Here is a 72,089-nt window from a genome sequence, read left to right on the forward strand (position 1 = left end):
TTATACCAAACTCAAATTTCTTTATAGAGCTGTCTTTGTGCGCGAGGGAACTGTCATGTTAAAACAGGGAAACTGCTGCCACACAGAAGCAAACTATTGTCTAAAATATCACTGTGTGCTGTAACATTAAAATGTCCCTTCATCAGAACTAAAGGGCCATGATAACAGCCCCGGTCTAAAAAAAACGACAAATATAAGTTCAATCAATTAACCATAATCTGTTTCTTTCCTTTATCCTCACCCTTCATCTATAACCTCACCCCCTTCTTCTTTATCCCACCTCTCTTTCTCCTTACTCCTTTTCCTTAAAATATTTAATTCCCACCACCCCAGTTGTCCCATCCAGTCCCACTATGGCCTCCTCCACTTCTCTCCCCTCCAACTGCTCCTCCTCTTCTGGCGTCTTCTCCTTCTCTCCGGCCAACATGGTGTCGGCGGCCGTTAAGCAGAAGTCCGCCTTCGCTCCAGTGGTCAGGCCCTCCTCCTCCCCTCCGCCCTCCTGTACCAGCGCCAACGGCAACGGGCTCCAAGGTAATTTACCATGACAGCTTAGAGGGAGGACTTTTCCACCAGATGATGCTTCTCTGGTGAAGTTTTTGAAACGATCCTTTCACTAGAGTCCGTGTTATGTTTCACTTCCTCCTCTCGCTTATCTCACAGTACCTGATCAAATAGCAGGTACTATGTTTAATGGTTTTAAGGCTGGCCTACCATCTTGGTCCAGACTGAAACATATCAACAACCATTAAATGGATTGGAATTTTGTACAGACATTCGTAGTACTTTCAGGGTGAAATCCTATTGACATTCTTCATCCTCTGACTTTTTCTATGGTGCCACCATAAGGTTCACATTTGTTCTTTTTTTAATGAAATGTCTCAACAGCTGTTGCATAGATTGCCATGAAATTTCATTCATGCATTCATGTACCCCTCGGGATGAATTGTAAAAGCTTTGGTGATCCCTTTACATTTAATCTAGGCAGGGCAGGACAAAGCAAGTTTATATGTATAGCACATTTCAGCAACATGGCAATTCAAAAGTAACAGAGGGAAATATAAAAAAAAGACATTATACAATTTTGAAAAATAATCAAATATGAAAACAGGTCAATTTACCCCATAAACCTATTTGTTCACCCATAATTGACCCTTCGCTAAGCCACGCCCCGAATACGCAGCTGGCCAATCACAGCACAGTATAGGACTCGCTCTAACTGAGGTCCGACACTTTCATGGCTGCGCTCCATTGACTCTAATGGAAAAAGAGTCGTTTTCTAGCTTTTTTTGGCTGTATTTTTCTAAGATCTGGTCAAACGCTGTTCCTGGGGCACTTGTAATAATTACAGTCACTACCCAGAGAGATTGAAAGGAGAAGTACGATTTATTCTCTTTCCAAAACCTGAAATAAATCCAGAAAAATGTCGGCTGTGGATTGTTCCTAATGTAATGTTAGCTAGCTAACTTCCTACTGAGTGTAACGTAATAAAGCCCTACTGTTCTGCTTTTTAATGATTGTGATAATGCATAGAGGCTTACCCAGCTTTACAGGAACATCATTGATCATTCATATCGTCTTTTGTCTCAATCGTCGGGGGATGCGGTGGTTCACTTGTTCTGTGTGATCGGTAGGCTTTAGCTTCTATCTTTCATTTTTTTCTCGTCTGTTTGAGTCAGTTTGAGTCAGTCTGACAGCCTGAATACAACCTTCAAATTTATAATGCAACTGCAAAACTGTCTGCTTCTTTCTGAGATCGCTTTTTCCAACAAATGTGACAAAATTTTCCAGGGAGTGCAGTAATAGACAGTGGCAGCGCCACAGTTTGTCGGACTTAGCAACAGTAACCAAGGGGGGCGGGGCTTAGCAAAGGGTAAATTCTAATAGGTTATGAATAATAAGGGTTTTCACCTTCCATTGTTTGCTTTTTTGATTTTTGATCTCTCACACCAGTCAAAGCTCGTACAATATATCCTCCCATTCACGATCGTCACTGTGAAAGTATCAGGTCAGAATATGGTCCAAATTGTCCAATCCTTTGGTTTACATACTAAATACCTGCAATATCTTACTTACGTACTTTGTGTTTAATGCTACACTAAGATGATTATCATGGTAAACATTATACCTGCTAAACATCAGTATGTATGCGATGTAATTGTGAGCATGTGAGTTTAATGCATTAGCATTTAGCATAAATTATTCAGTTAGTTTATTAGTACTGGTTCGTACTGTATTGCATGTATTTTACTTAAAAATCTGGCCATGATATGGTCCTGCTTACTTCTTACCTCTTCTTCTTAATAAATGATGGACACAGATGAAGGTTTCACTTTAAAGTCAACTCTAAATCAAACATTTAAATCTGGACTGACATGAAATTCTGTAGGTTTAAAAATAACTACACCTATTAAGTCTTCTTTTCTGAGAGCGATGAAGGAATCAAACTTGTACAAATCCAGTGATGTGGTGAGACAATGATGAAATGTTTGCAACTAAAACCAATGTTGACTATGGTTGAAGACAGGAAACAGAACACAGTTTCAGTGTCATGGTCATGCATTTTGAAAGCTGAGTCATCCGCCCCGACTTTCTCCTCCACGATTTTTTTCATGGAAAATGGACTGTTGAAGACATTTTTATTTAAGTCTGCTTTTTAATACCTCCTTCAATACTTCACTGTTTGGAATAATATTTTTTTCCCTCTCTCCTCTCTTGACTTTTAACCCGTCCTCTTTTTATTCCTCTGGCCTTTCCCCTTTCCTTTGTCATTTCTCTGTCCCTATCTGACTCTCTCTACCAGATCAAACATTTGTGGACTCTAGCAAGTACTCAACAGCCAGCTCTCTACAAGGCCTGGCCTTCACCTGAAGTATGTTCCTCTTCCTTCAACTTTGTTGACTAATTGCATTTGCAATTTCACTAATTTCAGTAAAGATAATAATTGTCTCTCGGGTTTCACATGTCTTACCTCTGTTTCTGAATGACTTTTCACTCACCCTCTTGAGTTTTCCCCCCAACTTCTCTTTCTTGCCACCCTTGCCTTGTCTGTCTTTTCCCCTTTGGTCTCATCATCATCAACACTCCATCCTCTTCCTCCTGAACTTTTCCCATCCACAACTTCTCCCACAGCACAGATCTAGCTATTCTTTTCCCTGGTAACTCCTCTCTGTCTTCCCAAAGAAAAGGCAGGAAGTTAGTTATTTACAAAAAAACATTTGGCACAGAGAATATGTTTCTCAATATCACCGGCTTTGTTTAGATGTGTGTGCCTTTGCGCTTGGTTTTCTATGTGTGTGTGTGTGTGTGTGTGTGTGTGTGTGTGTGTGTAGAGAGAGAGAGCATGTGTGGGGGTGTGGGAACTCAAAGCTTAGGCTCAAAGCACAGCTGAAATAAACACACCCCACTTACAGCTATACACACACACTTTCCTCTGTCACACATACTCTGTGATCACACACTGGCAGCTTACGAGGGAGCAATCAACAATGACAGCTGTTCGACTCTCTTGACAGTTTATACTGGAAGTATACCTGCCCTGTGGTGGGTGTGTGTGTGTGTGTGTGTGTGTGTGTGTGTGTGTTTGCTTGTGACTACCTGAGACAAATTAGACAAAAGGGGAAAAACGGAGGCTCGACTGAAACAATATATTTTGTAGAATTTTTTCATACTGGTACTAAAAATGAATAATTTTATCTTTAATGTTTTCACTCACCATTAAATTAAAACCATTTATTTAAGAATTTATCCAGTCTTGTGTATGTGTGTGTGTGTCACTTTGGGCTGGGCTCTGCCTCACACATGTTGACACCCATCCCTTGGGTTTAAATACAACATGATGCAATCTGTCAAGCATACACACAAACATACAGTAAAATACGCCAACTGTTTTAGCAGGATTAAATAAGTGAGTGTGTGTGTGTGTGTGTGTGTATGTGTGTGTGTGTGTGTGTGTGTGTGTGTGTGTGTGTGTGAGCAGCATCGCTAAGCCAATTTAGATGATGTGTCCTTGCCCGAATTTACTGATTTATTCATCTATTGATGTTTTAAATGTCGCTGCAGTCACACAGCTGCACAGATGGGAAAACATATTGATGTATTTATGAGGAAATTTTTTACGATGATGAAAATATTTGGCTATGTTTTAAAGTTTTTTCTCCCCCCCACCCCTCTTTTCTCCCTCTGTTTCTTTTTCCACCCAACAGCAATCCCAGGAATGATCGTCCCACCCATGTAAAGGTGTGAGTGCGTGACTGTGTGTAGGTGTGTGTGTGACTGCGTGTGAGAGATAAAATCAAGCACACTCACAACGATCCTGGCGGAGGATTTCAGTGTGAGTCAGACTCCAGTCTGGGATGGAAGCAGCTGTCCCGATTTGAAGGAACAAACCCAACTCAGGCCCTTTCTAACACAAAAACAACTGCAAGACAACAGACAAAAAAACAAAGACAATGACTGTTTGCAAGGAAATACGTTGTTTGGACTTTGTACACCTTGATGCTTTTATAGGAGAACGGCCACGCCTACATTATGACTCTCCACGGACACAGGAAGTGTATTTATTTTGGAGAGAATCCACTTTTTTTTCCCTTGAGTGATAGTTGGTTTCTTTTTCTTTTTCGTGCAACAGTTAACGTGTGATAATCATCTTCTGACTGTATCTCACATGAGGGATTTTTCTATTTATGAAGTTTGGTCATTAATGAAGGAATGTAATGTGAAGAATACCTGACGATGATGATAATAATGATGATGATGATGATGATGATGAGTAAAAATGCTGATTATGAAGAGGCTGCAGGATTCATACAGGGCCGAATCCAGCCGACACAGACAAGCCAAACCAGACATACACACACACTTTCACTTCTCTTTGCCAAATCCACGCCACCGTCACACTTTCAGCACCAACACTCGTCTTCCTCTGCGTTTAATCGATCAGCTGAAGGATTCAGATGCCTGGGTATGAAGCTGCCATTTTAGCCATTCAAGGAATCCCAATGTTTACTTTGAGCTCGCTTCACATTCATCTGCACTGCTGCTCCCGTGTGAAAATCATTGTTTCAGCCAATGCGAGGTGCAGAGAAAAAATTCAGTCATTTAACAAACCAGTTCCCACCATGCAAGATTCAAGGTAGAAATGAAACTTGCTGTGGTGCTAATGACAGCTAGATTTGACGAGCTACCTGTAAAAATACCATAAATAAGTGCAGCACAGAGGAGTGTGTGATTACTGGGTGCCAACAGCTGCTTCACTGTTAAGGATTTGAACCAACATCTCTGCTACTCAGTCCACCCATCAGCCCTTTTACCACATGACCTTTTATAAAGTCGGGCTCAGCCACAGCAACCTCTACAAGAGGAGGAACATGTCTTAAAGACTGCTGCCATTTTGACTTTGATTTTGTTTGTCTTAATATATGAATCCTTATTTCTGTTTTGTTTTCCTTTTGGTTTGCTGTGTTGTTAATGCTTTTTACTGTGATCAGCCGGCCAATCAGATTGTGTTCCTTTTGTTACCTAGCCACTTTTCTGGTGTGATTGGCAACTTGAGTAAGACAATTATCCAATGGTGTGTCTTAAATACTGCGCTGCAAAGAATGTCATGTTAAATCTTCAGCTGAGTCTTATTTGTGAAAACATTGTCACTGAGGTACACTTTTTTCAAATCGTCCCAGTTCAGTAAATGTTTTTACAGAGCAACTGAATTTAAACCATATTTTCATCCCATTTTGCACCAGAAGTAAAGATGAAGTATGATTTTCCATGTTTTTTTTTTCTTTGTTTTTTTTTTGCAGAGCAGGATAATTAGCCAACGACATGTCTTAAATGCCCGGTGTGCGAGACTTAGATAAGTAGCTGATGGTTTGTTGTGAAAGTCGCTGCTCCCTCAGCCCTGCAGTCTGAGCTTAAAGCTCAGTGTGTGTAGTTCAGCAGTCTTAATTCATTTATGATGATGTTAATTTTGCCAAAGCCCTTATTTTAGACGCACGCAGTTTCTATGCTACGTGTCTCTTCTTTTCATACACAGTCAAACTGTGCAAGAATGCCATAATATGTATAACTGTCAGTGCTTAATTAAAGCATAATTTTCACACCTGCAGCAGGTATTGTTCACAAATCCATCCTTATTGTTTGTTTGTCATTCAAGTCGATGACATTTACATCAAATAGAGACAATTTGAAAGTGAATTTCTTCACTGGACAGAAAACCTAACTAGCATCATGTGCTGATACAGTAAGTCCCTCCTGTTTGACAAACAGGAATCATTTGTAACTCCAGCCTGAGAAGATCTAGATGTTCGTGCTCAATAAAAAGTACAAAACATGCTTCATTTTAAAAATTTTAAATAAACGACTAAAGGTCTGTCATGTTTTAAACATAAAAAAATAAAAAAACATTTTTAGGAAAAAACAGCTGAATCCCTGAAAAACTGATCAAATTTGTTCCTCCTTTGCTTTGTTTCTCATGTCTAAGGATTTGAATGTTTTGAGACATCGTCTTTGTTTTTGTATTATAGTGTCTGTTTATTAATAAAAGCCACAGTTCCACTGCTAATTTCAATCAAACTAAAATTATAACATTTTTTAATCATTTGTAAGTCAAAGAAGCAGGAGGATGTTTTCATTTTGTACTTATCATTATTGTTCAAGTTTGCATTTTGTTGCATTATCTAGGTGTAGAGGTGTAGAAATTTGTCCTTAACTATGATCTGTGTTTGCCTTCCATGTAATGGATTTAAAGATGGAACAAAGTTTCTTAATGAAGGCTGAAAGAGGCACAATCTCTCTTTCTCTCTCCTTTCTGCTGCAGCCACCTGCTGCTTAAGTCAGGTTTTCTGTCCTCTCTCTCATTTACCTTCCTCATCTTGTTTGATGTTCATGTTTGCCCTCTTTTTTCCATGTTCCCTCAATTTTCCTTATAAAAAAATGAGCCACCTATTTATTTTATCTCAAACATGGGTCTGGTGACCACTCTTCTGTGTCTACATTTGAGAGTGTGAGTGTGAGTGTGAGTGTGTGTGTGTGTGTGTGTGTGTGTGTGTGTGTGTGTGTGTGAAAAATGTGATATTTAAAGCTGAGGGGTGTTTTTTTATAGTACATACAGTATATAAATACCTGTACAGGAAAAGTAGGGGGTATGGTTATGATGATAAAGCACTCGTTCAACAACAGTAATAACACTTATTATGGCTTGTCTGCGTTCAGGCTGACAGTGGTGGTCATCATTCATACATAATCAGTATCAGTGTGGAGGGGAAGAGTACAGAGGAAACTACTGTAAAGATGATAATGTTGATTTTTTTATTTTAAACTTTGAAGTGTAAAATAACATTTTGACTCTCACTATATTTAATTAAAGTTCTTTCTTCTCTGTGAAAAGGTGTCAGCTTTTCTGCTTTGTTGCTCGTCACTCAAACTGCAGTATAATGCGAACATGCGAGGAACCGAGTGAGGATGCAATTAAGGAAATTGAGATGCATCAATGTAGTTTTCAGTGGAGAACTCCCCAGCCTGTGTCTGCTGGAGCCTGGAGGGGAGAGTCGGGTCATCACAATGACTCAGCTCAGCTGTGTTTACTTCCTGACTCCTCTAACTAAACCTGTTTTAGTCTTATAGAGCCAAAGACACATTTCAATGTTTCTATTTGATATACCTGCTGAGGGTGATGAAGTTAGAGAGCTATAAGAAGGTCAAAGATGTAAAGAAAGACTGAAGGAGTTCAGTGAGTCAATAAAAAGTGAGCGCCTTTGTCATTCATCATGTATCACCAAACTGCTACCTATATGCAGTAAAAGGTTTGTCGTTTCGCAGCAGACCAGTAATGGCCTGTAGTGTGACACAGTGGAAGATCACTGACGCAGCATCTGGGACACCTCTCAATATCTCAACTTTTTTTTTTTTGCCTTCTGTTGTCAAATTGAACATCTGTGATTATGACCCATAAGAGCAGAGTATTCTAGTTTGCACAACTCTGTTTCTTTTATTTAGTTGCAGTAAAACTGTAAACCAGTTGACTATCAGGAGCTTTAAACCAAATGAAACCACACACTCGTTTTCGTTCTTCTGACTGGGAAGTGAAAGAAAAGAGCCCACCTTCCCCGTTGTGTGACAATGAATGGTTCCACATTCAGTTTCATTCATAAAACTATGATTATATAACTACAGGTGCTGGTCATATAATTAGAATATCATCAAAAAGTTGATTTATTTCAGTAATTCCATTCAAAAAGTGAAACTTGGATATTATATTCATTCATTACACACAGACTGATATATTTCAGATGTTTATTTCATTTAATTGTGATGATTAAAACTGACAACTAATGAAAATCCCAAATTCAGTATCTCTGAAAATTAGAATATTACTTAAGACCAATAGAAAAAAAGGTTTTTTAGAAATGTTGGCCAACTGAAAAGTATGAACATGAAAAGTATGAGCATGTACAGCACTCAATACTTAGTTGGGGCTCCTTTTGCCTGAATTACTGCAGCAATGCAGCGTGGCATGGAGTCGATCAGTCCGTGGCACTCCTCAGGTGTTATGAGAGCCAAGGTTGCTCTGATAGTGGCCTTCAGCTCTTCTGCATTATTGGGTCTGGCGTATCGCATCTTCCTCTTCACAATACCCCATAGATTTTCTATAGGGTTAAGGTCAGGCCAGTTTGCTGGCCAATTAAGAACAGGGACACCATGGTCCTTAAACCAGGTACTGGTAGCTTTGGCACTGTGTGCAGGTGCCAAGTCCTGTTGGAAAATGAAATCTGCATCTCCATAAAGTTGGTCAGCAGCAGGAAGCATGAAGTGCTCTAAAACTCCCTGGTAGATGGCTGCTTTGACCTTGGACCTCAGGGAAACACAGTGGACCAACACCAGCAGATGACATGGCACCCCAAACCATCACTGACTGTGGAAACTTTACACTGGACTTCAAGCAGGGGATTCTGTGCCTCTCCTCTCTTCCTCCAGACTCTGGGACCTTGATTTCCAAAGGAAATGCAAAATTTACTTTCATCAGAGAACATAACTTTGGATCACTCAGCAGCAGTCCAGTCCTTTTTGTCTTTAGCCCAGGCGAGACGCTTCTGACGCTGTGTCTTGTTCAAGAGTGGCTTAACACAAGGAATGCGACAGCTGAAACCCATGTCTTGCACGCCTGTGCGTGGTGGTTCTTGAAGCACTGACTCCAGCTGCAGTCCACTCTTTGTGAATCTCCCCCACATTTTTGAATGGGTTTTGTTTCACAATCCTCTCCAGGGTGCGGTTATCCCTATTGCTTGTACACTTTTTTCTACCACATCTTTTCCTTCCCTTCGCCTCTCTGTTAATGTGCTTGGACACAGAGCTCTGTGAACAGCCAGCCTCTTTAGCAATGACCTTTTGTGTCTTGCCCTCCTTGTGCAAGGTGTCAATGGTCATCTTTTGGACAGCTGTCATGTCAGCAGGCTTCCCCATGATTGTGTAGCCTACAGAACTAGACTGAGAGACCATTTGAAGGCCTTTGCAGGTGTTTTGAGTTAATTAGCTGATTAGAGTGTGGCACCAGGTGTCTTCAATATTGAACCTTTTCACAATATTCTAATTTTCTGAGATACTGATTTTGGGGTTTTCATTAGTTATCAGTTATAATCATCAAAATTAAAAGGAATGAACACTTGAAATATATCAGTCTGTGTGGAATGAAGTTTCACTTTTTGAATGGAATTACTGAAATAAATCAACTTTTTGATGATATTCTAATTAATGACCAGCACCTGTACCAATGTGTTTTGAAAGATGGTATTATTGGTTAGGATCCAACATGTAGTCTACCATGAATCTCTCAGCCAAGTCATGGAAAGAAAGTATGACTCTAATAATCTCCTAATCTGATCCAGACACCATCCACAGAGGCAAACATGTTGGATGATCCCACACACCTCCCTTTCAACAACTCATCAAAATCATTACCCAGCAGCGATAGCACAACTAAATGTTCACTCTGATGGATGGATTACCATCTTATCTCAAGCATGTTTCAAGTCTCTCAAACTGATACTTTAAAAAGTGGTTGTAATGTTTGTAATTTACAAAAAAAAAATTTCAGATAATGGAAGAAAATATGCAACACACACTAAAATTAAATACAATAAAACACTTTGAGCCATTGACATGTAAAGTGACAAATCTTAATGTTGGTTGCAAAGGGTTGCAGCTTCACAAAACTGTTTAAATCAAGCAAACTACACTCACTGGCCACTTTATCAGGTACACCTTGGTAGTATTGGGTAGGACCCACCTTTTAACAAGGTGTTGGAAACATTCCTCTTAAAGGGATGGACATGGTCAGCAACAATACTGTTGTGTGTTCAGAGATCCATCCATCGTCAACCACTTATCCTGTGTATAGGGTCACAGGGGGCTGGAGCCAATCCCAGCTGACATGGGGCGAATGCAGGGTACACCCTGGACAGGTCACCAGTCCATCACAGGGCCACACATAGACAAACAACCACTCACACCTAAGGACAATTTTTGGGGACACCAATTGTGCACCTGCATGTCTTTGGAAACCCACGCAGACACGGGGGGACAACATGCAAACTTCACACAGGAAGGCCGGGGCAGCCAGGGTTTGAACCCATGACCTTCTTGCTGTGAGGCAACAGTGCTAACCACTGCACCACCGCCCGCAGAGATAGTATTCTATATACCTTGGTTGTAAAAAGTGGTTATTTGAGTTACTGATGGTTGTGCGTGAAAATCCCAGTAGATCAGCAGTTTCTGAAATACTCAGACCAGCCCGTCTGACACCAACAACCATGCCACTTTCAAAGTCACTTAAATCCCCTTTCTTCCCCATTCTGATGCTCGGTTTGAACTTCAGCAAGTTGTTTTGACCATGTCTACATGCCTAAATGAATTGTGTTGCTGTCATGTGATTGGCTGATCAGCTATTTGTGTTAACAAGCAATTGAACGGGTGTACCTAATAAAGTGGCCGGTGATATTTGACTTCCTCTTTACAGTACAGATTAGTGCAGTTCAAAGTGCTTTACAGCTGACTCACCAACTGAAAAGACTAAAAAGACATTGGGAGTCTGATGCACCAAAAAATCTAATCTATAGAGTTATATGATTTAAAATGTGAAATGTGAAATGTGAGGCATCACGCAGAACTCCTTCATTGTTCAAATGTTAAGCTCAATTCCAGGAAAACCATACAGCCAGAGAGGTCCTTCTGGATCAAATTGTTACACAAGATGCTGTAAATACTCAGACAGAGGAGGGTATTCACTCAGTGGGTATATCTTTTCGTTATTTAAATCCTTTTATTTTTATTTCCTCGCCATTCTTCTGTTACATCAAGCTGTCCAGCAGCACTGATGTTGAGAAAGGCTACCAGCACTGCCAACGATGTGGTCATACACACTGTGTTTGCGTACGTGTGTGTGTGTGTGTGTGTGTGTGTGTGTGTGTGTGTTTGTGTGTGTCCATAAACAATACAAATTCTCTAGTGAGACCCGTTTCTGTAATGAGACAGATGGGCCCCGCCTGGAGTTAGCTATCAGCACAACCACAGGCAGTGTGTGTGTGTGTGTGTGTGTGTGTGTGTGTGTGTGTGTGTGTGTGTGTGTGTGTGTGTGTGTGTGTATGGTAGAGTGGGAAAGGGAAAAAGAGTGTGTGTGAGGTGTTATTCTCCCATTCCTAGCCTGCAGGCTTAATCAAAGAGGAGCCACAGATGTCTTATTGACACCAATTAGTTTCTGTCTCATGCCCCCCCCCCCCCCCCCCCCCCCCCTGTGTGAACACACATTTGTGTTTTTATTTTCAGTTGATGTGAGATGAATTTGGGATAATTTATGGCCTTTTTTCAATGACTTGAGGAATGCAAGTCAATTTGTTTAGGCGCTAACTGCACACATTCACAAAAACATACCAGTTCAATAGCTGTAGCCTCTGCGGGTGTGTGTGTGAGTGTGTCTGTGTGATAATACCAAGTCTGACGAGACAGGACTGAAGACATCCATTAGCTAATGGATCTCTCCTCTCTTTTTTTCTCTTTCTCCTCTTCTTTTATCCCACTCATCCTCCCTCCATCACCACATTACACTCCCAGTGCACTTAACCCCATCAGGAGGAACCACACACACACACACAAATACACACACACACACATCCTAATCCCCACTCTCCTCCTTCCTCCTTCAGCTGGATTCAAAATCTTTATTTACACAGACTGTAGATGCTGACAGCGAGCCTTCTTTGGAGGGTTGGCTCTAGTCACAGAACAGTTTCAAAATCAAGAATGTGACCATTAATTACATATTACAGCAACACGGGACAGTGAAGAATGATGGTGAAACGGCCTTTTCATGCAATCAACAAACAATTTAAAAGTAAAGTGCTGTTGTGGTATTTCTGGAATCAAAGTGAGCAAATCCAGTTTACTTACTCCAGTTCATTTATTAAATGATTTAATGATGTATAACTGATTGCCTTTATTGACTGAGTGATATACACTTACCTAAAGGATTATTAGGAACACCTGTTCAATTTCTCATTAATGCAATTATCTAATCAACCAATCACATGGCAGTTGCTTCAATGCATTTAGGGGTGTGGTCCTGGTCAAGACAATCTCCTGAACTCCAAATTGAATGTCAGAATGGGAAAGAAAGGTGATTTAAGCAATTTTGAGCGTGGCATGGTTGTTGGTGCCAGACGGGCCGGTCTGAGTATTTCGCAATCTGCTCAGTTACTGGGATTTTCACGCACAACCATTTCTAGGGTTTACAAAGAATGGTGTGAAAAGGGAAAAACATCCAGTATGCGGCAGTCCTGTGGGCGAAAATGCCTTGTTGATGCTAGAGGTCAGAGGAGAATGGGCCGACTGATTCAAGCTGATAGAAGAGCAACTTTGACTGAAATAACCACTCGTTACAACCGAGGTATGCAGCAAAGCATTTGTGAAGCCACAACACGCACAACCTTGAGGCGGATGGGCTACAACAGCAGAAGACCCCACCGGGTACCACTCATCTCCACTACAAATAGGAAAAAGTGGCTACAATTTGCAAGAGTTCACCAAAATTGGACTGTTGAAGACTGGAAAAATGTCGCCTGGTCTGATGAGTCTCGATTTCTGTTGAGACATTCAGATGGTTGAGTCAGAATTTGGCGTAAACAGAATGAGAACATGGCTCCATCATGCCTTGTTACCACTGTGCAGGCTGGTGGTGGTGGTGGTGTAATGGTGTGGGGGATGTTTTCTTGGCACACTTTAGGCCCCTTAGTGCCAATTGGGCATCGTTTAAATGCCACGGCCTACCTGAGCATTGTTTCTGACCATGTCCATCCCTTTATGGCCACCATGTACCCATCCTCTGATGGCTACTTCCAGCAGGATAATGCACCATGTCACAAAGCTCGAATCATTTCAAATTGGTTTCTTGAACATGACAATGAGTTCACTGTACTAAAATGGCCCCCACAGTCACCAGATCTCAACCCAATAGAGCATCTTTGGGATGTGGTGGAACGGGAGCTTCGTGCCCTGGATGTGCATCCCACAAATCTCCATACAACATTTCTAAAGAATGCTTTCAGCACCTTGTTGAATCAATGCCACGTAGAATTAAGGCAGTTCTGAAGGCGAAAGGGGGTCAAACACAGTATTAGTATGGTGTTCCTAATAATCCTTTAGGTGAGTGTATAGATGAAATGAACATATTTTTAAGTAAACCAAAACAACCCATCAATCTACAAAAAAACTTCATCCAATCCAAATGTTAAACCAGGCAAGACACGTAGATGAGCACTTGTTTGAAGCTTACATACAACAGACTACCCAATGTAAATATAGTACATAAATCTGCCTCATATCCTCCTTGCTAGCGTGCTCTCTGTCCCGCTACGTTGCTGATGATGAAACGGAAAGTAAAATCCCACCTTTCTTTCCTTTTTTTTCATTTGTTTAGCCTACAACCACAGTTCAGTTCAGTTTGAGTAGCAGTTCCGTTTGAGTCAGAAGTGAAGCATATAAATATTCAGCAGGCACATTTGTAAGATTGTTCAGTATCTGTAACTGCATTTCCTGAATAGTTTATATTAGCAGAAGGAAAAGAATTCCTTCTCCTGCTTCACTGAACTTGCCATACATTATAAATGTACGAACATATACACTGAACAAGAAAAGAAATATTAAAACAAACAAATATATATATATATATATATATATATATATATATATATATATATATATATATATATAGGTTATAAACATATATACAAAAGCATTTTTTTTATTATTCAATGTTTATATATTACATTTGTACTCATACTTCATGATTCACATATGCAAGCTAAAAAATAACGGAGAGGAGATTCGAAATTGGGGAGCAACAGCCAGCGAGAGCAAGCTGAACGGGAAGCGTCACCAATGTGTTGTGTATTTGCTCACGCTATGAAATGTATAAACCATGCTGATTCCCTCTTCTCAGCCATTAGTTCATCCACAGTTTCATTGTCTTTTTTGTTTTTCTTTGCAAAACATAGCACAACTAGCTGACGATGACAGTCTGCATCCATGTTGTTTCTGTCTGATGTTTCATCATGTGAGTTTCTGTGACAACCCAAGTCCCTGGGAAAGCCACTCTGAAATCATTTTGCATAAACACGAAGTGTGCGGTCCTGCTTCTTGACTGAATCGTCTGGTGTGAGTGTGCTTAAGATTAAAATATAAAAAATTGGTTAATTCTGTTTTGTTTGTGGTAGCCACATTTTTAAAATTGAAAATCCTCTAGTGTGTACTAGGTATAACTAAATTAAATTGTTAACTTCATAACTAGTAGCAGGTGGATGCACATGTTTCATTGTTTCACATGGGCTTTGCCATTGAGCCTCTTCTCCTTCTGCAGCAGTTTTTGATTTTCTATTTTTTCCAGAATGAATGCTTTAAAAACACTGACTGACAGTTTGAAATGAGAAACTGTCTCCTGTGTTAAAGTCTGACATTTGGTTGACCCATCCACCCACCCCAACCTCCTCTCTCTACGTGGACTTTGCCTTTACATTAACATCACCTGACTACCAGCATAAATACTACAGCCATTAGAGGGCTTTGTCACTCGAGCATAGACATGGTGTTTCGGGGCAATGGCTGAAATTACAGATGCTGTCATTTTTCTTAGGAGGGCAGTCAACAAACAACTAATATATTCATCGAGGAGTTTTATAAATTGATAGCAGAGATAAAGTGAGAATTTGTCCAGTTAAACGAAGGCACCTTTTGTGTGCTCTCACAGACGCTGTGTCTTTAGGTGGTTGGGGCTGACAGTTTGTTTAAGGAAGCAAGGAAACTGAGAGGGGGAAAGTGTGAAAGAAGGAATCAAAGGTAAGCATCAAGAGCAGAAGATAAAAGACGAATATGAGGATGAGTAGGAGATGGAAGAAGAACAGAGGGTATCAGAGAGGGGAGGAAGATGCGGAGAAGAGGAGTGACATGATGATAGTGTGTACAAGGGTAAGTGGGAAGTGAGTCTTCTCTCGATAAAAAGGCGATGTTGCGGTATGATTTAACAATCGAGAGCTGAAGAACAATGAAATCTCACTGTGTGTGTGTGTGTGTGTGTGTGTGTGTGTGAGTGTGTGTGGGTGGGTGGGTGTGCATGTGCGTGTGCTTGTATGTGTGTGTGCGTGTGTGTGTTTTCAAGGTTTGGCCTTTGCATTTGCATGAGGAGTGCTAAAGTTAAATACAGGGGATGACACCCCTCACTGCTGCCACTCCAAAACCACTTGTAACACACACTCTCACACGTACTGAAACACACTCACACACACTCATATCCACTCACTTAAGTGGAGGGTTTGAAATTGAGCTGGGACTTGGAACGAATACTCCAAACAATTATCTTTCTCTCCTGCGTCTAGTAATCCATTTCCCATAAATATATTCACAACTGCCTCTTTTTTTTTCTTTTCACGGTCTTCCTGCCTCCATCTTCTTTGGTTTCACATTCTCACCTCTCTCTTTTGTCCTCCATCACAGGTGATGGTATCTTTCCCTCGGGGCACCGGACAAAATGTGACAATACAGCGATCATGGCAGCAGATGCCTGTCACATATGTCCGCACTGTGGTTACTACTAGCTGCAAGTCACACAGTATGTTGGCAAAATGTGGCTTCCTCCTGGAACAAATATGAATACATTACTTATATGTGATTGTGATGTGTGAAAAAGAGGAAAATGCCTCCAAACAAAACTTAATATAATTCATATTTACTTTATAATTCTTTATTTTGAAGTGTAAAAACTAGGTAAAAACGGGGTTTAAAAAAATCATTAAGATGTTAGTTAAAATACAACTGCAGACAACACTTTTCCAACCTGCTCTTGTTAAAATATCTAGTTGTTTTGTAATCTAGCGTTAGTGAATTACTGTTCAGTTTTGCAACTTAAGATAAACCTTTATGATACCTAAGTCATAATATAGTTGATCCTAGATAATGTTAACCTCATGAAGTTATGTGAAAAAAGGTTATTTTTAGTGAAAAGCAGACAAGATGTCAACAGCCATACTAGCAGTTCTGTGTGACTGTACTTTTGCACAGAGTTGATTTGAGCTAAATGCTAACAGCAACATGCTAACAATGACAATGTTAACATGCTGATGTTTAGCAGTATCACAAAAATAGGTTAGATAGGTTGAGATTAGTAACTGCGCTTTCTAGCAGTTTCAGGAGGAGGACCACACCTCAATCACCACTCCTGCCATTCTTATAAATACCCATCTCCTCTTCTTCGCTCCAGAACCGAGACCAAGCAACAGAGCCATGCTAAGCTACTATTCCTTAATGGTATTGCTACAAGGGACTTCATCCATTCGTCCAATTACATCATCTAAAGAAGGGACATCTCGTTATCCCCATCCGACAACAAATTATTCGTACGATATTGGGACAATCATTTTCTTTGAAGATTCTGTCAACCCACGTCTGCAAACCCAGCATAAGAGGCCGTAAACCTCTCCATGCCTGAGACCCCGTTTTACACAGTCCTAAATCCTGTCTTCATGGTTCATCTCTCCTTTTCATTTAAGAACAATCCTCCGCCTCACAACAAACAGCCAATCGCAGCATTACCACTCTCAAGCTAAGTCCTCCGACAACCTCTTCATCTTCAAAACTCTCTAAAAGAAAAAGGAATTCCTTTTCACAGAACAGAGATAACAGCAAAACGTTTCAATGCTCACATGTCATGCCCACAGTTTCGACGTAATCACGCACTCCCTGACATCAGTGCCACTGTTAAAGAGACAGTTCACTTTTATTCTCCAGCTTATGACAGCAGAAAGGCCAGTGATCAAGCAAAAATGCAAGTCAAACAACACTGGATTTCTAGGGCCTCCACCTCTTCTGAGAGTGTTCAGCAACCGCACCAGCAGCCTACATCATACAGGGCAAACCACATTGGGTCATCAGCGCCCCTGCCATCCACTTCTAGCAACCACAGCAGCTCACTCTCACCGGGATGCCAGCACCCCCAGTTTTCTACTTTCACTAATCACAGCAGCCAGCTTTAGTTTGGGCATCTGGGACTGAGATGCCAGTGCCCCCTTGCCCCAATCCCAACAACTATGGCAGCTCATCCTAGTCTGGGTTTCTGTCACCGGGATGTCAGGATATTTAGCATTCTAGCTTTCCTCCACAGCCCTTGCAGCAGCAAGTTCTGTCCATATTTAACTCCGGCCTTCCGTCTCAACCCATTCTAGCCAAGAGGCAATCATCAACTTCACCCCATTCACAACTAACCCTTTTAGGGTTTTTTTCCTGGGCAACTATCATGTTTTTCCCAAACGATGTACAGTTTTTTTTTTAAATCTTCTATTATCTAAAACGACTTGCTGAAATGGGAAAAAATTCTATCCAGGGGAGCATGCCCACAGACCCCCCGAGGTTAGGCTAAACCCATAGACTGTATATAAGATATGGGCATAGTCATCGTGACGTCACCCGTTGGTTTGTGGACTACTGTTTTGAAGCATCGAGTTAGGCCGATAGGGCTCCGCCATGTTGAGTTTTTGCAACCAAGAAGTGCCCGGAAGTGACAATACGGCAGAGCTAACGGCCGTGTGCGGAGCTAGCTAGCTTGCTTAGCTAGGTGCAATTGTAACTCACGTTAACTGTCATTTTAACTGGGCTTAAAACTAAATGTACTCACCAGAGAAAGTAAACAGCCAACTCCTAATAAGCTTTTTCAAAGGTGCTGGTTAAATTTACACAGCGCCGAAGGTACGAGTCTGCTCTAGCCTGATTGACAGGTCGCTATGGTAACGACTTGTCAATCATAGATAATCCCGCCCTGAAACATACTCTGTTTGTGGTCTAATTTAAAATAAATGGGACCATAATTTACTAAATGAACATCATTTTGTATTGAAGAAGACTTGAAACTAGCGACTGAGACCATAAACTCATCAGGAAAGTGTTTACTAGGGTAATTATTCAGCTGAGAAGTAGAGAATGTCATTTTCCCATTATTTCTAATGGAGCCGGACTTCTTTTTGAAACCAGAAGAGTCGCCCCTTGCTGGATTTTCAATAGAATACAGGTTTCAGGGACTTCTGCATTCGCTTCATATTGTGGATCAGAAGCTTTCCGCTTGGCTAAACCCCAAATGTTTACGTCTGCTGTTGCACCTGTCTTGGACTCTGTAGGGTTTATATGTTTCCAGCATCACCTCTGTTGCCAGTTTATAATTTGTGAAGAATGAAATGCTCTTTCTTAGCCACTTACTACCAAATTATGTCATCATCCGTTGGCAGGAAGTAGAGATTATCAATGACTCAATGCCGAGAAATGTGTGGTGATTGGCAGGGATGATTGGTGATGATATCATCTGAGAAATTTCAGCACTTCTGGTTTGGATGGTGATGATGATGTCACTGCCATTGTGTGAAGGCTGTGTGCATGTGTGTGATATCATCACGTCCCACTATGAGTAATGCCTACCCCAATCAGCACAAGGATCACACACAGGCCACACACAGTGTTCTGGCAGAGCTCTTGTCCAGCCGCTGTGTTAAAGGCCAGACATAAAAGTCAAATGTCACGGTTGTAAGTTTCTGTTCACCTTGCGGAAACACAGGATTCAGCCTGAGCGTCTGTGCGACAAGCTTCTGCCAAACAGCTGACAGCAGGACGATCTGAAACCACACAGCACCGCGTACACTGTTAGGGGAGGACAGGAGAACGGTGTATGTTGCAGAATGAATGTATATAGTATATATAATGTATACAGTAGACAGTATACAGATCATACAGGCAGTTGAATATATGTTTTCTGATGTAATTTTAAAGTAATAAGATCAAGAGATATTTTTTCATTGTTTAATAGTTTTTGGATTTGTTGTTAAGCATTCAGTGAAAACAGCAGGACCAGATAATATAGGAATTAAATGCTGATTTGTACCTTGTCTTCACCGGCCGTACAGTGAAAGCAGAACGTCAGCAGCACAACAGCATCAGCTGCAGTAAGGAGTCACACTGGATCTGTTCAGCCACAGTCATGCTGTACACTCACTTTTTGGCATTTCTCATATACCAATGTACAATCATGCACAAATAAGACTATATAAGACTAAGAATAAAATAGACTTGAAGACATCCTTTGAAGCAAAAGAACTGTGCAACACTGCTACTTCTCCCTTGTTGATGTGGGTGTGGGTGAAGCTTACTCGTTAGCACACTGCAAGAATAAGCAACTGAAGCTGCTACTTTCTCCAACAATCTATGTGACTTTGTGTCAATTTGTTTGTACCTCAGGCGCCCCCCTAGCTCAGGGCTTAAGACACCAACTATGAACCTTAACGTCCCGGGTGAGTCAGACCTTTTGCTCCTCTGTCTCTCTCCCTCATTTCCTGTCATCTTTCTGCCGTCTATGATAAAATGCCAAATATTTTTTGTACCTGTACTCTTTGAGGCAGGGGTCGCACAGAAATGACAATACTAATCATCTCTTACACAGACAGGTTTTCATAGCTACACATCCACCTGTAAAGACCCACCCTGACTGAAATCTGTCTTTTGATTTTTGTAAAAGCCAATACAAAAACACTAAAGAAAAGGAGAAAAGCTAATGGCAGAAAGGCATAAATAACTTATTAAACTGGCCATAGACAATAACTAAATTAACTAAATCACTCTCTTAAGTGAGGTATGACTGACCGGAAAGAAGGTTGTTTTGCAGGATCTGAAACTACAGGATATACTTTTAGTCATCGGTCCTTACAAGTGTGTTTTCAGTCTGCTGACACAAAATTCAGTGAACACAGCGGACACCTCCCCAGTCAGCACCGTGGATGGCAGCCATGACACCGTTGATGAGGTTTGTGCATTTCTTTATGAGTTAAATCGTGCTATTACTACAAATGCTAACCCTGTTCTGTCACAGTAATGGAAGAGGACAGTGGAGCAGCGCGAAGGTCTTTAATTTAATAAAGGTCTCTTAATTTGTTTAGATCTTTATTGTCATTGTGCTCACAACAGTGAAGTCAGTGTGCATAAAAGTTCAATAATTATAAGTAAATAAGAGCACCAACATACATACTTTTATGTACCAACCAGGAACAGTTTGAGACTGGCCAACCCTCAGATCACTGGATGACCTGCTCTGCGACTTGGCTGAAAGTTTTTATTTATTCCGCACAAAATTCTTTTCCAGAAAAACATAAAGTGCATCAGTTACTACATCTCCATATCATTTTATCACTAAATTCCAGCCCAATATCAAGTGATTAGAACAGCAGATGTAGGATTTTGACCTGAATCTATGTTGAATCCCTACTGTGTTATTTCAATCATCATTAAAAACTTGAAAAACAGACATAGACTTACGAGAAATATGTATCACTTTAACCTCTCAGGGCAGAGCTCACTCCCCCATAATCCTCTCTATCTCGCTGAGTGTTGCTGTTGAACCCCAGCCAATTGAATAATGCCTCTGCCTAGTCAACCAAGTGAAGAGTGGGTGTATGTGTGTGTGTATGTAACTTAACTCTTGATATTAGCTAATTTGTGAATATTTGAGCAGAGGGAGCTTACAGCACACAAACACACACACACCCCTAGTGTTTTTACAGTTTCTCAACATATCCCCAGTGCAGCCCTCTGAAGCTCTCTGCTGCCAGCTGAATGCTCAGGCAGGAGGTCTGCAGCCTCCGCTGACCCCCTCAGCGACCCGTGGGAGCCTTTTTTCAGAGAACTGTGGCTCTAGTGTGTAACACTGAGCACTATGAGTGGTTTGATCTCCTGCTGGTCTCCTGCTGCAGTAAACACAAAAACACACCACCAGGGATCGAACAGTTATCAATAGTTCATCAACTGCCATGAACTTTAACCCTTCAATGCAGATGCACTAGTAGACTCCGCAGCCTCTTCAACATCTTGTCAAAAAAATTATTTTCAGCAATGCTTGGTTGAATAAAAACTCTCTGTATTTTTGATGAAAGCTAAACAACCTTTTTTTTTACTTTCATCAGCACAATGGTCCAACAAGCACATTTTTATGCATATTTGAGACATTGGATACTTCTGGTGGGATTTCAGCCAGTTTCTTACAAAAACCAAAGAACTTTCCACGAAAGTTACTTGCAACCTAAAGAAAAAAGGAATTGCTCAACCTTTTGGGAGAAGAAATATTTACACAAATTGAGACCACAAATTGTTAAAGGTTGGTGGAGTATTTAATTTTGGACAGAGCCAGGCTTGTCCAACTGATTCCAGTCTTTATGCTAAGCTAGGCCAACTATGTCGCATTTAACCGAGGTAGGACATTCTGCTGCAATGAGGGAATCAGATGCAGGATTTTGGACATATTAAAGGTAAAAGTAGAAATGAGACTACTCTCCATCTAAATCCTATAGAGGGCAGCATATCAAGTTGTAACTGCGGCTAACTGCCATTAGCTAGTTAGCTCTGTTAGCCATGCTGACTGAGTCCGGAATGGGCACCAGAACCAGAGCTCTCTCCCAGTTGACAGAACACAGCCTTCGAGGCCAACGTAGGCCAGTTTGACAACAGGAAATACAGTAACAAGGTGATTTACAGCAGCTCTGACCTGGACTCTCAAGGTACAAGTGGTATTACAACAGAGTGCAGGCAGGGACTGGCTGGTTAGCGTGCTAAATTCAATATCTCTGCAACACAATGCACACATATCTTTTGCCGTGACGCTAAAACTGTTACTTCCTCACATTCTGTTGATAATGTTAATTTTTTAATGTTTTAAACTAAAGTGTAAAATCAGTGTAAGATCTAGCCAGATCTTACATACTGTACCTTTTAAAGACCAAACACACCAATGATTCACCTACACAGATGTTTTAACTTACATTGCTTGATCAGACCTCTTCTTAAGGCTTTGTGGGTGAGTTCAGGCTGGTGTTTGGTGGCAAAACAACTGTGTGGGTGTGCAGGGCTTCTAAAGTATGTTTAATTATAACAAAAGCTAAAAGAATTCAGTCTTTGTGAAATTAATTCAAAATCAAATAGACTTGCTCCAAGTGTTCATCCATACGTTGCTAGTAGATAAACTCATTACTCATAGCCACATTTCCAAAAACTTGATGTATTACCCTAATGTCACCGACCAAAAAGCGTTACCTGCCTGAAAATGCCTAACCATTTCAGTCTTTACATTCCTGATTAATGAATGCTGACAGAAAATTCAGGTCAACACATGTCTTAGAATTAATACCAGTTCAATACAGTGGTTGAAAACAATTTCTGGGGATTAAAGCTTCCCAGGCACATAAAACAGCCCTATGTTTTAAAAAAGAACTGCAAAGAGCAGCGTGTCACTTGGGGACTTGGTGAGACAATGAAATCCAGGCCAATTTTGAGTTAAAAGTTTGAAGTCTTGTCATACTCCAAAAAGCTGCAATGTGTAATATGAAGATGGTCTTTACAACTCTGGAAAGTTATTATAATCATCTTAGAAGGAAATCTACCAGGAATATGCATTGTAAAGCTGAGACAACTTTTTAACAACTTAGCTGTCAGGGATGCTGACTGACAAGTCTTTATGGCTGCTTTTTAGACCTATGAGAGTCGGATATCCTGCCTTTTTTCTAATTTACTGCATAAAGTTGTGGAAAACATTAAAGACAAATACTATTGGAAATATCTGAATCATCATGTTTAGGAAAAACTAAATCTTGGTGACACAGGAGTAACTGAACTCCCAACACACACTTTATGGCTGACAAGAGTACTTTAACTCACTTCACTCATCATCTCCTAATCTGTACTCACACACACACACACACATGCATACACTCACACACAAACTCATAAATTGCACTGTAGGTTGACCACAACGCCACGTACACAAATATGTGTTTGCCATACTGTATGCAAGCTCTCTCTCTCCCACACAGGAGTGGACACACACACATACACTCACGTCCAACTGGGTTGTTTTTCTAAGGGGTGTTTATGTAAAGGAAGCTGGATCCTGAAACTCTCTGCATACTTCACATTTATGAAGGTTGGAAACGGCCCGACTGCTGATATGATTACACGAAGAAGCAAGCAGGAAAAATCTCTGACATTCTCATATGGAAGCCATTATCCTTTCTCAACATCACTTTCTCTCTCTGTTTATCTTTACCTTCTCTCCCCCCATTCTCTGACTTTCTCTCTTTCATTCTCGTAATTTCTCTTCTCATTTCTTTCTTCTCAGTTTTTCACATGCTGTTTGTGTTTACGAGTGTTTTTCTTGAACAAGCTGCATGCATGTGTATCTGCCGCCTGCTGTGAATTGTTTTGTGTAGACACAAGCATCAGAAGTGAGGCACACAAATAAACACACACACACACACAAGTATAGTGGAATGGTTTGATTAATGGCTAGTTGGCCTGACTTTTCTCTCTGGATCAGCCAGTGTTAGACATTATAAACCCATAATTCACTATTAACACCCCACCAGATCTATGTATGTGTGTGTGTATGTGTGTCTTTCTCATAAGCCCCCTCCACCCTTCAGTCCACTCCCAAATGACATCAGAAGAGTGAGGAGTGAGAACACAGTGCATGACTGACAGAGCCCAGGACGAGAGACGGGATAAACCCTGATGCTCTGTGTGTGACTGTGTGTGTGTGTGTGTGTGTGTGTGTGTGTGTCTCCATGCGTGCGTGTGTGTATGTGCATGCGTATGTGTGTGTGTGTGTGAGAGAGAGAGAGAGAGAGAGAGCTCTCACGCCCTGGATGCTGTAATGACACAATCATCTCTGGCTGAACAGAGTTGGTGTAGACAGAAAACATATACACAAACTGCCACACGCGCACACGCACACACACACACACACACACACACACACACACACACTGAAAGTGAGGTCCACCCTGCCTGACTGCAGCTCGGTTTCCAAACATTGCATCAAATTCCCAGAAATATGACAACAGAAACCTGAGAGGCCAGAGTTATTCTGTCGCTGACCTCCAAGCCCTGCACAGACTGGGTATGTTTCAAACTCATTTTAATCTGATATTTTACCTGATGTATGAAACTGACTGTCCCCTCTTAACATCAATATCTATAACATATTATTGATGATCAGAGCTCCAAAATCAACAATTTCGACAATCAGCATGTCCTGCTTTTCTGAGGTACACATTATTAAAGTGTTGTAAATCTGTCTTTTTTTCATAGTTCTGACCATAATTACTATAAGTTACAGGGGTGGAACTACATGTGTTCTACTATTCATTCTAATTAACAGGGAAATGTTGTACATTTTACTCCGCTACATTTACTTGTCAGATACTACAGCTACTAGACACTTTGCAGATTAATGGTTTTAAATATTAAAAACATATAACGAGCATTTAAAATGCAACGCATTGTTACACAAAACCACCCAACAATAGGCAAAAGGTAAACTAAGCTCTACAGCCAGCTAGATCATTACAATGCTGCTTGTATGTTAATGAATCTGTAATTATAATACAATTATTGTACACTGTAACACTGACGGAGCCCATTTTCCTGCATTGTGTAGCTCAGGAGGTAGAGCAAGTGGTCCATGGATCACTGCGTTCCTGGCCGGGTCCTGGGCATATACTGAATCCCAAATTCCCCCCAGCTGATCAGGCCAACACCTTGCACTCTGTGTGTGTGAATAGGTGAATGAGATGCAAAATTTGTAAAGCACTTTGGATAAAAGCACTATATAAATGCAGCCATTTACTTTACAGCACATTATGCTGATAACACAGACTTACTTAAAGCAGCCATAATCAATATTATTACAACAGTGTAACGAATGATACTGTGAAAACAATGTGATAATGTGAAAAAGGTCTCTTATAGAGACAAACCTATGAAAAATGATCACCTGAATCTTCAACTCCACGAGCTTCAGATCATTGTTTAGCTGTCCAGTCATTAGCTTTTTGGTTGGTTTACTCTCACCATAGCCTCATTTTTGGCCACATCAGGCAGCTGATTTCAGTTAAAACCTACTGTGTGCTTGCTCAGCACCAAACTGCAAACAGACACTTTGTACTGCTTCTGTTTATTGCCCCCTCAGACTTATTTTTAGACTTGTTTTGCTGCTTCCTAGATCTCAGCAATTAACTCACTAATACTAATATGCATTAGGCTATATTACTGATATGATTGATTACAAAAACTAAACAAGATACAAGTTGTAATGAAATGGTATTTTCCTTTAGACTTCGTCTGATGACACAACATAAACAGTATGCATTATTTTAAGTAGCTCCAGTCGCTGGTTAGCAAAAATAGAGAAACAATATAAAAGCCACTCCCAGTATAAAAAACAGATGTAAATGTAATGTACATGTAAGAAAAAACTGAAGCCTTTACAAAAAAACATGCTGTGGCCTGTCCATCTCCCATAAATAGAAAAGACCAGGGTCTATTTAGGAAAACTTTCACATTTGCAACACAATAGTCCGAGGTCTACCGCACATCACTCCACCAGAGAGGAGCAGGAGGTAAAGAAAGACAGACTATGAGAGCAGAGACACGGGGAGAAACAGACACACAAAATAAAATAACATCTGGCACAGACAGAGGGGTCAAATGCCTCCTGGACTTCTCTGGAGTCTTACATTGTTTTACTCCTGTGGTTGCAGCATTGAGTTCTGGTTTGGGTTAGGTCTGATATGTTACTCTACTGAAAACATTGGCGTTGCAGTGGGACAGCCTGGGAATGTGGCGGGGAAAACACAAGAAAAATGAGCTGAGAAATGTCTGTTTGTTTGTCACGGAGAAGAAAAAGGAGCGTGAAACCATCAGAGTTCAGCTCAGGGGAAAGTCTGAGCTTTCATTTACTCTGAGCCCTTTCGTCTTTGTGGATTTGTATTTGTGGGCTTGTATGTATAGAAGTATGCTTGAACTTCTAGCTAGAGTGAGGGCGGGTTTTATCTCCACCCTGCGGTGTGAGTGGTGGTTTGCGGTCTGTGTTGATGGATTGATGAAGGCTGCTCTCCTGCAGTTGGTTGAAGGGTTAATCCATCATTCACCTGTCCAGGTGCACAACAGACATTTACTCTCCTCTCACCTCATCTAACTTCTCCTCCTCCCTACACCTCAAACCTATTGCCTAATGATTTTCTTCTGCTAATGTTGACTATATACTCAAATATAAAGCACTTTTTGCATGTTACATTCTCAAAATAAGCTTTCATTAGCCCACCAGAATATTGTAATGACTTGTTTTTTGGCCTACCAGGGAGAAATATTGACCAACAGCTTGTCCAAAATGTTGCAACCACATTACCACATTACAATCTACCCCACATTACTAGTTCTTAAATGTCTTCATCTGCCTGCTGTAGTGGCCTTACACCACAGCATTCAGTACGTCTGACATGCTGAACAGCTGTGACTCCCACAGACAGCTCAGGTCTATCACATACCCCCAGGACACAATCAAAATCTGCTGAATTGGCATATAGTTTTGAGGTGACGGAGGGGTCTGCTTGCTGACCTGACATCTGCACTGAATCATGCTCATTCAAGAAAAACATATTGGCTCACAACCTACACATGATGCAAGAGGGAGAGTGTTTTACATTTTGCTTGTTTAGACTATAATCCTTAATTTAGAACCTGCATCATTACTGTCATGTAGAAATGAAAGACTGAAATGTTTGCATGTTTTCTGTCAATACAATACAGTACAAATTTTGACATTTGAAAAAATTTTTCAATGTGCTTATAGTTTTTCTTTCTGTTAAAATACACAGAGGTTTTTTTGAAAATAAAATAAACTTGAACTGTGCACATGCTGTACATTTGTGATTTTGTACTGTAAGTCAAACATGGCAGTGCGGCTGCTGGCAGACCGCCACGCTAAAAATGTATGTGCTCGTGGTACTGCAAAGGGTTTCGGCACTAGCATCCATCACGTGGCTTACATTAATAGAATATGCTGCAATCCCCTCTCTGGCAGATCATATAAAACAATTTGCATCTTATGTATGTCTTTCAGAAGGATTTTCATATGGGCCTACAGGCAGACAGACACATGTTTGGTCAGTACGCACAGTACACAACAGCAACTGGATGTCAGAGAACAGGATCACCCACGTTGCAGTGCAGGAGCAGCTTTTCAAGGTATTGCGTTGGCCTTACTTCCAGTGTTTCTGAGCAGCACCTGCAGTCGATTGTGACTGTCTGGCACCTTTCATGGGCCTGAAGTAGAGGTGCAGGCTACAGTCATCAATTCTTACCAACTCGATTGTTGCAAATGGCAGCATTTGACACACCACACAAATAGCATTTTAGTTTGCATGGCTACAGAATAAACTCATCTTAGCAGCATCACTACCTTGTTTACAACAACCGAGAAAAGCTTGTCTTAAAAAATATCATCTTAGGAGACTTAGGTTCTATTATAACACACAACCCTGCAGTCCTCTTGTACAACAACCTCTTCCCTAGTTCCCTTTCTCCTTCTCTTCCTTCACCCCCTCACCCTTTTACCCAGTGCTTCCCTCCATCGCTTGTCCCATTCAATATATGCTGTAAACCAGTGTACTATGTTGGTGGTGGTCCAAAAGAAACCACACACACACCACTTTCTGTGAACCATGTGGAAGCCATTGGTGTGTAATCTGTTGTAATTGTGTTGTATTTGAGAGAGAGCTGGTCTACATTACCTACTTCATTACCACATGTGTGTGTGTGGGGGGAGGGGGGGGGGGTACGCTGCTAAGTACAAGAGACAGAGGGAGAAAAGGATAAAGCAAGAATAGGGAACAGTGAACACCAGCATGATGAGACATTATTCACACGTGGTCACAGTTTTCTATCCATTATCTTACATCCCTCTGAGACATCTGACCATGCCATACGCATACACGCATATACATTCAGACCGGAACACATACACGCAAATCCATACACCATTACACACACAGATTGCATAATTACACATAATGGATTGATGGCTGCAAGCACTCTGAACGTAAATCTAGCGTGTATGAAAGTACACAGACCTCACTCCGTGTAGTTTACCTGTAAACAAGCTGAAACGAGCCATGTAATATATGCTGCTTGGTTCAAGTGATCATCCAAAGAAGAGTGAAAGAAAAAGTGTTACATTATAAGTCTAGAAAGGAAGAAAATTAACAATGTGAACTTGTGTGCCTTGTAACTTCTGAATGATAATATGTGGCTGAAACATATTAAACACAGAGCTAGAAACATATTACAGTATTGTGAAGTATTGGGTCAATCAGTACTTCTGTTGAGACAGGAGCACATTTTCTCCAGTTTAACAGTTAGTTTTCTTGCCTACAAATAGCATAAGGTTTTTAAACAATGCTATCACTCTCTTTTCAGCCATGCTAGCAGCAGTGAAATATCTCAACATCTATCTCACATTGGCTGTAATAACTGCGGACACCTAAGGTGCTTTCAAACAGCAAACAATTCTCAGCAGCAGCAAGGAGAGGGTGGATGGTAAAAAGTATTGGATCAACATCCATTCAAAGTCTGATTATCAGGTATGTGCCATTGCCAAGCTTTTAAATTCAAAGATGAAAACTATTTCCATTCCCTGTATATATTTTAATTTAAACAATAGTTTATTTTAGTTTAATAGTTTATCTATAAACTATACTGACATGTTCTTATATACACTATATTGACAAAAGTTTTAGGTCACCTGCCTTTACATACACATGAAAGTCAATGACATCCCATTCTTAATCCGTAGGGTTTAATATGGAGTTGACCCATTCTTTGCAGCTACAACAGCCTTAACTCTTCTGGGAAGGCTGTCTACAAGGTTTAGGAGTGTGTTTATGGTAAGTTTTGACCATTCTTCTAGAAGCGTATTTGTGAGATCAGGCACAGACGTTGGACGAGAAGGCCTGGCTCACAGTCTCCGCTCTAATTCAGCCCAAAGGTGTTCTGTCGGGTTGGGGTCAGGACTCTGTACAGGCCAGCCAAGTTTCCATACCAGCCTCGTTCATCCATGTCTTTATGGACCTTGCTTTGTGCACTGGTGCGCAGTCATGTTGGAACAGGAAGGGGCCATCCCCAAACTGTTTCCGGAGCTGGATGCAGCTGCTCGGCTACGGAAAACCCTTCCATGAAGCTCTCTATGCACTGTTTTTGAGCCAATCCAAAGGCCACATAACGTTTGGAGGTCTGTAGCTATTGACTGCTGAAAGTTGGTGACTTCTGCTCACTGTGTGCCTCAACATGCGTTGACCCCACTCTTAGATTTTATGTGGCCTAACGCTTTCGTGGCTGAGTTTGTGTTGTTCCCAAACACTTCCACTTTCTTATAATACCACTAACAGTTTACCGTGGAATATTTAGTGAGGAAATTTCACAAATGGAGTTATTGCACAGGTAGCAACCTATGACGGTACCACTCTTGAATTCACTGAGCTCCTGAGAGCGACCCATTCTTTCACAAATGTTTTTAGAAGCAGTCAGCATGCCTAGTTGCTTGATTTTATACACTTGTGGTCATGGAAGTGATTGGAACACCTAAATTCAATGATTCGGAGGGGTGTGTAAAACATTTGGCAATATAGTGAACACTGAAATGGTTATTAGTTGATGTAATTGTTTCTCCTATCCAAACTGGCCACAAAGAAATCCCTTTCTAAAAGCAATTTAAAGGAAACGATATGCAAAAATCCATTGTGAAGTTCAGCTAAAGCTAATATGAAGATTCAACAGTTTCGTTAGACTAAAAAGTGGATTTCATCTAATCAGTTCTCACTCCCAACACATGAAATACAGCAACTTGATCAGTGGCTGTAAGCTTCAAACTATGTCGCTATAGGTGCCCCTCTAGTGTAAATTCTGGCAGTGTTGCTTGATTTTTTCTACAGCTAACCATGGTGACTGTTTCACAAAGTTAACCATGCATTTTATTTTGAAAGTCTAACCACTCGCTCATCGTCAACCGCTTATCCTCTGTACAGGGGCATGGAGGGGCTGGAGCCAATCCCAGCTGACATTGGGTCGAAAGGCAGGTCGCCAGTCCATAGCAGGGCCACAAAAGTGTAACCGGATGTTGCATTTATTATTTGCTTACTTCACCGTGGAGTCCTACACATGCACAGCGGATGCTAGAGGGTGTTATGGCTGTATTTTCCTTTTCTATCCTTGTTCTCCTTCAGAACAAGTGCTACAACTGATTACTGAACAAGGTCCACCTGGCCTTGGAAGGCGGGCTTTAAAAGCACCTGTGCAAGATTCAGAAGAGAGGCTTTTGATTTGGGACTGCTGGTCTTGCTGCCTTTCAGCTGGGGAATGTTGTGTTACGTCTGTGTTTTTGGTGTTCTTGATTTATCACCTTGTTGTGTTAATACATTCCCTTGATTTGGTTGTTTTAAAGGTGTTTACCTGTGTTTAGTTTGGGGTCAGTGTTGGAGATTTTTCACCCCATGTAGCCACCAAAGGGTGGGGAGTAATAGAGGGGTACATAGTGTCATACTTTGAAGCTTAGGGCCTCTGACCAAGCTGCCCACGATTTGGGAGTGAGAACACTTCATCAGAGGTTACAGCCTCTTTAATATGAAATTCCTATTTGTGCTTCCATGAACAGTGTTTCTTTGCTGAGCCACAGCAAATGGATTGTGAGACAGAGCAGGAATGTGATACTAAAGAGACTGAATAAGTTCAGACTCATAAGTTTCAGCTGAACTTTACATTTTGTACTCTTCTGAGTTCTGAGTAAATTGTTGTTGGAGATCATCTAACATCAACACAGGTGCAGATGACGATAAGCAAAAATTTTCTGAGAAGTCCAGCCAACTACCTTCCTCATCTTCGCTGGTCTGAGATCAGTCCCCCTGGGTGAATCCAGAGTTGAGGCTCCTAGTGGCATCACTCACAGAAGTACTCACCGGTCAGCCATGCCAATGCATCAGTGATCGATGTACTGAGTTCCTGGCTGAACACTCACCTTCATCTATCCTCAGAAGAGAGTACAGAGGGGTGGAGGAGAGAAAGATGAAGATGTAAGGATCAGCAGAGAAGCAGCAGAGCCAGAGAGAAGAAGATAGGCAGAAAAAAGCATTTCTCTCTGTGACCTGCAGAGTGAGATAAATAGAAAGAGCACTCTGATACATTAGCTGATGAATGATTGAGCTAACACCTCCCCCAATAGCCTTCCCATCACCTTCCTCTTCTACATACATCCTCACTCCCTCTGTTTATTTATTTACTTCAGCAGAGCAGCGTGGGACCAGAGAGGGGAGGTGATGAATGGAATGGAAAGTCATACAGGGCAGGAGCAGCATTTGGACTCTGCGTGTATGAGTGTGTGTGTGTGTGTGTGTGTGTGTGTGTGTGTGTGTGTGTAGTTCTTCTCTCCTTGTGAGAATGAGTCTCAGGCCTTTCAAGAAATGACATTTTTGCAGAGTGATGTAACTTTGGTCAGTCCACACTTCTGCCAGAGGCCAGTTTATGTATAGTAAATAGGGGGTTTAAGTTTAAAGATGAGATTAGAGCAAGCAGTTACCACCTGGAGCCAAATGTTGAAGCTATTGTGGACATGCACCAAGATTCAATTCCTCCAAGAAAAGTCTCACTGCACTGACGTCAGTGGGAAATACCCAAACCTTTCTCTCAAAAGTCCAAAACAACTTGTGGTCCTTCTGGTGGATTTACTCATTAATTTTTAAAAACAGTGCTGTGGAAATACATTGAGATCTGTGTAGTCAAAGACACAATGCTGAGTCACAGGATTATCTTTGTAATCCTAGTGGTGTTGTTTATATGAAAGGTGCCAAAACAATGTTGCCAGTTGGGTAAATCTCCCTCTTGGCAAATGTGTAAACATCTGTACTTTAAATAATTAAATATGAATGTCACTGTAAATACCATGTATTAATGTGGTACAGCTAACAGAACAAGTCAGATTGTTTCAATGCACTGCAATGAAAAAAGCTCTGCCCCAGATTTTAAAGGAATAGTCAAACATTTTGTGAAACACGTATATTTGCTTTCTTGCGAGAGTTAGGTGAGAAAATTGATATCACTCTCAAAAATATAGTCATAAATAGAGTCTATAGCAGACCTGGGCAAACTACGGCCCGCGGGCCACATCTGGCCCTTTGTACGTCCCTGTCCGGCCCGCGAGAGGCCAATCATAAATTACAACATAAATTAAACTAATATATGTTGTGCGTGCAATACAACTGTGGCGCTTTTATTTTGAAAGCGCTACGTTTGTGTTTGTGTCTTCCGTGTGTACGCACAGCTCCCACGCACACGCGCGTAGGTGAACAGGGACAAGTGATGCTAGCCAGATTACCCCAAGATGTCAGCTCACACTAAGAAAAGAAAAGTTGATAAGGAATGCCGCGTTTTCAACAAGACATGGACTGCCAAGTATTTCTTTACAGAAATTAAAGGTAATGCTGTGTGCTTAATTTGTGGTACACAGGTCGCTGTGTTGAAAGATTATAATTTGAATCCTCACTACACCACCAAGCATGAGGAGAAATACAGAAATTTGACTGACAAAGAGCGCGCAAAGGAGTCTGATGCGTTGCTAGCAAAACTGCAAACCCAACAAGGCCTTTTTACCAAACTTCACACCCCCAGAGATGCAGCCGTCAGGATAAGTTATGTAATTTCTCACAAAATCGGCAGAAAAAGTAAGGCGTTTTCTGACGGCGAGTTCATTAAGGAGTGCTTATTGGACTCTGTTGCACTGATATGTCCGGAGAAAAAGGCCGCGTTTGAGAACGCGTCACTCTCCCGACGCACCGTAACGAGGCGGGTTGAGGACATCGCTGGGAACTTGGAGCTTCAGCTGAAGAACAGAGTGGACGACTTTGACTGTTTTTCTCTGGCTTTGGATGAGAGCTGCGATGTACGTGACACCGCCCAGCTCCTCATCTTCTTACGTGGGATAACTGCAGACTTTAAAGTCACGGAGGAGCTGGTGGCCATGCAACCACTGGTAATGACTTGTTCACAGAGGTAAATGCATGTTTGGACATGTTAGGACTGAAATGGGACAAGCTGGTAGGTGTGACAACAGACGGTTGTCCAAATCTGACAGGGAAAAATGTTGGCCTTTTAAAGAGAATGCAGGATAAAATGACAGAAATTAACCCTGTGCAGAAGTTGACATTTTTGCATTGTATTATACATCAGGAAGTGTTGTGTAAGACAGTGTTAAAAATGAACCATGTTGTTGATGCTGTAACTAAAACAGTTAACTTCATCAGAGGGAGAGCATTAAATCACAGGCAATTTGTTGCACTTTTGGAGGAAAATGAGCTTGAACATGGTGACATAAGCTATCACTGCACCATCAGGTGGCTCAGCCTAGGCAAAGTGCTGAAAAGTGTCTGGGATCTGAGAGACCAGATTCAGGATTTCTGTGTGAAGAAAGGACATGACGTCCCAGAGCTTTCAGATGAAGACTGGGTGACAGACCTCGGATTTGCTGTGGATGTGACTGCACTCATGAACGAACTAAATGTCAAACTGCAGTGCAAGGGCCTTTTTGTGCATGAGATGTACAGTGCAGTGAAGGCTTTCATGAGAAAGTTGCAGCTTCTCTCAAGCCAAGTGAAGGACAACATTCTGACCCACCTGCCAACACTAAAGGAAGCCACAAGATCAGCCGATCACCTCCACAAGTACTCAACCATGTTAGAAGCACTGCATGGAGAGTTTTCAAGGCAATTTCAAGATTTCAAAACTCTTGAGAGTGAAATGCACATGGTGTCTTCTCCCTTCAACTGCAATGTGGATAATGCACCAAGTGATGTCCAGATGGAACTCATTGACCTGCAGTCTGACACGCTTCTGGCAGAGCACTTCAAGTCAGTCTCACTGCTGGACTTTTACTCCTCCCTCAAAGAGGAGAACTTTCCACACCTGAGGAGGCATGCTCAGAGGATTCTTGTCCTGTTTGGATCTACCTATGTATGTGAACAGACATTCTCAGTGATGAAGTTCAACAAATCCAAACACAGATCCTCTATCACTGATGACCACCTCTCAGCTGTCCTTCGCATAGCCACCTCAGACATTCAGCCAGATTTCAATGCACTTGTTCAAGCCCAGAACAGACTGGATTATTCTCACTGAAGAGGTAAAATGAGGTGGAAAACATTACAAGTTTTTGTTTGTTGTATTGCTGTATTCCTATAAACTTGTTCAGCTGTTTGTTGTTTTTCATTGTTTGTGGAGATGAATAAATTAAGTTCAAGTTATTGTTGGTGTGGCCCTCTGACACAATTCAGGTTTCTCATGTGGCCCCTTGTAAAAATTAATTGCCCACCTCTGGTCTATAGCCATTAGATGCTTAGCTTAAATTAGCTTAGCATAATGACAAAAAAAAAAAAGCCTACCAGCATCTCTTAAATACACTAATTAACAGGTTATATCTTGTTTAATCCGCACAAAAAACAAATTGTGAAGGAGATGTTGTAGTTTTATGGGAAATTAAGCTCCGAATATTTTTCTGCAGTCTTGTTGTCACTGTGAGGTGTCCAGACAAACAGCAGAGACTCCAGGAAAGAGAAACAGCTAGTTGGTTCCCCCTGCTTCCAGTATTTATGCTCAGATAAGCTAACCATCTCATGTCCTTCAGTACTTTGCAAAATGTAAAACAATTCCTTTAAAATGTGCTATAAAAGTCCGTCATCAGCAAGTCAAGACAGTCTTGCAGACTTTTAAAGCCTTTCATGCAAGTTTCTCTAATCGTATAATGTGACATTGAGAGCGGGAATGACTTAAAAACCTGGAAGAACAAGAAAAAGAATAAGAAAATAAGTACATATAATCAAGAAGCAGTAAAATTATATATATATATATATAGTGTTTCAGTGTTTCTCCATGTGAGGGACCAGGCAGTTAGGCATGAGGAGTCAAGAGGGAAATTTAAAGCAAAAGGGTTTTATTTACCAAAAAAATCATTACAACAAAAGATAAAGTTTTGGGCCCATAAAAGAGGTCAAATAAACAAACAAACAAACTAAAGCTCTGAACATAAGAGACTCAAAAATACAACTGACCTACTATACAACAAACAAAGGGGACTTATATATTGGCTGATCAGACCAATTTTGACACACAGGGGAAGACTAACAACAACACTACATCATAACTGCAAACACAACAAAACTTATGTAAAAACTTATTCCAAAAGAAATGTACATTTACTTAACCTTAACTCAAAAATACTCAAATATAATATAAATCTAAACCCCAAAATATTTAAGGAGAGAATAAAGCCACCCCCCAGACATAGCAAGCAGTGGTAGTGTCCAATCAGGCCACCTCTCCTATAAAGCTGCTCCTGCTCCGAGCACCAACCCTTTAAGCCAGCAGACTTCCTGGATGTGGCATCCAACACTGGTAAGCTCGGAAACAAGAATTATAACAAAATGAAAATCCAAAACTAACTAATGGTGTGTGTTCCAAAAGATGCTTCTGTATAGTCAACTAAAATAAAGTATGTTAAATAAACTAAGTGTCCTGTAAGCTTATTTGTAACCAAATAAATATTTACTACAAACTGTCTAATGTGTATGAATGTATATAAACTAATCTTAAAGAACACAACAAAGTCAGTGCATGAGGTTACCGCTCTTCATCTGGTTGTGAGGCCACGGCTGTGGCCATCACACTCCAATTATGACAAGATGATTTTCAACAAAAGTTTTATCATATGTGATTCAACAACATAACTAAGAAATTCCTCTGCTGATGATAAAATTAATTTTTATGCCTTTGTTGTTAAGGTAACATGTGATGTCAGAAAGTGCTGTCACGGTCCTTGCAGCCTCGTGCACTCACACATTTATGTTGAGTGTGCTGGTGAAGTCTCTGAGGGTTCAGTGCTTACACAGAATGGGATGGATACTGAGATTGGCCAGTGGTGACAGCGTCAAGTTCATGCTGGTTAGATACCAACTCTAACCTTAAGGCTTGTGTGTGAGTAATTTCAGTTTACTCAATCAAATCTCAAACATTATTTCATTCAAAAATTGAGCCTTTCGGGCAAGACCTCCACATTGAATGACAAAATACATAGTTTGTACATGCCCTCTAAAACAAGTGTGTGCCTTCCAACACTGTTACAAATCACTGTTGAAAAATAAATAAATTTTATGATGTGACCATGCTATGGTTGAGGTTTGGTTACATTTGAACATGATGTGGTTAGGTTAAAGGAAAGATCATGGTTGGGATTGCCACTTTGTTAAAGAGGTGGTATTATGCTTTTTGGCTTTTTTCCTCTCCTTTATTGAGTTATATAACTTTTTTGTGCATGTAATAGGTTTGCAAAGTGAAAAATCCCAAAGACCAGCCCAAAGGGAGTTCCCATCTCCCACAGAAAACGCTGCTCTGAACTGCTTGAAAACAGCTGGTTTGTAGTCCAGCCATTTCCCTTTCATCCCTGTGACGACACAGGAATGAAAGCTAAATGCACCTCATTAATGCTGGCCAAGCAGTTAGTCCGGCACGCCTTCAAAAACACCGGTGGAAAAACACTGAGCTGCAGCAAAAACCTCCTCTCCCTTCCAAACACTAGCTACCCTCCAGGCAGTCAGTGGACATAAAGTTGTTACTGTGATGTAGAGACAGTTAAAACTTTATGGATGAAAAATACTTTTGTTACAGATTAATAACTCACCACTCTGAAACTCTTGCTCCAGTCTATGTTGCCAAGCTGGTCGGTAACATGTACAGCTGAAATGAAGCCGTGTTTACCGGATTTTCTGCTTCTGATTGGCTAGTAGTCCATAACTAGGAACTGAAAATGTGCAACTCCCAACAAAGATCATTTAGAGACAAGATGTATCACTCCATAGCTAAAAGGAAGCCTTCACGCACAGGGTGAAAAGAGGAGCTGCAGCAATGTGCAGTATGACAAAAATGTGGTGTTTTTTGAAAATTAAACCATGTAAACCTGTTCTGGTACAACCCCTAAATAGGATTTTGAACCTGAACATGAGCATAATACCACCTCTTTAAGGTTAGATAAGGTTCCCTTGACTGTCGGTTGGAAACAGGAAGTAAACAGCATGTAACTGGTGCACACTTTTTTAATCGGGCCAATCGCATCTTGAACTTTTATGCCGGTAAACCGATGCGAATCTGTGATTCTTACCATCCTCAGTGGGTGAGCGCTGTCACACAAACACAGACACACAAACATGGTAAATAAATTAAGTTGTAAACTTTAGCAAACCTCATGTGGTAATTTTATTTTCTGAAAAAGATTTATTAAGAGTGAAGTCACCTGAAGTGGAGTACCAGGGAGTCTGTGTTGCTCAGGGAGATGAAAGGCAAACAGAGACTTTTGGAAGAATAAATTGAGGGCTCTGATCACTTCCTCTTCTTGTCATCCTCTCTCCCTGCTTTCGTCCCTATGATTCCTCCATACAGATTTGAGGTAAAGAGAGTTCCACATCAACGTGTGAACACTTGGCTCTTTGCACTGACTGATTTATTTACGAAGCATTGCAAGAGTGTTACGGAGAATGTGTGTGCCTGTGTGAGTGTATGTGAGTGGTTTTCTTTGCTTGTATATAAATGTTTACATGGTGCTGGAATGTTCTGAAATGTGATCTACTCACCAGAGAGTGCCAACAGCCACGTAAATGCACACACTCACACACACACACAGACACACCTACTACAGCTCTGAAGAACATTACTGGCTGGGTGTGCTGGTTACACGGTTGGTTAGATCAGTTTATTCAATGCATTCCTCTTCTGTCTAAAAACTGCAACACACAGTACACAAATGTCCCGGAAAAATGTATTGTCATTCTTCACACACACACACACACACAACACACACAATATGGCATTATGTCATTATTGTGGTGTTGGTTGCATCAGGCCAGAGGGACAAATACTGAATCAGAGCTTGGATAAGCTGAATTGACCTCCCATAAAACAAATTCTGAGGGGCTACAGAGGCACCACTTGATCCCAAACCCCCATCCCACCCACACAACACGCACACACACAAACACACACAGGATGGCGGGCCAGGGGTAAGCAAGGCTGTTCTGTTTGACAACTAATGAAGCAGGCCTCAAAGACAAGATGGCACTTGCTGCCATTTCCACTCTGAACACAAACACACACACACACGGGCAAACTACCATCCATGACTCTGAATAACAATCACAACAAATGAAAGTGGCTGTGAGGGGGAAACTTTCCTCATTGTCTGTTTTAATTTGAGTCTTATTTAACGAGTTGAGAATCAAACGGCGGATAAGGGGTGGGCGGCGGGCGAGGCGGCGCACAGAGACGACAAAAGACGCTGAGAGGGGGAGAAGAAGAAGAAAACGACAGAGAGACATCAGACTCCATCAGTCTGAAAATAGAGCAGTTTTTTGTTTCATCCGACAGGGAGAGGTGTCGATAATTAGGCTCTGTCAGGTAGAGTGGGGAGTGTGTGTTCCTGTGTGTGTGTGTCTGTGTGTGTGTAGAGTCTTCCTGACAGTATGTGCTGAGAGCACTGTAAATGCATGGGTAATGGTTGTCAGTATGTGACAGCTATAAATGGCCCTTTAGTTCTCTTCTCAGCACTACATTGACACACACACCCTCTCTCTCTCTTCACCCTTCTCACACTCTCTCTCACACACGTGCACACATTGGAGCAAAGGATCTTCATTTTCATGTTCATCACCTTAATTATCATCAGCACCAACACACACCAGCCTCTCCACTCGAGGGAGCAACACTGAGAACAAGAATGTTGGAGGTTACCGTGCAGCTTGTTAACATCAGAGACCTGTAATTAAAAAAACTTCATCGGACCTATTTGACTGGCAAAGTATTATAAATGGTTATTTATTGTTACATATGGAGAGTTTTATTCAAGAGGGAACCCTCCGGGCATGAAAAATAAAGTCAATGCGGAAGTGCCTTAAATCTGCATTCTTTCTAAATTCCAGCAGGGGGCTACTCCACTGGTTGCAAAGTGACCACTTCTCACCTGATTTATTATTATAACTTCAGCATTTTTAAACCTGGTCCCTATTTTCACATATTTTGCTGTTGAAATGACTAATAGGTACAAAAGGTTTTGGAATCTGTGCAGTAGACGGCTTCAGCTGGCAGTCATGACCCGGCTGCAGTGGCTGTAACATGTTCCTGTGGGGCAACTGTGTCAATCAAAAATATGTGTGCAGAAAGTGCTTCTTTTTACCACTGACATTTGTGTAACCTGACTGATAATTTAACAGATTAACTAAAACACTGGACTAAAATAACTGATTAAACACACATTCGAAAAAATAACACCGGTTAATGTTGAGGAACAAGTGAGTTATCTTAACTAATGTTTGGGCACATTATCAACTTAAATATTTTTTTATAAATAAAAAAGTGCCAAAAATTCCTTTAAAAAAACAAAGTTACATACACAAAAAATGAGAACGCTAATAAAAGCACCACACAGATCAAAGATATTTTTTAAAAAAAGAGAAATCGAATTCATCTGAGGTGGGATAGTGCAATTCAATACAATAATACATCAGAATTACTGGTGGTTGAATGATTATGTAATATTGTCCTCTTCTTGATTATATTCGTAGTGCAGCTGATGGAAACATACATTGATTAATATTTCTTTTTGGCGGAAATTCAGAAATTAGCTAGAAACTTGAATTGCATATGAGATGGGTTTTTGTTTAAAATATCGACCACAAAAGTACCAAAAACACCAAAATAGTTTAATGAAAACAGGAGCTCATAACAGTGAGCTAAAAACACAGCTATGACAACGTGTTCTCTAAGATGGTAACTATGTGGTGAGAGATGGTCATCCTAGGAAAAGGTTAAAAGGCTAATGTGTTGCTTTGGAAAAAGGATCCCTTAAAAAAATGTTCTTGGCTACCAAAATAGGTTTCTAAACTAGCCATCACTCTGTGTGTCGCTCACATAAACACACACCCTCAGCGAGGTCACAGTTCAGACAGCTGGATAATAACATTACAACTAATGGACTCTCATCTGTTTATTCATAAAGGTTTCCTCTTTCTTTTTCTCTGTGTGAGCAAGTGTAAGTGTAAGTGTGTGTGTGTGTGTGTGTGTGTGTGTGTGTGTGTGTGTGTGTGTGTGTGTGTGTGTGTGTGTGTGAGAGAGAGAGTGCACAGGCAGAGAGGACCGTTTTCAGCGGTTTCAGGTTGCGTCTCTTGGGATGCTGTGGTGACTATACGCTCAGTGCTTTGCTGCACAGGCAGGTCTGTGTGGATGTGAGCTGGTAGGTTTATTACATTACTGTCGGGGCACAGAGAACCACTGTAGCACAGCATCAGGGTGCACACTACACACTACTACTACACACTTCTCATCTAAATCTATTAAATGGCTCTGATTTTTTTAAATTATTTTGATATTAGAACTTCTTTTCCCAATTATTCAATCCATTCTTCTGTAATGTAAACACATGTGTGTGTTTATAAGAGAAGGAGAGTGTGTGTTGTGGGGGAGTGGTGAACCGGTGCTTGTGAATATGTGCTGTATATGGTTGCCATATGTCTACTTCTGATGTCTAAATCATGAAACAGGTCACAGGTGCCAACCAACACCCGCTGATGACAACAGAAAGGTGCTCATGGGAACTGCGGTGCAGGTAGAGAAGCCTGGACGGACAGTTCCTGACAGCTGGCCAATCAGCTCTACTGAAACCTTTCCCTTGGTGTCATCAGCAGACCTCAATCGTTGTGCTGCCCCCTGAACTGCTGCTGGAAAGTTTCTCCAGGGGAGAATGCAGGGAAATGTCTCTTTAAATTTGCATTTAAAGCATGCTGAGATATAATCTTATACCATGTCAACACTGTGGCATATGATTTTAAAGGCAACACATAATTTTTTTTATTGTGTGTACTTTTTTTAACACTTGTGGTTTAAGTTAAATTATAGATTTAATTTTACAGTTATTATTTTTATATATTTAGCATTCTATGTTACCTAGTTACCATAAACTTCCAAATGTCATTGAAATGTTTGCTGTTTGTGGAAAGAAAGGTAAAGGTAAACAAACATGTTGCTGGTTGCTGTGTTTCTCCATGGATAATTCCAAGTCAGTCCTCTGGTACACAAAGAGGTCGTGATTCCCATGTACCAGCTGGGAATTTCCAACTTTGAGTTGTGTGACATCATTGAGCATTGGTTACTCCATCACTTTCTGTTCATAATGTTAGTTAATTTTTGAATGTTTTAAACTAAAGTTTTGGCCATGTCATACACATTGTACCTTTAAGTGCACTGTTATATATAGCATTTAACCTAGCTTAGCATTACTCTCTCTTTTTTATATCATTAATGAAGGGTGATTCAGCTCTTCAATGCCTGAATAACACTCATAAAATATAAGATATATACAGCAAATATTTATTTATGAAATTAAAACTAGAGTACCTATAAGTTCTTGTAAAAGGTTAAAACAACCTGATATCCCCAGCCTGATAGGCCTGGTAGCTAATTTGTTTTTTTAGCTGGTAATTTAAGTGTAGCCCTATATTGTTTGTGAAATTGCCAGAATATATGCTAAAGAAGGGCATCATACCTGAACTGTCCATGTGACTATATTAAAAAGTCTGAATGGAGTGCTGTCCGAGTTGTCTTCTTTTTTATTATTACTACATCAAACACACTGTCTTCAAGGTCTAATCGTGGGTTAAGCACCTTGTGTCTTCATTTTTTAATAATTTAAAAGAATGAAATTTTAAAAAAAATTTAATCGAAGAAATTCTAAACCAAAATACAGACAACAACAAAATAACTGTAGCAAAAGATGGACACATCCACATAAAAATGTTAAACATGCTATTCAATGCTATTTTCGTCTACTCGGCTCCGAAATGAAAATTACTTATTAACCTTCTGGGAGGGGCCTGTTTCCCTGGGCGACAATTAGGTTCTCAGAGAGGCAGGTGAGCGATCATGTAATATGCTGACAAGTTGTCTGATGTTGTTCAGCCCGCCAGGAACGCAGGCAACTGGACTTATAATGGTTTCACCTCATTGGTCCACTATTTTTATAACTAGCTGTTCCCAGATCTTTTTTTATAGCTGCTGGTGTTGTTGTGTGGATTTACAGAAACACAGTCATGTCTAAGTTTACTTAAACAGCTCCCAGGCACTGAAAGCTATGTATGTTTAATGGACTGACATTTATTACAAGCCCACTCCTCGGCCACAAATAGCCTGGCTGCTGTTTGGAGTAGGAATAGTTAGCTTCTCTCTACAGTGTGAGCACTCGTTTGTAGTGTTACTAATGTGAGATGACAGGTAAACTTGTGAGTCTTTCCCCCATACCAGCGCCCACTGCTGGGACTCTGTGTGAGTGTGTGTGTGTGTGTGTTTGTGGGCGCTGTGGGGGAGTAGCCAGCAGCGTGTCCAGGCAGTAATCGGGTCGTAAACTCCATCAGGTTCTGTTTTCTCTGGAAGACTTTGGAGGGACGAAGGGGAAGGAGGAAGGTGGGCGAGAAGGAAGCAGGCAGTAAAACTCTAGTTAGCTCTGTCACCCCTCCTTCAATCAACAGCAAGACCGAGGTGGATAGAGCAAAGCCAGAGGAATGAGAAGAATATAAAACATCCAGGGAGAAGGGGGGAGGGAGTCAAACAGGTTGGCATAGAGCGCGACAGCAGCAGGACAAAAAATATATATGGCTTCTTTGGGGTTTAAAAGTTTTAGTAAAACTGTTTTATAGAATGTTACAGCCGTCTGTGGTGGCAGATGGTTGGAGTTTGACACATGTGACAATAAATACAAATTATTAGACTGAGTGTGGTGGGCTTCTGTCCACCAGTCACAGCCCTGCATAATCTCAATCATCACTTGTCTCTAGTTTGTCAGTAGCAGCAGACACATGTGGTGCATGCAAACACACACACACTCTGCAGACTTCAGAGGTCATCTTTCGGGAGGGTGGGTGGTGGTGTAGAGAGAGAGGGGGCTGATGAAAGGTCGAGGCTGCGTGTGTGTGTGTGTGTGTGTGTGTGTGTGTGTGAGATGAAGATACAAAGTAAATGGTCAACCCTGTCAGGTTAGGCAGTGGTTGCAGCAACTGTTGTGATGAAAACACCATTTAATTTGAGTGAGAGAGACACTGGACATAATCACACACACACACACAAGATAACATACACCTGGCCTAATACACAGCAGGGTTTTCTATTCTTCCACTATCAGAGACACGATCCTGCTGTTTTCTTTGTGTCTGTGTGTGTGTGTGTGTGTGTGTGTGTGTGTGTGTGTGTGTGTGCGCGCACATGTGTCCTTGTTGGAAGGCTAATTGTAACTGGACCCAGTAATGAAGCTTTTCAGAGCTTCCTGTTGTGAATCTGTTCTCCTGTTGGGGTTCAAACACTCGTCTCCCACACAGTAACCCAAACAACACAATGGTCCACAGTTCATGGCTGCAACCGTGTTTCAGCTCAAATCAACATCATGTCAGTTGGACACTAAATGCTTTAGCCCCATATGATTACTGCAAACAAATGAAACCATGATTTAAAGAGAAATCAGGTTTAGAACATCTTGTATCTTTTTAAATAATAAAATGAATTGCGGCTGAATTCCATTTAGCTGCTTAAGTGTCTAGCATCTATGTATTCCGGCATTGTGCATGCTGGTTCACTGTCACACTGTCATGGCTGACTGGGACGCTTAAATAAAACAGAGACATCATTAAAGTAACAAGAGAGCCTAAGTCCCTCCCCTTCTGGTGGACCACCATGGGACCTTACTTCGGGAAAAATACGTACGGTAGTCAATGGCGAGAGACAACTAAATTTTTGATCCCATTTGAATGGTGCTCTGAATTATACATAAGATGATGGTCAATTTAAAATATACAGTTTGATGTAAAACTGTTGAGGTATAAGACTGTGAAAATACAAAATTACAAAGACCACAAACTCAAAATTGCGTATGTGACGTTGTAACTTTTTCTCTCAATGACTGAAGCTAACCTTACTGAAGCTAACATCAAAGAACTTACATGACAGGATGATGTGATAAATGGAGTGAGAGTCGTTGGATTAAACACATCAGGTGAGATATATTTCTGCGTGGAACACAGCTAAGTTATCTAATTATCAGCAACCAAGCAAATAAACGTAAGGTAGCATTACCGCGCTAACATTTTTGTGACGTATATTGTGCGAGACAAGAAATGTAGTTCATTAAACTGTTTTCACACAAACTTTAAAGTTTTACGACAAACTGCAACTTTCTTGACAGACAAAATTATCTTATCTATCTAACAGGATCAAAAAATAATGACTACTGTAAATATTTTTTCCAAAATAAGGTCCTATGCGCTGGAAGCGAAGCGAGTAACTATTAGCAACAAATACATTCTCACTCCCGACTCGTCACATATGGACGCTTGGTCAAGACCCCTTGGTGTCGCTTTTTAACCACTTTAGTTTAGTTTTTCGACATGTAAGGCTTAGGGACAAAAAATATGCAACATCCAGTAAAGTTAGCAATAATAAATATGCAACATCCGGTTAAACTTTCAAAATAAAACTAGTAGTTGTGTTGGTTAGGTTTAGGCACCAAAACTACTTGGTTAGGGTGAGGCCATTTTTTGGCTTAAAATAATGTAAACTTATGTTACTTGCATAACTTACATTATTGAAATAAAACGGGGAACAAACACTGGTCTCCTGACTGAAAGTCTGGTTTCTGGCCCACTGTCCACCTCAACCAGCTCCTTACTCAGACCTTTCTGTTAAAAAAACACACACCTACATTAAGTGTTAAATAATGTTGCTACAGGGCTTTCCCCCAGTGCATTGAACTATGACGCAAAGGGATCCCCAGTGTGTTACAAAGTGACGGCAAGGGGTCTTGACCTTGCATCCATATGTGACGACTTGGAAGTGAGAACTGTGCTTTACTATAAAAAAAAGGTTTAGTTGTTGCAGTTAAGAGCACACGCTTGTTCTGTGAAAAGAAGAATTTTTACTGACATTATGGCTGTAACACTGAGTATCAGGCTACTCTGTTGGCTTGTTTACAACCCGTCTGATCACAGCATTTACTTTGGTGGATACAATACTGTCATGACTGATAGAAAGAGACTATCAGCTCGTCAGTGTACTAACAGCAACTCTAAGTCATCCACTCTAAGGAGGACTAACCTGAAAATGCAGATCACTTCCTCCTCTTCTGATTGGCAGACAACAGAATTGTGCACATTACTGCCACACACACACACACACACACACACACACAAACACAATAGTACTGGAGTTAAATGTATCTCACATTAACAAAAATAACTGCTGAAACATGAAACTCCTTGTCAGCACAAACTGAAATTTCCTGCCATTTTCTGACACGGCTTCACGGGAGGAACCAATCTCCCACACATTTGCTGCTTTAGGTTGGTTTCTTTGGGCAGGTGGCTATACGAATGTCTGTCCTCTTCAACCAAAACTCAGGGTACACAGTTTGACTTGAAACACTGTGTAATTAGACAAGACCTAAGCTCTTTTGGGAAGTTATACACAAAAAATTGTGTATACGAGCTGTAGTGTATTCATGAGATGATTTGGTTAAAATGCGTAGCGCTTCAGCTAGTTATTCATATACTTCTTACAGGTATTAAAGTCTGAGAGGATGCACTGCCAGACAACAAGCAGTCCATCATACTTAGATATAGAGATACTGACCTTGAATCACTTAACCCAAATCTTGCAGAAGTTTCCAAAAGAATAATCACCACAACTACAACTTTACAACTACTTGTGTTTTTGCCCTTTTATTGCTTGTAACTGGAAAGTGACACTGGAAAGTCTTGTTCAATCCGGGGTTATCATACATATGAGCACTTACATGCTGTAGTAATTTACACTGTTGTGTTAACCTCAACTAAACTGGCTACAACACAGTGAAACAGTGCTGCCACCCATGAGTCAAGTGTAAACATGGGGAGGAAGGGGAGTGTGTGTGTGTGTGTGTGTGTGTGTGTGTGTGTGTGTGTGTGTGTGTGTGTGTGTGTGTGTGTGTGTGCATGCATGCGTTCGTGCGTGCGTGTGTGTGTGTGTGTGTGTGTGTGTGAGCGAGTATTGCTCACATTGTGGGGACAGAAATCTGTTTACTCTGTCACACTGTGGGGACTCGCCTTCCTTTTGTGGCCAAAATGTAAGTCCCATAAATCCTTACACTTGGTTTAAGGTTGTGGGTTAGACAAGTAGTGGTCATGACTAGGGTTAGTCTCAAGGAAATGAATGTAAGTCAATCTAATATCCTCTGAAGTGACACAACTATGTGTGTGTGTGTGTGTGTGTGTGTGTGTGTGTGTGTGTGTGTGTGTGTGTGTGTGTGTGTGTGTGTGTGTGTGTATCTGAACATTTGTTACGGTGCCCTGCATGTCTGTGTTTGTGTGCTGCTCTAATTGAGCAGCAGTTGTGTGTAATGGCTGTGATATTTATCAGGGCAGCGAGGTCAGGTATGATAACGATCTGGGTTGCCAGGTTCGGTCTCAGGATTACAGGACATGGTTTTATCTCAAGGGCCTCTCCTGCACTTATTATGAAGCTTGTAATAAGTGACAATAACCACTTAATGACGCAACAGAGGGGGAGTTCTGTTTTCTGGGTCATTCCCAAAGAACTGAAACTCCATTATTTATTATTGTTCAGGTCTGAGAGCCTTTCAGTGTATTCATTAGGTAGCATTACTGGCAGCATGAAGAGGACTGAGTTGCTTTTGGGGTTCAAATCTTTGTTCCAGAATTCTTTTTTGACTGTAGAAATCTAGATAATTTTTACTGTGATTTGGATGCACACCAGCATCTGAAATGCCAACATTTCAGCTCAAAATCAATTCATTTCAATGGAATCACCAAAATTCACTCACATAAACCAGTTGACAGAAAACTGTCTTAACAGTGCTGATTTTGAGAGAACAAAGAAAGCTTAATAGCTGTGTTCCTACACCCACTTTTATTTAACTCCCCTCTATATGAGTATAAACTTCTTTTGAGAAAACTGTGAGAACTGAAACAAAGAGGTTGCTAACTCACAGCACTCTCTGACATCCGTACCCTGTCTGTGATTTTCACCTACCAGCCCCATTTCCTCCTACTGAATATTTACAATCATGTAAGTTTATTTTAATTTTATTTAGAAGAAATCTCATAAAACATCTGTTTTTAGCAAACATCATTCAAACAGGACTGAATTGTGCATCGGTTGGGGACTGTTTTCTGTGAAATATTTCAACAATATTGTCAGCAGGATGGTATACTGTATGTAAGAATTTACTCAAAATAAACTACAGTGCCCACGTTCTTAGTAGTAAAGAAACATGTCACTACATACAACAGCATGGCTCACTGCTTTTTTTTATATAGTTTTTGGACATTAATAGAGCTCTGTGGCACAGAAGAATAATCAGCCCAGGCTCATCCCAGGGCATCCAGTGATGATGCTTTGAGAAAGCCACTGTGACACACAAAGTACACTTCAGCATCTGTATAAAACTCCCTGGGCTTTCAAGTAATTTCAGTGTAACCTATCCACCGTCTGAAGGTTGAGTTGCAAGTTACATAACATTACATACATGACTTATGTCACGTCATGTACTTAGTATTTCAACCCAAAACACAATATTTTCCAATACCAAACCAAGTAGTTTGAGTGCATAAACCTAACCTAACTGTGACCATTTGACAACAATAACCACATATTAAAAAGTAGTTTATCAAAGTATTGGTATTTGATACCCTGGGATGAGAACATGTTGGAATAACATATAAATAAAGCAATGGCAACACAGGCAGCAATCGTTCGTAGGATCAATTCATTGTGGTTTTGGTCTTTTCAATAGTACATTGTATGATAAGAACAATGTATTACCTTTAAAATTGCCACGTTGCTGATCAAAGTTGAAAACACACAGCTCGCAGAGCTCATAAACAATATTCATAAAGAAAGAAAGATTACAAAAGATAACGAGTCACTGCTGACTCAGAGTGACCATAATATACTTTCTTCATTCACCCTTCACTGTAGATCATAAAACAAACTGGTCTCAGACTGACAGTCTTAATCTTTTGACCTTTTTTTCTCCCAGTAAGTGCAAACATACCACATCCACACAGACACACAGAGGCCTAAACACAGTGGTCTAATGGTTTCCATAAAGCGTTCATCAGTCTGTGGCCTGAAGGGAATGATTGGTGAAACATACTGTTGAACTTGGAGAGCAGCTTGGGGCTAAGACCAGGTCCTGGGCGAAGCTTAGGGGCAGCTGCAGCCGCTCATTTGTGGCCACCCAGGACAAGCCTGTGCATATGTAATGTGTGTGTGTGTGTGTGTGTGTGTGTGTGTGTGTGTGTGTGTGTGTGTGTGTGTGTGTTACTGAGTGAGAGGACAGGACAGCTGCATTGGTCTATTCATAGTGTACAAAGACTGATGTCTCTTTCCTGCTCTGAAAACCCACCATCCCTCCATCACTCTGACTTATTTCTGTCAGTTCTACCGTCATCGTTCTTTTACAACTTCAGCAACAATCTCATCATCTTGAGGAAGGACTTAACACACCAGAAAGGAGAGGCCATTGGTGTAATTGTGTAGTGGAAGGTATGTGCTGATGAACAGTAGCATCTCAAGAATCACACTAGTTGAGAAAGGAACAAGTAGTGCCGGGGGATTTTCCTGAAATCAACATCACAGTATCTTTCCAATATCAATTTATTTTTGGTAATGGTAATTTTATATTTATATTATTTCTTTATTCATTTTATATTTCTATATTCAGAACCTCATTCTATTTCTCAGCTTAATTTGTTTATATTTAAAATTTTATTGTCATGTTTGTTTTATTATGTGGACATAATGCACCATCAGGCTTGCACCCAGTTTTGTTGCAATGATGATAATAGGAATCTGAAATGTGTGCGCGATTACATATATACTCAAATTGATGTTAAGAGCAGCAATTGATGGTAACTTCAGGGTAAAAGAAACAAGCTATGGACACAAAACTGACATGTTATCATAAAGCTGATATGCTTAACATGTTAGGAAACAGTTGCCTATTTACACATACAGCGGATATTACAGAGCAGCATTAGCATTTATTTAGAGTCAAGTTTCTGGACACCTGATCAATGTATGTCCAATATTCACTCTCTTTTAAGCTCTGTTTTTTGTCTCCACCAACTCCTGAAGGGAAATATCAGGATAAATGCTCCACTATGTTCACCAGCTAGTTGCTAACTGTGTCTCTTGGCTGTGTGGTGCTAAGCAGGTAGTGTACAGTGGGTTTTGAGAGCCGCATGCTGCTGGAAACAACGCTGGTGAGAGCGGTGAGTAAAGCTGTGAGCCGTAAAACCAAAACAATGAGCCAAAAGATATTAAAAAAGCCCAGCAGAGCTGAGGAGAATTGTACAAATATGCAAATATAGTGCAGCTTTAAAGCACTTAATTCTGTTCCACTATTTTGCATTACATTCAGCTGGACAACAGTTACACAATATAATCACATCCTCACAATACAATACAACTAAAAGCCATCAATAAAGAGTTACGGTCCTGTCCTCATGTTTCAACCTTTAAGAGCTACCTTAAATTAAAAGATGATGCCACTAAAAAGGACTCTCACCAGCCACAATCTTCTCTCCTGTCATCCCTCTAGTCTTTTATCCTAAACTAAGACAGTTGACACCCCACTCAACTTGGGAAAGTACTACCCCCCCATCTGTCGTCCCATGCTGCATTTTGATGGCCCTCGAGGGAAATTTGCCCCTGAATACTGACAAGGGAGCGGCTTTTCTGCACCGTATCCCACCATTAGTTGGGATATTGCAAAACAGGGCCCATGTCCATTGTACCAGTTACGGCTAGTTGCATCAGGAATCTGTTCTCTAAACACACAACATGTAATTAAGTGATGGAAACTATTTATAGATGCACCTCTCTGACCCTCTGTGCTCCTATCTATCTATCTATCTATCTATCTCAACAGGACTACACAAAACACCTGCTACCTTCACTCATATCCCACACCCTCTTTATGCCCTCCCTATGGTCTATAGGTCCACAACTGCACACACTCATTAGCCCCAAGATACACTCACTCACAGAAAAAAAAACACTCACAAACAAGTCACAACTTGCCCAGCAGATACACATTTAACCATGATCCCTCAGGGGACAGCCAGAAGGTAGCCTGAGGGTAGAAAACATAGAGAAAGAGATGGGGGGAAGAAAGAAATGTACAAACATCTAAGGTCACATTCCTCCTGGTGCATCTAGCTTCCCTCTTTGAATGAAACGTGATTTAAGTTTTGCAGTGATTAGTGTTAAAGATAATGCTCCTCACTCTGTGTGTGTGCGTCAACTCATGCATATAACGACATACAGCATCTTGGCCTCATAACTCCGACAGACATCGTCTTGTTCGTGTAAGCCACATTCTTTCATATTTGGGCATCGTTCCCATTTCCTGTTATGAATATGGATGCGAGTGGATGGAATCTACCACAAGCAGACCACAGAGAGTTCCTGACGCACACACACCTGAATACCACAGAGTGTTAAGAGATGTACATCAACACTCTTCTGTAGATGAACAAACAGAAAATATGGAGTTAAACCACCGTTAAATGAACTCAGCAAGTCTCTTGTAGGTCTGTACTAACACTTTAACATTAAATACTGCATGATGAGTGACAGTAGGCAAATTATACAAACTGATACAGACCTATATCCTAGAGATCCTTGATTATACATTCATAAATGTAACATCAAAATAATGGATTATTTACTTACTCTGTTTTCATTTTGTGCTGGCTGAAATAACTGTACATATTGTATAGTCATTCAGCATACAGTTGCTAAAGTGTTAGCATGTAACACTGGCTGTAATTGATCTGCCAGGTGGACAGTAATGATATGGTGTCTGTTTCCTCAGTAATGCATAAGTTAGCTAATTGCAAATAGTTAAATTGTTAAAGTGTGTTCAGACTGAATGAAAAAGCAAATTTAAGAAGCGGCATACAACATAAAATGTCAATGCCAAAACGCAAAGGAATTGGGAAGTGGGAATTGAGGCAAAGATGAGTATGCATGGGTTGAATATGCTTCAGCTTGAGCAAAAAATGTACGCTTATCCTTTATGACTCCGCTACATGAACATATGGAGGTAAGACGATCAGGAAGGGTCTAGAGTAAAAAATAACAGAGAGAGGTGGAGTTCCTTGTGAAATCAGTCAGTCTGAGCTGTCATACAAACACAGGCAAACACACATTCAGTGTGAATGCATTTTTAAAAGATATCAAGAGACACTGGGATGCTGTGCTTTGAGACTTGACTCAGACTATGAAACTTCTAACCTGTTTACTTTTATGAAATAATTGTATATAGCTTGACAATGAAAATGCTTTTATTCTATGAACATAATATTCCTTTCTTTAACTTCAAGATACCATGTAATTTCAGGTCATTTAGCTTAGTTTACTACCGTTGACTAGAGAACTGTGTATAAGCAGGTATGAGTACCTATTGTGAAAATTCAGGAGACAAGCAGAGTGAGAAAAAGTTGGAAACACCTCTGACATGTTAACACACTTGGGGGTGGTGCGGTGAGTAACCACAGTTTTCTGTATCCACAGTGATTAGTGCCTTGGCAACTTCCTCACTTCACCTCAGCACAGTAGGCTGGAAGCACACACACACAGACACATACAAACACACAATGGAAACCTCTGTTTAAATAACATGCATGAGACACACGCACATTCACTCTGCTCTGCTGGTATACTGTAATGTGTGACAGTGATGTGGCGCATCGTTACAGAGAGACAAAGCAAACTATTTCTGTTCTGCAAAAACAAAACAGGATTCAACACTTTGTAGCATTCTGTTCGGAGACAAAGTATAAACAAGCAGTATAATTATGGGCTCATTTTGAGACAAACAACCATCGTCGGTGTGTTTGTGTGTCTGTGTGTGTGGAAACACAACTACGTTCTCTATCAAGGATGAGATGAGAGGAAACGGATGAAACACACTTACTTACTTGGCAGATGACAAATAAATGACGGCACACACACACACATACACTCATATATAGATGTGTGTAACCCCCCCCACACACACACACACACACACACACACACACAAGCACACACACACTCAAAACAAATTTGTTTGAAAAGTGACAGAAGTCTCACACTGTCATTACACAGCTCACGGCTGTCATTTTAGTATTTCTCATCAGTACATCACACAGACAAAAATGTATTCACACACACACACACGCAGATACATACACACACATACACACACACACACGCTGTTACCATACCAAGCTGACAAAAGCGCAAAACCATATTAACACAAACGGAGCGAATGCACAGCCAGGGAGTTACAAAAACCTCTTGTGTTTCTACAAAACAAACTGCCTTTTTACTTCTGATGAAGCTGCAGCAGCAAGCGCTAATGAATACAAACACAGATACGATGGATACAAGGATTTATGTTCATATGGGGTAATATTAGCATCAAAAACTGTCAGTTCTATTTTCTCAAGGGACAGAGACACCACTAGCAATATGACGGGTTTAGTTTAAATATCATATAGCATTTAACACTGCGATATGTCAGAAGAGTTTACCTCCACAAAGGGATGTTTTCAGAACATAAATGATCACGTTTTGTTGGAAGTCCGTCAACATTTCAGGACTAATTGGTACTTCAACTGATGGTTTTCTTGAGCTATTTTCTTAAAATGCATCAACAAATACTTTTAATTAAATCAGTCTTGTATCACTGGTGAGCTAACAGTAAATCAACTCAAACGTGTGGATTAATCACAGCATTTACTGACTTCAGCCAAATACAATGATATTAACAAAGATGATTGTCTTTTAATTAAATCTATCACAAACTCACTTAAAGTTACTACAAAACTGGCTCAAAATTATGATTTTAAGATTTCTTTTACCATTACCACGATTTTTCCACTGCTATGGAAAAATGCTGAATCATAATTAAGATTGATCTTTTGTTGGCTCTAATTTCCCCTTGTTATTCTGAAGCAATCGTGCCCCTTTGATGCAGAAAGAAGCTGAGAGAAAAGGGATTAAAACTGGAGTTAGGAGCTCCACTTGAGTCTCTGATAACAAGCCTTTTCCCTCGCCTTTTGCACCAACTGCCAAACTGTAGTGTTTCATTTTTCAACATGACAAAAAAACGTGGAAAATCGAGAGCATGTTGTTTTTTAACCCTGTCCAGGTGGGGTTGAACTGTAAAGTTACTCCATATATTTCCAAACAAATACACTGCGCTATTCTTTTTTATTCCATCAGTCATAATTGAGATTTTGCAGCTCTGAAGATCACATAGAGTTGCTTAATACTCAGCACAGGAGCCCTAGTCTATTTCATTGTATTTAAAATGCTGTCTTAAATTACATTATAACAGTATTTTGGCAGGCTGAAAGAGGTGATGGACAGAACCATACTGCCCCCTGTTGTGTTAGATAGATCATGGCATCAAACCTCCTCAAACACAAAGCAACTGTCAAGTGGTCCAACCAGGGTCTTTGGTCATGTCTTATCTCAGTAAAGTAAGAAGTATTTAATGTATTAACCAAGTGAGAGTCATTCGATGTGACAGGAAGGTACATGAGATTTATCTGCAGAAGTCTTGCAGAAGCTGAAGAAGTATTCAGATCCTTTACTTACATAAAAGTACCAAAACATGTAGAAATATTACAATTAAATGTCCTGCATTCAAAGTAAGAGAGAAGAGTAAAAGTACAGAAGAATTGGCATCAAAGTATCAAAAGTACTCATTCTGTAGAAAAATGTTTCCATATACATTATTACACATGACATTATCAGACTGCTGCAACAATACATGAGCAGCATTTTTATGTTGTTGCTAGTCATGGTGGGGCTAGATCTAACTATGTTATATATAGTTAGCTAGTTTAGTCCACTGGTTTCCAGCCTAAGGATTGTGCACCCTCATAAGGGTCACAATATAAATCTGAGGGGTCATGAGATGATTAATGCGGTACAAAACAAACACAAAGTTCTGCTACATAACTTTGTATTCGTTTTTTTGGACTTCAACTCTGAAGAGGTTTAGAGGAGAAATGTCTCTTTGGTGGAACTACTAACAACTCATAGACATCTGAAATCTTATCCCAACACTTCTTTTTTTGTCTTCTGTTTTGGTTGTTTGTTTTTTGGTCCCAAGCCAAAAAGGCTGGGAGCCACTGATTTAATCTTTAACAATGCATTTTATTTTAATATGTTTTTATATAAAATGTTAATCTGAAGTAACTATTAACAGATGTCAAATAAGAGTAAATAGTACAGTATTTTTCCTGAAATTGTTGTATTAGTATGTAATAAGTATCACTAAAAAGTAGCCTGAAATGGAAATACTGTGTGAAACTTTCATTGGTCTCTGATGTTTTCCTTTACTCTCCCACTTTTCAAACCAGGGTTGTACTGTGTGACCCCACATTTTCGAGAGTTTCTCTCTCTCTGTCTCACCACCAAACAAACTTGGCCAGCTAAAGTCCTGCTGGAGCAGTGGAGAGAGATGCATAGAGAGGGGAGAGAGATGGATGCACACATAGAGAAGAAGGAGACAAAGTACACATGAAAAATAGTAACCTGTGACGGATGAGCGACAAAAACAGAGATGCAAATGGGGAGATTGATGGCCGGCTGAGAGGATAGAAGGAGAGAGATGGGTAAAAAGAGTTGAAGCTGGCAGCAGAAGTGAGTGAGAGGTTGAACAAGAAGATGAAAAAGTAGAGGAAAGGTTCATCTCACTCTCCCTCTCTTCCTCTCAACCCCTTTCTCTCTGTCTTTTTCTCTCTTGGCCAGTTGACAACTCAGTAGGAGTCAGACTACCATCTGTCTATTGGAGAGGAGTGAACAGCCCTCCACCTACTTCTCCTCCTCCTCCTCCTCACTTTCCTCCTTATCTCCCCCCATTTCTCCTTCTCTCCCTCCTCTGCCTCCTACACATGAAACTCTTCCTCTCCATTCTGACAGCATGTGAGAGAAAGAAAACCAGACAGAGCCAATTGACAGACAGGATACTAATACGCTAATATGCTAATCCTGCTTTGCACTTGTATGCTATCTTCGCTGTTTAAAGTATATGTGTGCGTGCATGCATAAGTGCGTTTCAGCATGAGCGTGTGTGTGTGTGTGTGTGTGTGGAAAGGCCTAGCCCCTGGGTAATAAAACAATACAAAGAGAGCTTTAGGCCTGCTGGGCCTGAAACAGCACTTGAATACCAAATCAGCCAGCAGAGATCACTGGGGGAAAGGTGTGCGTGCGTGCGTGCATGCGTGTGTGCGTACGTGCGTGCGTGCAGAGTGAGACAGATAGCAGAAGGCGGCCTTGTTTTTCCAGTGGTGACCGTTGTTCGGTAACTCCTGCTTCTAAAAGTAGGAGAGCGACTTCGCAACAGCTCTGGGCACAGATGGATGAATTTCTAAAAAAGAGAGGAAGATTAATGATGGGGGAGCATGAAAAGCAAACAAGAGCTGGGATTTATAAAAAGATATTGAGTCCAGAGCCGCATAGAAAGGATTGTACAGTTAAAATGCTATTTCTACCAGTTTCACTTCTCTGTTGGTCGACACATGCGTGTGCACATGCACACACCCATCGCTTTTTTTTTCTCTCTCTGCCTCACCCATGTCTGTCAGCCAGCCCTTGCCTTAATGGACCATACACACAATTACTACTGATTAATCTACCACTTAGCATTTTGACCCCACTCAGGCAACACACACACACACTCACACATACGTACCACTTAATATTCTGGCCTTGCCCTGGTATCATTGGCTTCTCAGGTACCCAGCATGCTGCAGCGATGCTCCAAGGCAGCCCCGCTGAGACTACTGCTGTCTGAAGAGGGTGTGTGTGTGTGTGTGTGTGTGTGTGTGTGAGCGGAGGATATGCCAGTGCCAGGCCCCTGAGGGACTACCATCCAGTCCACGTCCTCAGGGAACCTCGACACTTTAGGAATGGCACTACAGTGGGGCAGATTTGAAGCCAAGGGGTCCAGAGGGATGGAGGGAGAGTAAGAGAGAGAGGAGGGCAGTCGATTTGGGAACAGAACAATCATCATCAAGGGGTCCATCAAAGGGAGGATGGACTGATACATGGAAAGGTGGATAAAAGATTGAGAGTGTAATGAAGAAAAGATGGCTGAAAAGCTGTTGAGGTATTTCTACATAAAAAGGTGGACTGCAGTAAAAGACATTGCTTCTTACACTGGCAACAATGTTTTATTCTATTTATGAATAAAATGGGGGTGGTGATGCGGTAGTGGATAAGACACATGCCTTTGGTGTGAGAGACCCGGGTCCAATTCCCCAATGCGACACATCCACTAATGTGTCCCTGAGCAAGATACTTAACCCCTAGTTGCTCCAGAGGCGTGCGACCTCTGACATACTTAGCAATTGTAAGTCGCTTTGTATAAAATTAGAGTGTAAAATTAGAGTGTAAGAAGAATTTGAGGAAACCAGAGAAAATATTTCCAGAAACTCAGTAAACAGCACATTTACTTATAACCTGAAGTGTACATTTGGTGATTATAGACCTAATTTGTTTCTCGCATGTTAGTAGTATTTTGACCTGTAGGGGCTTTGAGTTAACATCAGCTTTTTAATTAAATCAATGAATACACTGTGTTCACCAGCTAGTCACTAACTGTGTCTGTCTGCTTTTTGGTGCTGAACAAAAAACGACACTATGAGATAGGTCAGAGTGAAATTCCGGACCGGACAGCTAAACACTGAACTGAAACTATATGTAAAGCCCCATACAACTGAGGGGAGATACAGCATAATGGGACTTTTTGTCTCTGCTGCGGAATAGACTGCTGCAAAACTGTCAGCAAAACTACAGATGTGGGACAAATTAAAGAAAAATTTAAAAGTAATGGTTGGACACATCAGTGAGGATCTAAGCTGGGCAAAGAATACGGCCCATCTGGTTAAGAAGGCTCACCAAAGACTACTTTCTGCGAAGGCTGAGGAAGTTTGGCATGTCACTATCAGTCCACAGCAGCTTCTGCAGGTGTGCTTTAGAGAGCACACTAACATACTGCACTGGACAGTAAATAAATGTCACTCCCATCTGTAACTCCACCACAAACTTCACATGGGCCATAGTTATAGCAAAACTGAATTAGGCACATCATGAAACTTGCACATCAGCCACTAAGCACTAGCCCAAATGGTCATAAATTGTATGTATATTTTTTGTATGTCAGTAAGGCTATATGTGTGTATGGGTGTGGTCATTGTGTAGCCACTGCACATGTGGCAATAGAGAACTTGAACTTAATACAGATTCCTCTATATGGGCATGAGGGATGTAAATGGTTTATGTCTGAAAATAATTTGAATCATTTACCTTGTCCTTCGCCGTCACCAGTTCTCCACCCAACATTGCAGAGGTGCAATGTACATTTACAGACAAACAAATCAGATTGTAAACACAAAAAAAGCCACACTGCTGTTTTCTGGACAGTTACAGTAAAGGCAAGAGTTGGTTGTCACAAAACTTAAGCAACTTTTGGTTGGTTTGACAGCCCCCATTTAGACTGCACACTCTACAGTCCAAGACCTGAGCTGTGCGTCATCTTACCACAAACCAACTCAGTTTTGTAGCAAGTAAATTATTCACTTTAGTATGGTAAGCGTGTAGAAGCGAGCTGAGGGAGTTAAATGATATAAAGAAAAAAAAGAAAGACACTATTTTATAGATAAAAGGTTTGAATGTGGCATAAAGGTGGCAGTGAGGGAGTAATAGATCAAAGCGTGTGAGGGTCACAAGGGAAAGGCAGGGATGGTGCGACAGTGAAGGATGGAGGGAGAGCGTGAGTCAAAAATACAGATCAGAGGAGAAAGAAAGAGAAGGTTATTAATTATATTCAGGACACTGATGTGAACACACCACGGGCCTGATGTTGTCATGATGGAAACATGCATATGCATATCACACAAACCCAAGAGGGTTACCTGCTGCAAAAGAGCTGTGATAATGTGACAGTTCAGAAGTTTGTGTTTTTGCTAAGCTGAAGATTGCATGGGGTTAATACTGCATGTTTCAAAGTTCACAGACATTGAGGAAACTGGGGTTTTGTTCATTTTTATAGGCAACAATTTGGGCAAGATTTCCAAGTGTCTGCATGTCATGTCCAGGTTTTAACAAAGGAAAGCAATAAAGATCTCTGACCATCATGGAAAAGAAATCAACCCTCAAAATCTATCACATGTGGTCAAGGTCACTCTAATCTGAGATAAGCACAATTTTATTATTTTCTTGGTTCAAAAGTAAAACATTACATTTTATGTATTTATGTATATAACTTTGCACAAAGTAGAAGAGACAATAACGTGTCTTTTTATACTTCAGCTGAAGAGCTATGTTAAGCTAACCTTGAGATTAGCACACATGTCAGTTTGGGGCAAGTCGTCACATGTGATTACTTGCCCCAGTACAAATAAACACATAGAACATGCTCAAAAAACTTTGTGAAAGTTAGCAATTACCTCTTACACTAGTATTAAAGTGTGTTAGTAGATACAAACACACACACACACTACATCATACAGTTATTAATTTAGTTAGGCAACAAGGGTAGTAGACAAATAAGCTTGTAATTAATTTGTAATTGCAAGGAGAAATGTGTTTTTGAAGGAAGGAAGAAAATTATCAACAGAAGACAGAGAATGACAGTACAATACCTGAGATAATGTTAAAGGGAGTCAGGCAGGTGAAGTTGAAGAACAAATCAATCAGAAGTACAGCTAAGAATTTTGACACAAGCCTCTGACATCTCTTTTGGCCTCATCTATGTGGAGCCATTTTCAACAGTAAAAAGAAGACGTGGTTTAAGTGTGTGAAATGCAACAAATGGGCCGGCAATGTTTGCACCTCAGGCCAGGCAATTTATGTGTGGCAGAACTGTGACTCTAAACACATGTCTGATTAGTCAGATACATATGTACGTCGTACAAAAATGCACATTATTGGATTTGTGTGTTTAAACACAACATCTGGTTAGTAAAGAAGTTACACATTTAAGCAAGTTATCTGCAGCATTACATTCAATTACCATAGATCTATCTGCACTCCAGAAAACGTTTGATTTTAAAGTTGAAAGAAAGAGGTTCTGCCACTTAATGTGTGCTCTGCCAACATTTTTGTTTTTAATTAAATTATTTATTTTCCAAATTCTCTAGGCTTGATTGTTAATTGATTTTATTTTTAGCAGTGTGACAACTTACCTGCCAATGGGGCAAATTGTCACAAGTGCACACTCTATTCAACAGTCTACAACTCTATAATGAGATAAGATATGAAGATGTAATGAATACAGAACTTCTGCCCAAGACTTCATTCTTTCATTTGGTGTGACATTTTGACATTTTGTGATGTACAGTGCTCTGTAAATGTTAGACAGTGTGAAAAGTGTGACAACATACCCCACTCTCCCCTACCTAAAAACTGTTCCGTTAAGTTACATTCCACCACTGAACTGTAGTTCTTCCACGTGATTCTGTGCTATGCAGCAACATTAGCTCCAAAGATCAATTCCTGATATTTATATTCACAAGTGCTCCAGGGTAAACCAAAGTGTATGTTGACAGGTATAATCGACATGTTCATATAATGTCGCCCTGTGACTTCAAAAGCACATACAATACATTTCACAATCAAAAAAAGTTTAAATTGAATTTATCTGGTAAATCCCAAAATGTTAATACTGAAAGTATTGCAAAATGTTCACTGACAAAGTATTTAATTGGTTGTCCTGCAGTATCAGCTAGTATGCGTTATATGTGTATATGTTTATAGGTATGTATTTATTTACATAATGCAGGCAGCAAGTTAGTAGCATATAAAGATGAACACAGAAACATTTTAGGCATCTACACTTTAACAAGGATCTTGTGAATTCTTACTCACACCAGGACATGCAGATAAAATATGGAGGTTGAATAAAACTCACGCTGTGAACAAAGCTGATGAGTTACAGTGTTTTTTACAACAAGTAACGCGTGTTGGAAATTACGTGTGTGTGCGTGTGTGTGTGTGTGTGTGTGTGTCTCTGCCTGTGTGCAGTCCACTAATGAGATATTGACTCCATTGTGACTGTGGTACATTGTTTATCTCACTTATTTATTTATGAACAACTGATGTGTGAGTTCAGCTGAGTTCCTACAAACACACACGGTGAATGAGCGAGGCAGAGAGATCAATATGCAACATTAACACAGGATTGTCTTTAATGTTATTTTCATTTGGAAAACAGACCCACTGTTCATTTCCATTTCCACAACCCTCATTCTCTTGTGATTGATACCTCTCGGTGTCTTACCCACACACACACACACATACACATACACACATCACACCCCACCCGGCCTCTCTTTTCTACCTCTCCTGGCTGTGTCAGCAGCATCACCAGCGGTACTTGGGTCTTTGTGTCTCCTTCATATCATCTTGTTAAAAATTAAAGTGATTCTACTTCCCTCCATCTTTCTCTCTCTCTCTAATGCTAATCTGTTCCCTGTTGGACCAGTATGCAGATGAGACGCAAATACAGTGGATCCTGATGAATAGTGATGAGGCTACAACTCACACACACACACCTGAGCAGCCTTGGAATGCCCTATGGTTTACCTGTCTGTCTGTCTGTCAATCAAAGCAGTGACCGAGTGAAATAAGGTTTGTGTGTGTGTGTGTGTGTGTGTGTGTGTGTGTGTGTGTGTGTGTGTGTGTGTGTGTGTGTGTGTGTGTGTCCGTCCTTAAAATCACCCCTCAAACCATTAAATTAAAGTTAAATTAGGATCCAAAAAGTCTGTCATTATTTTAACATAATTTTATATTTTTTAATAATAGTGTCTAATTGTGTGTTTCATGTACAAATGAAGAGGTGATGTTGGTATTGTTTTACCCTTGGTCTGAAACAAATAATGTAGGTCTGAAAATCTCCATTTTCCTTTTATACAGTTCACATGGTACCTGTGTTGCAGATACATGAACATAGTTGTTTATTTATTTTATTTTACTATATTATAACGTTCTACAGACAAGTTAACAGTACAGACGTCCAAACAAGTAAAATCTGACATGACTTAAATGTTGATGGTAGCACACACATACAAACTAGATGTTTAAATATGTTTATCCGTTTATGTGAAAATTTGTTAACTGTGAACCCCACTAATGTGTTTCCCATCTAAACATTGCTTCTCTCTCTCTATGAATATCTTTAACCGGAGAGAGGGGAATTCCCCTTTGTCCCCCTGGTAGATGTATGGTTTCCTGCATGAGTGACCCGGTGTTGAATCGGGTGTATTACATACATAGACAGACAGGAAACAGATGTAAGAGAACCCCCTGCAGGGTCAACATGTGCCAGAATTTGAATCCATGTTGTGACATTTAATATTCTGTAAAAAATAATAAAACATTTTCACCAACATAAATGGGTGCATGGTGGACGTGTGATGTGGTGAACTGGTGCTGACCTCACACAGAGTACAAGCAGGATACACAGTATGACAGAAAACCAAACATAAACATATTAGATGTATGCAGTGAGAGCCAATGAGATATTACAGTGCAGCAGCAAGTAGGGTTGGTGACAATAGTGAGGACATAGTGAGTAACCTAATGTGCTCCGGGACATCAGCTATGAATTGTTGAAAATGTCTGAAGGCACTGGGAATAAAGTGACGTGGATCTGCTGGTATTAACCTGTGGGGAAAGATGCACAGCTGGCAAATGTGCAAAACAAAGCAAAGTTTAATGATAAGGCCTGAAAAACTTATAGAAATCCACACTGTAACATCAAGTCTTATTTTAAAGAAGACTCAATGTTGATGCATTACTCTTTCACTCCAACCAGACTTCCTGGATCCTATTTCATTGTGTCACCAGTAAACAACTTGCCACCACCAACGCACCTCCCTGAGCTGTTATAACACAGGGCTGTTTTCATTCTGAACCCTTGCTAATGGTACTGTGAGGCTGTAATGAAGCGCTGCTGTGATGTAAATGCTAACATCAGGACTGTTGATGGCGCTAAATTTAGAAGTTCAGAGAAACGCCAAAGGTATTACAATTCATCCTGAGGGAGGACATGAGCATCCTCACCAAGCTTTAATGGAGACTGTCCTCACCAGGAAAACCAGACACATAGGTCGTTTGTGCAGCACGTTATTACGACCCATATTTACGTTTATTGTGGCAGAAAAAAAGGAATTTGAGTGACATATTATAAATAGGCAGAAAGTCTGCATTTAACTTGAATACCGTTAGTGACGTACGTGACGTGACAAATGTTATTGACTTCCATCCCATGACTTACATAATGTACTTACTTTAGCCCAAACTACAACATTTTCCTATACCTAAGTCTTTTTTGTTACCTAAACCTAACCAAATTGTGACCGTTTCACAATGTTAACCACTTGTTTAATGTGACGGAGGTCACATGACTTAAATAACACTCATATGTGTCGTTTTGGGAGGCATGTACAAACGGCATTAGTTGGGGCGCTAATTTAGGAAACGTAACTGCAGGAAACGGCATAGATAAATGACCTATGTTGTCATTTAGGTTGGAAGACTTGTTGCTTTAATCCATCTAATTTTTGTTGAGACATTGCACTAAAAATCAAAAATGTCAACCTCATTCTGGTACTAAAGGAAAAGTCAGAGGATCTCCAAAGTCAATAGGATTCATCGTCTGGCAACCTTAAATGTCTGTATGAACTTTTGTGCCTGTCCATCCAGCAGAAGCTAAAATATATTTCACAAGACATTTAAAAATACTGACCTTCTGGTGGCACTGGAGGAAAAATCATTTGGATCACATAAGTCATTAGAATTCATCTTTTGAGGGCCATGAATGTAGGTACAAAATGTAACTGCGATCCAAATAATAGTTGTTGAGATCTTTTAGTCTGGTAAAAAGTGGTGGTCCGATCGACCAACATTGCATAGCATGTCTAAAAGAGGATTACCAAAGACATACTTAAGTGCAGTAGTTTTACATCCTCTATTGCTTGTGACCCCTTAATCTATCAAAAATTTTGTTCTGTCACAGCACCAAACTCTCCTCCAGTCTTGCATAAATGAGTCAATCAGGGGTGCGTTTCCGTACAACCACGGAAGGTAGCATTGAACTATCTTGGTACAATGCATCATTAAACTAACCAACATCTGAAGTACGTACCTTGTTGGTACCACTGTGGTTTGAACTAACATGTTACAAGATGTGTTTGCCTGTTTTGCACAGCAGGAAACTGACAACGTTGTCATTTTCTGCCTAATTATGTCAACTGTGACCGATATTAAGTGACATTATTTTGCTAACTAATTGTTCAGGCTTTTCATATTATAGTCATATACCGGCAATAACAAGAAAATCAACAATAGTATTAATAAAATCAACAATATAAATAATATATAAGCTAATCATTTTATTTAGCCTAAGAAAAAAGTAAGAACTATTAGCGATTACAAAACATTTAGTAAGAGGTTTAATCTGCAAGTATCTTCATTTAAACACTTTAACACTATTATGAATCCCTTGACCGCAAACAACTTTAAGGTCTTGAGAAAAGCTTAGTGCAACAAGTGGCTAAGCTTGAAAATGTTATGTATTGAGATAGACATGATTATTATTTTATAATGGCAACGAAAGCGCTTAGGGATTTATTCATTACAGTACTTTTTGTGAATTGTATGATGTCCCTTTTTATTTTTGTGTTTAATGAAGATGAGAGAACACCCATCTTCCTCATAGGCCTAGAAATGTATACATGAAGGTAATATTAAAAGTCTCGTCTTTACATTCTCCATTTTGTCCTTTAACCTTTGTACTGGGTGACTAATATTAAATTAAGTTATTGTGAAGAGATGGGCAATCTGTGAGAAAACACCTGCTGTTTGTAGATGGTCACCACTAAGTTACTTAGTACTGAATCAATGTTTTGGGGAACATCTGAGTTACTTAACAATGGTACGTACCATGTAAGTTACCAACTTAGTTACCTCCATCGTTCGAACTAGAATTTTGGGAAACAGTTGTGTCGCAACTGCATAGTTCCAACCAAGGAAGTAGCTACCGTAGCTTGCAACGATGCTTTTGGGAAACGCACCCCAGGTAAGGAGGGAATGTAAGAGGTGGTGACATTTTCAGTTGCCGTGGTTGTATCATGCAAGTTAAATTGACTATTACTGCTTGTATCTATTGCCTCCTCTGGATATAATGGCAAACTGCTGCCACTAATCACAAGAACACATATAAATACACACACACACACACACACACACACAGCTGCAGAGTAGGCTGTTTCCTGTATACCGTTCTCAGTGTGTCTGCATTACTCTTCCATCTGCACAGGCATTTCCTGTCCGACCTTGAAATCAGGCCCTCGCCCACAGCCATCACTTCACACACAGACACACTACTTTCCCATTTCCCCTTGTACTCTGTGCTTTTTGAAGACAAGAGATCCTTTTTGCATAATATTCACACATACATTAGCATCCACTGTCCACACACACAACAACTTGAGCACTGACAAGTGTCCAAATTAAGGGCGACCTGGCAAAAACAAACACCAGTGGAAGATAATTACGTAAATGCTTCAAATCTGTAATTATCATCAGTTATGAAAAAATAAATTCCTTTGGGGAAAAATCATGGCATTGTTTTCATGACTCTAAGCCAAAATACAGCACAAACTCCAACTTTACGAGCACCCAGAGTTACTCTAATCTGCCACTTTCACACCGGGGAGCCGTGATGTCATCAATCAGTAACCCAGCGCTCAAACGGCGGCCAGCCTTCCCCAAACCGGCCACATGTGTTTTTATTCAACAGGAAAGTTATAGCAGAAAAGGTTAGGTCACAGATAGTTTACAATAATATTATTCATGTAAAGGAAAGTGGAAACGATCCCTGTATGTGACTTCACTCTATTTACACAAGCATGCCCTGAATACATTGATATCGCCAGCCAGTAAAACTCACCACGTACACACACGCAGGGAACACACTACACATTAATTGCATGAACTGGATTTCATAAGGTGATGGAAAGGAACCATGCCAAAGTCAGACAATTAGCAAAGATTTAAAATAACAACTGGGGGCCTGAGGCGTAGTGTTAAAGCAGAGGAGACATAATGAGAGACAGAGTTATGATTCCAACTCACAGGAGAAACAGAGACACTGTTGTAGTGCTCAAACATCCAGTGCCAAATGGTTACAGCTCTTGGATGGACTCTCTGGTTGTATTTAATACCAACTTGATGAGGAAAATATTGATTAAAATACGGCCCATTAAATTTGTGTAATGGACATTTTGTAAGTGAATGCTGTTTTAAGACCAGTGGCAAGATAGACAGATGGATGGACCCAGAGGACATATATATATACATATATATACATATACATATACATATATACATATATATACATATATATGTGTGTGTGTGTGTGTGTGTGTGTGTGTATATATATATATGTGTATATATATATATATATATATATATATATATATATATATAAATGGACTATTTTTATTGTCCAAGTGAAAATGTGTTTTGTGCAGATGATGTGTGTCTGTGCGTTATTAATGACATTGTGGGGACATAAATGTCTTCACACAGTCACATTATTGAGACTCACCTCCCATTTGGGGACAAAAAGCTGGTCACCCACAAGGTAAACCATTAAACATTCAGGCATTTTTGGTTGAGGTTATGTCTCCAGGGGATTCGTGAAACACAATGTCCTCTAAAGTGACAAAAACAAGATTTGTGTGTGTGATACAGTCATAGTTTCCATGTTAAAAGTGGACACACAGGATATAGCACCACACTTCTCATGGGAGAATACAGAACATGGCAAAGGAGAGAGAGGGATGTGGTTATGACTCTGACTATTCACATGGCTGTTGCTGTCTTGGCTGAAATGCATCCAGAAATGTTGCTGGTTTTGCTTTTTGGTTACCTTCATCTATTAAACATACATCTTGACCTTTATTTATTTGCAGAAATGACGGGATCGTGGAGCTCTCAAAATGGTTTTGGGTTGCTCCCCCCCCTCCGTTCAGCTTCTTGGTTGGCATGAAACCTGTAACTACAGGTGTGCCCGCGTGGAAATGTCGCCACAGGCACCAGATTTAAAAACTCTGGTGTATTGCGAAACACAGGTGATTAGGCTTAATCAGCATTGTGTGAAATCCTTTGACTTGAATGTAACGGACATTCCTTTATACGTAAAGTCCCGCTCTCCAGCTATAATGCTCCCATACCGTTTTATTTCCAACATGTCTTCTATTTTCTATTAATATCTTACCTACTATCTGTTATTGTTGGGTATTTTATTCAATTTTATTTTTGTATGATTTTAGTTGCCTGATTGCACATTTTATTCCATCATGGAAAGCACTTTAACTTTCTTTGTCTGGTTCAAAAATTAACCCCCCTCCTGATTCACTGACTCACTTCTGTTACCACTAAGCTACTGCTAGCCCCTTTGGCTGGTCAAACTTTGTTTTAAAAATGTGAAACAATGTCTTTTTCACTAACTCACACACCAATATAAACACACCCATTTCCATAAAAGATCAACCTTATGTCATTTTCCCAGTAGACTGGAGCATCTGCAGCAAATCAGCCTCGCTTTTCCTTCACCTCCCACTCACTTTCCCCCTTCTTCCTCTACTTTTCTCTCTTTGCATTTTTCTGTTATTAGGAACGAGTGTAACTAGCCAAAAACTTCCTTTCCCTATCTCTGAAACAAACACACATTTACTGGCTCTAAATGAATGTTTGCTGTCATGCGCAGGTGCTTGTCTTCAGCCTGTCCTCTCTCATCAGTCACACCGCTGCCTCGGGACTTCAGAAGGAAAGGAAAAAAGAAAATTTGGCTGCTAGTCACCTTTCCCATACTCTCTTAAGAACTTAACTGATTCAATTATGTGGTTGTGTGATTTCTTTCATAGAAGCAAATATGCTGGTCTTGTGTGTCCTCAGTACTGGGGAGTGCTACATGTAATTTAGTTATTACTAAATAAATGTTACTGCAGATACTGGGGGAAAATGTAATTAAATTAGTTACTTATGAAAATGTTCATGAGGGTTAGACCTGAATATTTTCAGTAAAAGGTTAGGCTATTTGTTGAATAATATGGTTTTTTGTTGTTGCTTTGCATGGTTTTCATGTGCACAATGTCTTCCTTTGCCATTTCCAACCACAGCCATTTAGTAAAGTCTGATGTTATTCTGATGCTTTTGATTGGTTCTCATGTTGGAATTTGCAGCACCACCTGTCTGCCAGTTAAATTGCATCTCAAGCTGTCTTTTGAAAATGGTTAACAGTTGAAAACATTAAAAGGAGTGTGTCCTTGAGACATCTTTGCCAACAACGCAGGTGTTTATTCATTTTCTGTGTGTTCTATTAAATAGTTAGTTGAATCTGGCCATTGAAACAGCTGTTTTGGGGTCTGTCACACCAGATAAGTAAAAGTGTGTTATTTATGTGTTGGGGGAGAAAGAGAGACATTGAAGATTAACTTGATTGGTCAGCAGTAGTGTTGATCATTCAGTATCAGAACCACCATTTGTCAGTACATGACTTTTTGAGTACCCTGCTGCTCAAGTTCTTAGTTCACACAGTGGAAGTGCCCCCTTGAGCATGCTGTTAATGGACCTGTTAATGTCTATGCAGCGTGGTGGACTCATACTCATCGGAATTTCCCATGGCTGATCATCATCTATGGTCACGGACGCCTTCCAACCCCAGCTCTCACCCATTCCCCATCCCAACACAACAAAGAGGGAAAACAAATCAAACAATTCACAGTTTCCCATTATTCTCTCTGTCTGTCAGCATATGGTTCCAATCAGCAGTGTGCGTGTGTGTGTGTTTGTGTGACACCATGTGAATGTTTTTATTTTCCATACATTTTCTCCTCAGATACAAAGCTCTTTGTCCACACTCTTTCTCCATCTTTTTGGCTCCTCCTTCCTCTCACGCCCTCTCCATCTTCCATCTCTCTCTCTCTCTTTTCCCTGCCCACATGTCTGATTCTCAGATTTAAAGTCTCTCTCTCCGTCTCTCTCTCTCTCTCTCTCACACACTATTTTAGTCTTGCTTTTCTTGGCTACGAGTCAGACCTCAGGCAGACCTAGAGGTCTTTTTCCCAAGCGATCTCCAGGGTGGACTCCAGGGAACAGAGCACACACACACACACACACACACACACACACACACACACACACACAGACCCAGCCTCCACATGCTCTGTCCATTTCCTCCTCTGTCTCTGCACCTATCCCATATCTTTCTCTGTCGTCACCTCCTTGTTGACTCATATAATATTGTTGCATTACTGTTAAATTGTGTTGCAGTCACAGTTTATTGGAAAACAGAGAACATGGTGTTCAAAATCAGGTATTGTGTTCTTGGCCCAGCTGAACTCTCTGCAGCACGAACACCCATTTGTACATTACATGCTTTGTGGGTGTTTTAAGGCTTTGTTTATCCAGGTTAGTCCCACTGGGATTAGGGATCTCATTTACAAGGGAGACCTGGTCGAAACTGCAGCAGTACATTCAGTTACAGATGGAACAACTGCAAATACAAATCCTCCCACAAGGTTGATCGAGTGCTATAGCTTCGCAGTGAATATACAACTGAATAACACTGAAGGATGTTATTGATCAATAACAAGATGTGTGCTGTGTCCTTTACTCCACCACCCTGCACAAAAAGGTATTTCCAAAGAAACTAAATGAGTTTCTGTATAAATGACACCAATCAATATTCACATAAAAATTGGCTCAAATTCATTTGAAATGGCAATGCAGTATTAAAATAAGTACTAATTAAGTGTAAATATTTAAGGTAGGTAGGTACATTTATTTGTCACAATATAACAAGTTATACATTGAAATTGAGTTTTGTAAGTCCCTTCTGCTACATAGCAGACAATATACATTAATACAGAAGCAATTGTAAAACTGGTAAACCGAAATAAACTATTATCAATGGAGCAGATCTGAGGATGAATTTGAGCTTAACAATTTAAGTAACAGTAGCAGTACCACAGTATGGAATTACTGTTACAAGTAAAAGTCCTGCTTTCAAACTTTTACTTAAGTTTAAGTACAAACAAGAATTAGCATCAAAATATAGTACCCATCATGGAGAATGATCCATTTCATTATAATATATCTTACATAAATGGACTATAACAATTGATGCATTAATGTGTAACTGTCACTCTGAAGTTGCAGCTACAGGTGGAGACAATTATAATACCTTATACCGCTGGGTAGTTTAATGTATTATAATATAATTTTCCATCATTTTTGTATTAAATATCCAAATCTAGTCTTAAGTTATCAAATAAATGTGGTGTAGTAAAACAAATATATACTATTTACCTCAGAAGAAGTACAAAGTTGCATAAAAAGGGATGGCAGCAGTCAGAAAAACAACAACACGTCAAGTACGCTAAAATATTTTGTATTTTTCAGTGATATGTGACATAACTGTGTACCAACCATGAGAGGCAACAGCAGGATTACAGTGACATCTAGTGATGAGGTGGGGCAGTGATGTTTTATGACATTAGCAGGATGGTGTGCAATTGATAAAATGTTTTCTAAACAAAATAGGATAAGGATACTACTGTGTTTGGATTGTCTACTTTCACATGCACAGTGGTAGAAGTATTCAGATCTTTTCTGTTGGACAATTTAATGTTGCAAAACAATGAAAACAAGGAATTAATTAAAATAAGAACTATTCATAGGCACTGAAAAATAACATTAAATTAGAGACCAATAGTGAAACTTGTTTTTCTGGTAGTTTTGCCATAAACTGCCATAACTGAGCATACTGTGCAACTGCAACCAAATAGTTAATTTGTTAATCTACTTATGGCCGCATTTAAATGGCCACATCTCATTGGTTTAATGAGTCTGATTCACTTGAAACATTTTTTTTGCATTTTGATGTAGATCCACATACAGAAAAAGGATGCCCTAATATTTTCTGGTGGAAAAATAATAAAACTGGAGGATTGTGCAACTGTGGCTATGTGTGATATCGATTGTTTTCTAGAGTTGCAGTTTTGTTCAATAAAATTGTTTTTCATTATTCAGGTTTATGCGTACTAACCATTATTTGGAATAAAAGAAGTATAAAGTAACAGAAAATGTAAAAGTATCAAGTAAAGTATGTTCTTAAATGCTTTCCACAACTACTTTTCACACTTTGATGTAATAGGCTATCACTTTCATCACTAGAGGGCATGTCCAGCTAGATATCAGCTGCAGTAAATCATACAGACCCTAAATCACTTCATATCATGTTAAGGTGAAAACGAAGAGTAAGCTTTGAAGATATCAAACAAGTCAAAACTCTCAGTATCTAAAACCTCTGCTGTCATGTAACAGGGCCATGTACATTAAGTCTATATTCAAATACACAGACGTGATTTAATCATTTTTTGATTTTATTTATTTATTTGAACTGTGATCAGGTGACCTGACCTGCATGTCTTTGGCATGTGGGAGGAAACCAGAGTACCCAGAGTAAACACAATATGACATAGGGACAGGGACATGGAAGGGAGTGAAGCTTGATGGGGACATGGGGGGTAAGAAGGTAGAAGGGTTGGGGGGGCGAAAGGGAGAAAGGGGAGAGGGGGTTTGGAAGGGAGGGAGGAAAGATGGATGGGGAGATGGGGGTAAGAGGGTAGGAGAGGTAGGGATGTTGGGGGGTAGGGGTGAAAAGGAGAAAGGGGTGAGGAGGTTAAAAGGGGAGAAAAAAAATTACTCCTCTCTCTTCTTCATCTTCCTCTCCTTTTCTTTTTTCTTTCTTCTCTTGCTCTTTTCTCTCCTTTTTTTCTAGCTTATCCTTTCCCTCATTTTCTTTCTTTTCTCTCTTCAACCTCTCCTTTTGCTTTTTCTCATTTTCTTCCTTCTCTTTTTTCTCTCTCTTCTCCTCCTCTTTTCTCTCCTTCTTCAGCCTCTTTTCTGTCTCCTTCCTTGCCTTCGTTTCATTCTTTCTGTTCTTGGCCTTCTCTTTATCTGTTTTGTTGGCGAGCTCCTGAAAAGACAAAAGTAGAAAGTCATTCAGCATTTTCTCTTTCAAAGACTAAATATGAAACAAAGTGTTAGAATCCAACAAGTTCTTATTCCAAAGTGATCAGCTCGTGTGCTGTACCTTTATTTTTTCTTTCTCCATCTGTTGACAGCGCACGCGTTTCTCAAGAGAACGGACCTCTTCTTCTAATATTTTATTTTTTCTCTCTGCCGCCTTTCTTTTACTGTCACTTTCTTTAAGAGTGGCTCTTGTGCAATCTAAAGCCTTCTCCATGTCATCCATGTGATTGCTGGTCATAAACAATGTAGACACTAAGCTGTCTATTTCACTTAGCAGTTTCTGCTTTTCCATATCCCAGCTGATCTTGTTGTTGGCCATCTGCTCCTTCAGAGCATCATTTTCTGAGGTGAGCTGC

The 72,089-nt window shown here is 40.3% G+C and overlaps 2 protein-coding genes and 1 long non-coding RNA gene across 8 annotated transcripts in view; all 3 read left to right on the forward strand.

The window, feature by feature from the left end:
- The window catches only part of LOC119895379 (transcription factor COE1-A-like), an 86,766-nt gene extending 80,665 nt beyond the window's left edge, over positions 1-6,101 (forward strand). For 3 of the 5 annotated variants that reach the window (XM_038708476.1, XM_038708473.1, XM_038708474.1), the window contains 3 exons: positions 334-531; positions 2,801-2,869; positions 4,203-6,101. In XM_038708476.1, coding sequence (XP_038564404.1) covers positions 334-531; positions 2,801-2,868 — 266 coding nt within the window. In that variant the 3' untranslated portion in view covers position 2,869; positions 4,203-6,101. The remainder of the gene's footprint in view (positions 1-333; positions 532-2,800; positions 2,870-4,202) is intronic. The other 2 variants (XM_038708477.1, XM_038708478.1) reach the window with 2 other exon arrangements.
- A 12,408-nt stretch (positions 6,102-18,509) lies between these two features.
- Positions 18,510-35,530, forward strand: LOC119895380 (general transcription factor II-I repeat domain-containing protein 2A-like). Of its 2 annotated transcripts, XM_038708480.1 has the most exons (5): positions 18,510-24,502; positions 27,506-27,630; positions 28,861-29,024; positions 29,237-32,737; positions 32,771-35,530. In XM_038708480.1, the coding sequence occupies exon 5, from the start codon at positions 33,496-33,498 to the stop codon at positions 34,597-34,599; it is 1,104 nt and encodes a 367-aa protein (XP_038564408.1). In that variant the 5' UTR covers positions 18,510-24,502; positions 27,506-27,630; positions 28,861-29,024; positions 29,237-32,737; positions 32,771-33,495; the 3' UTR covers positions 34,600-35,530. The 2 variants fall into 2 exon arrangements, with proteins under 2 accessions (XP_038564408.1, XP_038564407.1); XM_038708479.1 differs by having other exon boundaries at positions 29,237-35,530.
- Positions 35,531-37,377: 1,847 nt separating this feature from the next.
- On the forward strand, positions 37,378-41,974 carry LOC119895381. The gene is made up of 2 exons (XR_005443060.1): positions 37,378-40,750; positions 41,058-41,974. It is a non-coding gene; the product is annotated as an uncharacterized LOC119895381 (long non-coding RNA).
- Positions 41,975-72,089: the final 30,115 nt, after the last annotated feature.

This window comes from Micropterus salmoides, unplaced genomic scaffold (genome assembly GCF_014851395.1).
Source record: "Micropterus salmoides isolate LMB-PRFRI ecotype aquatic unplaced genomic scaffold, ASM1485139v1 Ms_hic_scaffold_9, whole genome shotgun sequence".
Lineage (NCBI taxonomy): Eukaryota > Metazoa > Chordata > Actinopteri > Centrarchiformes > Centrarchidae > Micropterus > Micropterus salmoides.

Excerpts from the sequence above, each read along its gene's own strand:
- LOC119895380 (XM_038708479.1), top strand. The coding sequence starts at position 33,496 with ATGTTAGGACTGAAATGGGACAAGCTGGTAGGTGTGACAACAGACGGT.